This window comes from Chanodichthys erythropterus, chromosome 12 (genome assembly GCF_024489055.1).
Source record: "Chanodichthys erythropterus isolate Z2021 chromosome 12, ASM2448905v1, whole genome shotgun sequence".
NCBI classification, from domain to species: Eukaryota; Metazoa; Chordata; class Actinopteri; order Cypriniformes; family Xenocyprididae; genus Chanodichthys; species Chanodichthys erythropterus.
The window spans coordinates 49,424,098-49,496,186 of NC_090232.1; the positions used below are offsets into that span (position 1 = coordinate 49,424,098).

Here is a 72,089-nt window from a genome sequence, read left to right on the forward strand (position 1 = left end):
GTTCAAACTGGTGATGCAGCATGCCAAAGCCCGCCAAAATGGGTGGGGCGTCTGGCTATATAAGCGAGCATTTCAACATAGGATTTCAGGTCATCGACCAAAGTGACGGCACTGAGCCATACAGCTCTATGGTACGCAGTACCCATTCCCGTATCTCAGGGAACCAAGATTACATATGTAACCAAGTACGTTCCCTTTCAATACTTCACTCATATTACGTATGGGGAAAGAATACAATCCCACCATGCCATGGGAGGGAACGACTGAAGCTTAGGCACCGAAGGGGCCCAGGTGATTAGTAGGAAGGCAATAATCGTACCCTCATGGTTGCACATGCTAAGAGGGAGCTGGCACCCATGAGATAACAGCACGACTGACGGGTTACATAGAGGTCATCAAATCACACTGAAAGGACCTGGGCATGCAACGCCGGAATGTCCCAGTTATAGAACCTGACAAATGTGAACAGCGAGGACCAGCCGGCCACCTCACAGATGTCTACAATGGAGACACCACTAGATCAGGCCCACGAGGAGGCGATACCTCTAGCAGAGTGGGCTTGTACTACTATGGGAAAATCCAGGCCCAAAGAGGAGTAACAAAAAGCGATAGTGTCCACAATCCAATGCGAGTCTCTACTTTGTGACCGGAAGCCCCTTGGTGTGGCCACCAAAGCACACAAAGAGCTGGTCCGACTGCCGAAAAGGTGCGGAAAGCTCTATGTATTTCCTCATTGCCCTAATGGGGCAGAGTAAATCCAGCTCACAATCGTCCCCTGAGGGAGGTAGCATTGAGAGGATAATTACCTGTACTTGAGTCGAATGCACCTTAGGAACTTAGCAATGCCTGGGTTTCAGGACAACCTTTGAGTTATTAAGCCCAAATTTGAGGCACGCAGGGCTCACGGAGAGGGCCTGCAGGTCACCTACACACTTGCCTGATGCTGGAGCCAAAAGCAGAGCCGTCTTAAAGGGATAGTTCACCCAAAAATGAAAATTTGATGTTTTTCTGCTTACCCCCAGGGCATCCAAGATGTAGATTACTTTTTTTCTTCAGTCGAACGCAAATTATGATTTTTAACTGCAACCGCTGCCGTCTGTCAGTCAAATAATAGCAGTGATTGGGAACTTGAACAATAAAAGTCGAAAAAACTTCCATAGACAAGTCCAAATTAAAACCCTGCGGCTCGTGACGGCACATTGATGTCCTAAGACACGAAACGATCGGTTTGTGCGAGAAAACCGAACAGTATTTATATCATTTTTTAACTCTAAAACACCACTATGTCCAACTCCGTTCAGCTTCCGGCTAGTGAGGTCTGATCGCGCTCTGACAACGGAAGTGATGTCTCGCGCTCATTGAAGTATATGGGCGAGACATCACTTCCGTCAACAGAACGCGTTTTTTTGACCTCACTAACAGGAAGCTGAACGAAGTTGGACATAGTGGTGTATTAGAGGTAAAAATTATATAAATAATGTTCGGTTTCTCGCACAAACCGATCGTTTGTGCGACAGACAGGAGAGTTTTGATCAGAGTTGGAGCTAAACTGTAGGACCATGGCTCTCCAGGACTGAAGTTGCCCATCCCTGGTTTAGGACTATATTTTTCAATATCAGATATTTGCAAGGTTAAATAGCATTAGAGTCTATTTACACTACGTGACAATAGCAGCATTTTCTTAATGATATGATCTTTACAATAAGTGAAAATAGCAATAGATTTTATTTATATGTGCAAATATTTATTTATATGTGCAAGTATAAATTAGATATTTATACTTGAAAATACTATTTGTAGCTCAGTATTGTTGTACATTTCAGGATGCAAAAATGTGTAATTGATTATATTTGGTTACACTTTATTTTCATGGTTCACTTTAGATGTTCTACTAACTATAAGTAACTTTGCAACTACATTTCAACTTATTATATTAACCCTAACACCTAACCCTAGTAGTCTACTAACAGTCTACTAATACTCTAATGGGAGTTAGTTGACATGTAGTTGCAAAGTTACTTATAGTTAGTAGAATGTCTAAACACATAGAAATAGGCATATTTTTCATAAAAATATGGTACTTTTAGAGGTAGATACATGAAGAGATGTGTCCTACATCCATTATGCTGTTCAGAGATATTAAGAGTAAAAGACACGAGTTTCGAGTCCAAACACCTGATTATTCAGTTCTAGATCCAGTAAACTGATTTCCATCAAGATTCTCTAAATATTAGTCAGTTCAATTAGACTATCAGATTTAAACATGAACTCTCAATGTTTGTGTCCTTCTGTCTCTCCTGTAGATCTCTGATCCCAATGAAGACACATATACAGCTCTTGAGCTAAAGTCCACGACCTCTGACCTGTACGACACACTCACAGTAAGTGAGACGTCACAGTCAGATGATCCATCACAGATGATCACATGACCGATCTCTTTCTCTTTCACACAGACGGTTCATCCCAGAGCTCCTGAAGATTCCCGCAGGACTCTTGATCCTCAGAGCTTTTCTAAACATGAGAATCCATCAGTGAGTGTCTGAACCTGCAGCTCTTCTCAATATCATCCATCAAACTCTCTTCAGCTCTAGTGTGATTGATTTGTGGATCTTGTGAAAGGTTTATAATGTTGTTGATGAACTTCAGTCAGTCTCTCTTCATCTTATTGTTTGTTCAGATCAACAGGAAGATGCTGCAGTAAGAGGCGGAGCATGAAGGATCCAATCCTGAGCTCTGTGGGCGGAGCCACATATGATTGACAGGATCATCAGTGATGAGTCACACAAGAGTTTCATTTATGTTTATTTAAAAAAACGGGATGTAACAGGGGAATTAAATAAAAGTAAAAAGCTGGTAAATTGTCACTATGTGAAAAATTTATAAACATAAATGCTAAAATTAAGGAGCCGTTTACACAACACGACTAAAAAACTGAAAACTTTTTATGAGATTTGGCTGTTCATTTACAAAACAATGATGTTTTGGGGCATTGGAAATGCAAACTTTTGAAAACGAGTTTCAAAGTGCAAGTTTTTGAAAACTATATTTTTATCATCTCCATGTAAACTACAAAAACACCAATTTATTAAAAAGCTGACGTCATGCACATATCGTTAGACTCATAGCATAATTGCCCAGATCATATTTCAAAGGCAGATATCACAATTTGGCCAAAAAATGACTTAGGCAATTATGCTATGAGGCTAACGATATGTTTTACATGTTCAGTCTAAAGTAACGTAATGTTTCTTTACAAAGTGACATCGCCAACTACTGGCCAGGCATGAGTAATACAGTGTTTTTAACAAAAGAAAAGTACATCGTTGTCGTGTAACCATACCCTGAGTCAGAGATGTTCAGTGGTGGAAACTGATGTCTTCACGGGTCGACCTGGATCTGAAAACCAGAGATCTGACCAGAGACTCGAGAGGATTCGGGTCCAAAACTTTGACGAGGGCCTCGGATACGGTTCGGGTCTGATATAGTAGCTTCAGGTCTCGGGTAATTTAAAACAAATGTGCTTTTACCGAATGGACCCAAGAAAACCTGAATTATTTTAAAATATGCCATTACCATTTCAGGTGTTTAACAATATTTTATTAGTTAAAACATGTAATATGTGCTTCTATGTATATGTAACCCTCTCTCTCTCTCTTCATGCGCGTACTGGTCTCCAGCACCGCCGCCGCTGCTACTCTGCGTTGTGTTGTGTGTGATTGTGGACGGTGGTAGAGGAAGGGGACGCGGACACAGAGGGGTTCGGGATTGTGGCTCGACCGTTTATTCCACAGCACGGCATCTATAGTGTTGATAACATGAACTCAACTTAAGTTTTAAACAATCAAAGTACATATCAATGTACATGTAATCTAATAGCAAGCTCTCGCTGCTTATATTATAACAGATAGCTTTGTATTAGTCACCACACATTAATCACATTTAAAACAAAGAATAAAACATTTTAACTTTCCCTATTACTCTACATTTAGGTCTTTAGCAGTTTAAAACACAAAATATCTCAAATAACTTAACTTTAGCGTGATAACAACAAAGATATTTTACATTGCAAACTCCACTATCATTAACATGGCTTACCTATAGTGTTGATAACATGAACTGAAGAAAAGCATCAACACTACGGTACATCAAGAGGCTCAAACCGTGCTAAGGCACTTGAATTTGCCTTAATACAACAGCGGTATAGTGACACCTTGTGGACAACACAATAAACTGCCTTACATCCACCCCTTCTTTAATTGATGGCGTCCCAGCCATCTAATTGACCCAAAACTCAAGTGTGGTCTAATCTATGACCCTCAATGCATGTGTTGTGAGTGAATGTATATCACATGATGTGTGTAATAAGTGTGGGTAGCTAACTGTTATCAGGGTGCATGCAGTATGGCTCCCTGCTGCTCCTCTTACTTCTGGCCTTTAGCCATAACTTTCTCCCTCTTTCTATCTTTTGGTGGTCTCTCTCTAGTTTCACAACTTGGGACTCGAGTGAGAGTTTAGTTGGGGGATGCCGGCTCCTTCTCGGGTTTCTTGGGCCCTTGAGTGGGGTTGGCACCATTACCATTCACAAGCACTCCCTCTCCACTACTTGTTTCTTCTGTCTGCATGTCATCCTCCTCTGTGTTTGTTTGCTCCTCCTCTTTATCTGTTGTCCCAATCAGTGTTCTGTCCAGCATCTTCTCTGAACTGTCACTCCTTGTTTCCTCTTCGCCTTCCGATTCAATGCCTGCCTCACATATCTCACCATCTGACTCGTCCCCTTCTTCGATCACTCTTTTGTCTTGATCCACTGGGAGGAACATACACTGCGTCAAAAGGTTTCTATGAACCACTCTCTCTGCTCCTCCATCTTCTGGTCGCACCACGTACACAGGCAAACCTGGTTGCTTCTTCACCACAACATATGGCCGTGCCTCCCATCGATCTCCCAACTTCTGCCTCCCCTCCACATGACAGACCTTGACTAAGACTCTATCCCCTGGACTAAAGTCTTCACTCTTAGCTTTTTTGTCATAATACTTTTTCTGCTGTCCTTTCGCCAGCTGAGATGTCTGATTAGCCAGGGCATAGGCCCGGGACAGGGAGTCGTGCAGGGTCTGGACATACTCGCTGTATTTACAAGGCTGGTTCGTTGTGGGTGACCCGAAGATGAGGTCCACTGGGAGCCTGGGATGTCTACCAAACATAAGGTAGTGCGGGCTATATCCAGTGGAGTCATGCCGCGAGCAGTTATACGCGTGTGTCATGGCATCCACATGCTCATGCCACTGGGGCTTCAGGTGCACATCTAGAGTTCCCAGCATGTTAATCAGGGTGCGGTTGAACCTTTCGGTGGTTCCGTTGCCCTGGGGGTGGTAGGGCGTGGTGTGGGTCTTAGTGATGCCAGTACACTTGCATAACTCCTTCACAATTGCGCTTTCAAAGTTGCGCCCTTGATCTGCGTGCAATTTTGCAGGGAAGCCAAAACGGCAGAAGAAGTTCCTCCACAAGATCCTGGCCACTGTGCCTGCCTTTTGGTCCCTGGTGGGGTAGGCCTGTGCATAACGAGAAAAGTGATCTGTAACAATGAGCACATTCTCCATACCTCCCTTGGACTTCTCCAGCATCAGGAAGTCCACACAAACCAGCTCCATGGGGGCACTGGTATGGATACTGACGAGGGGGGCCCTGACGTTGGCTGTGGGAGTTTTTCTAAGGCAGCATCTCTCACACTGTTCGCACCAAACCTTGATCTCCTGAAACATTCTTGGCCAGTAAAATCTTTCCCTTATCATCTGTAGTGTCCTCTCAAATCCCAGATGCCCGGAGTCATTGTGAAGGGCTGTTTTGACGGTTTCACGCAGCCTCTCTGGCAGTATTAGTTGCTCCACCACCCCTTTATGGGAATCTCTGACACTGCGATACAGGATCCCTTTTTTACTACTAACCTCCTCCACTCTTTTAAGAGGAGACCCCCAGTGGCACCCACTTTCATCCTCTCACTGTGGCTTGGTTTGTGGTTCCTGCTCTTAAAGTGGAGGATGGGACCGATAACTCGGTCTTCCTTCTGTCCCGCTCGAAGCTCCTGTGTGGTCATAGCAGGTAATGCCTCCATCCCCACATCCACATACACTTCACTGGGCTCCAGCAGCAGACAGCTTTCGGGCTCCTCTGTGACAGCTGTGTCCTCGCCTAAGACCTCCTCAGGCTCCTGGGTGGTTGGTGCCTCCTTATATCTCGGTCCACCAGTCCTCACCTGCTGCGGACATGATTGCAGGGTCTCCGCCACCTCCTGATTGGACATACGTGAGAGGGCGTCAGCGTTGGAGTTATCTTGTCCCCTCCGATATTGGATGTCAAAGTCAAATATGGACAGATGAGAAACCCATCGCTGACCAGTGGCGTCGAGTTTGGCTGAGATCATTACATATTTCAGAGGATTATTGTCCGTCAGAACAGAGAACTTGCGCCCATAGAGGTGGTCATGGAACTTATCTGTCACGGCCCACTTGAGAGCGAGGAACTCAAGCTTGTGCGCTGGATACCTTGTCTCAGATGGACTCAGGCCTCTGCTCGCATATGCAATGACCCTTTCCACCCCATCTTGTACTTGTACTAGAACAGCACCAAGCCCCATTCCTGAGGCATCAGTCTGCAGCAGAAAGGGCTGACTGTAGTCCGGATAGCCAAGCACTGGTGCTCTTATCAGCTTTTCTTTTAAAGACTGAAAGGCCTCCTCACAGTCTGCAGTCCACAGAAATGGCTGGTCGGGGTCTGGGCTTTTCTTTATCCCTCTTTTCTTCTTCCTGGGGTCACCGGAGGTTAGGTGGTATAATGGGGCAGCCAAGTTGGAGTAGCCCTTAACATACCTCCTGTAGTAACCCGCAAAACCTAAAAACCGCAGCACTTCCACACGATTAGTAGGCCTCACCCAATCCTTGACCTTGCTGATCTTCTCTGGGTCTGTCCTGATGCCCTCTGCTGACACCAAGTGACCCAAGTACTGCACTTCCTTCCTCACAAGCTGGCACTTGGAGGGTTTCAATTTTAAACCATGCTCTCGAAGTCTATCAAAAGCCAGCTGGAGCCTCTCTAGATGTTCTTGAAAGGACTTAGAGAAAATAATAATATCATCCAGGTAAATAAGGAGATGGGTGAAATTTAAGTCCCCAAAACAGGAGGTCATCAGCCTTTGGAAGGTGGAGGGCGCATTTTGCAGCCCAAAAGGCATTCTATTGGCCTCAAATAGCCCCATGGGAGTGCTGAATGCTGTCTTGTGCTTATCGTGTTCCACAACCTCCACCTGCCAGTATCCTGATGTAAGGTCCAGGGTGGAGAAGTACTTTGCTTGCCCTAAAGCCTCTAGAGCCTCCTCTATCCTTGGCAGGGGAAATGCATCTCGGGTGCTGCAGGAGTTGAGCTTCCGGTAGTCGATACACAATCGAAGGGATCCATCCTTCTTGGTCACAACCACCACAGGGGATGCGTACGGACTTTTACTGGGTCGAATAACTCCTGCTGTCTCCATCTCCATCAATAACCGCCTCACATCTTGCCACTGGGAGGGGGGTATTTTGCGGTATGGCAGTCGGAAGGGCCTTGGGTCAACCAGTGGAATCTCATGCTGTATGGTTGTAGTGTGACCATAGTCCGTGGGATGCTGGGAGAACACATCTGCATTCTTGTCCAGCAGATCCTTAAGTAGAACACGTTGGTCTTCACTTTCCACCGCTGCTTCGCTTAGGTCAACTCCGCAGATAGACACTATTTGGTCCAGACTGAGACATGCCTCTCTATTCCCGGCTTCACCATGCTTTCTCTCAGGAAACTCCACCACCTTGTCCACTAGGACTGCACTGGCCAGATTTGTGTGTCGTTTGATTGTAATGACTCGCTGGGAAAGATTCATCACTCTAACTGGAGCACAACCTCTTTTCACATTTGCAAGCACTTTGGCTACCAGGATATCCTGGGGGAGCTGCACAGAGGGATGGCCTTCTATCAGGGCCGTATAAGTCTTCCTTTGAGGTCCAGCTTTAATCCTACACCTTAAATCCATCTCTTTTCCACCTGGGATGTGTACTGTACGACCGGTGTAAACAGCAGGTCCCACAACATCATGCATTACACTTTGATCGGCACTCCCCACCTTCAGTAAAGCTGTATACCACTCTGGATGCTTCTCTTTGACCTGGAGCAGGAACTGTGGGCCATAGGCTGCTTGAAGGTGGGTTCGGGAGGCTCGAATGACATTGGTTCCCACCAGCAGAGGGACTGAAGAGCGATAGTCGGAATCAGGAACAACGAAGGTAGGTACAGCCTTAAACTCTTTCCCCAGCACTTTCAGATCGATGTGCAAGACACCATGATAGGGCACGGTCTGACCTGCTGCACCCTCTATTGGTATTTTAGAAGACTGTAGCTTCTGCTTCTGAAGAGCTGGGTGGCTCTGCCAGTAGTTGTATGTAATACTAGTGATCTGTGAGCCAGAGTCAATGAGAGCCTTACATGCCTTCCCATTGACTTCTACTTCCCCTTCGTTCCTGGGTCCCACTAGGGGTGTTTCCCCTCCTTTAGTGTGATTCCTCTTTGCAGGCGGTTGGGGGCCTTGCTGTGTACCCATGGATGCCCCAGCTGCCATGGGCACTAAGCGTTTAAATGTTGAGCAGAGTGCATGTGCCTGTCAGCTGGAGTCTTAGGCTGCTGGGCTTCAGCTGGGCTCGGATCTGGAAGCACTGCTCGGCACACTCTGGCTGTGTGGCCTGGCTCTCCACAATGGTAACAGGTAAAGCTTGGACCCTGGCTTGCTTTTCCCTTTGCTGTCTGGAAAGCTAATGGGGAGGCAAGGGGTGAGGAGGTCATTCTCATCTCCAGTTGTGACAGCTTAGCCATTTGTTCTTCCTGAACGAGAGCTAACTTCTTAACCATTTCTGTCAACTCTGATAATTCAGAGTTGTGCTTTGACCTTTCTGCTTTGGTGTTTCCACCCCCTCCTGATGTTAACTGCACCTGAGTATATGTTTTCTTTGCTGTACTCAGCGCCTGGAACTTTTTACTTTCTCTAGCTAAATTTCGGAGCTCCGCCTGCAGCTCTCGGAAGCTCAAGAGCCTGGGTGCCATTGGTGCAATTCTGGTGTACACTTCCTCATCAGAGAGGCCTCTCATGAACTGCCGGGTTAGTTTGCTATCTCGATCTAGGAAGGGCCTACCTCCTCTTTGTTTCTCCTCCACCGTTCGCAGCTTTGCCTCCAGTGCTATAGCATAAGAACAGGCAGACTCCCCTGATTTCTGGCTCCGCTCATAAAAGTCAGCCAAAGGGTCTAGGGAGCCTCGTGTGTCACTGTATTCGGCCCTCAGTTCCTCCAATGCTTTCTCAGGGGTCTGATCATGGGGAGGTAGGTTAAGGATTAGATTTCGAGCTTCACCCCCCAGGTGCCGTACAACAGTGGAGAAACGAAGGTGCATTGGGAGCTCTATTGCCTCCAAGAGGTATTGCATGTCTCGAATCCAGTCTTCCACCAGTATCTTACAGTCTGGATTTCCCGTGAAGACTTGAACATTTTTTACCTGATGTGTTTGCATGAAACCTCCATAGGCTGCCATGGGAAGGCTTTGGTTGGTGACCGCTCGACCTGGAGGCCCGAACTGTGTCACATATGGGTGGGCAGACTGGCTAGCAGATGCAGGGGGAGGGGCAGCTGGAGAGTGAGCATCAACATGCATGTTGAGGTGGGAAGTTGGAATTGGTGTCTGTTGAGGAGAGAGACCAGGAGGAGCAACGGCAGCGGCCTGGTCTAATGCTACCTGAGGACTGTGCTGAGTTGTGTTGAGAACACAAGCATTAGCAAATGGAGGTGATGGGGTGACTCCACTATAGCCTGAAACTTGAGTGGTAAAAAATGTGGCTTCGGGGGAATGCATTTGGTAGGCCTGCTCAGCAGCTACATGCTTAACTGTAGTATTTGCCCCAGGCAGGCTCTGACAACTCGGTGCGGGCCCAGAAGGGGGATACAAATAACTAGAGTAAACCTGGGGACTGGGCCTAATAGGCTGGGCTGGGTACCGTGCAGCAGCTGGATAGTGTTTGAGTGACTGCTGCGCAACAGGCATCTCAACGAAAACATGATGTGTGGAACTTTGCCAGGGCGTAGCCTCTGAGGGCCCATGTTTATTGCGTTTGCGAACAGAGGCATCAACTGACTTATCTATCTGGCCACCTGGCCTTGCATCTGGGCTGTTGTCAAAACAGAGTGGAGGTACCTGCCCTGAGGCCCCAGCGCCTGGCAGCCTTGGTGCATGGACAGGTGTCACATACTGGTCAGCATAGGGTGAGTTCATAAGGGCTGGAGGGTCATTTGTGACTTGCTCTGCTGGTGGTAGGAGACTGGATGCACCGTTGGAGGAGCACTGCATGTTTTGAGGGGAGTTTGTATATGTCTGTGACATAGAATCCAAATATGTGTTTACTATGTGCAAGTAGGTTTAATAGTAGTGTAATTAGGTTGTATAGAGGTGCGGAATCTATGTAAAATAATACAATCTTGTAGAAATAAAAATGTTCCAAAGTAAGTTGAATATTTCAGTTAGATCAGCACAATGAAAAATGTAACCAACTTATTCCAAAAACTAAGTGACTCATAAAAGGGCTCGTCAGTTTAAACTTAAATATCCATCTTAGCGTCTCACTGAATATCAAGCAAATGCAAAGTCAGATAAATTTAACAAATCTCAATAGACAAAAATAATCTATCTTATTAATAAACCATCAAATATGTTTTACATCACAGCAAATTACTCAAACTGAAACAGCAAAACAGTTAAAATTCCCAGCAGACTGTAAAGGATATAACGGTGACGGTTATCTGTTTCCCAAAATCACCAGTTCAGTTTAGAATTTCAGTTTGTTCATTAAATATAACTCAGTATTTAAACCACTGGCTGCAGAATCATCTTCCTCTTCGGTCCATCAGTGCCACATCCGGGTCACGGCACCAAAGATGTAACCCTCTCTCTCTCTCTTCATGCGCGTACTGGTCTCCAGCACCGCCGCCGCTGCTACTCTGCGTTGTGTTGTGTGTGATTGTGGACGGTGGTAGAGGAAGGGGACGCGGACACAGAGGGGTTCGGGATTGTGGCTCGACCGTTTATTCCACAGCACGGCATCTATAGTGTTGATAACATGAACTCAACTTAAGTTTTAAACAATCAAAGTACATATCAATGTACATGTAATCTAATAGCAAGCTCTCGCTGCTTATATTATAACAGATAGCTTTGTATTAGTCACCACACATTAATCACATTTAAAACAAAGAATAAAACATTTTAACTTTCCCTATTACTCTACATTTAGGTCTTTAGCAGTTTAAAACACAAAATATCTCAAATAACTTAACTTTAGCGTGATAACAACAAAGATATTTTACATTGCAAACTCCACTATCATTAACATGGCTTACCTATAGTGTTGATAACATGAACTGAAGAAAAGCATCAACACTACGGTACATCAAGAGGCTCAAACCGTGCTAAGGCACTTGAATTTGCCTTAATACAACAGCGGTATAGTGACACCTTGTGGACAACACAATAAACTGCCTTACATATAAATGACCAAATCCTCCAGGAAACAAAATCAAACAATATACAAAGTCTGCTATAGGCTACAGTATCTGGGTTAATAATGTAAATGTTACGAAGAAGAATCTGAAAATGGATTTCATCTACAAACACATGCTTTTAAATCATAATCGATCATTTTACTCTGAACAAAATCATAATTGTGCACATTCACACAGGACAATGTTTCATTGATGGTCTCAAAGTGCTCAATCAGCTTCTGTTATTCTGTCTTTTATGTTTCTGTAACTTGATCAGTTTTATTTGTGATCATTTGTTCAAACCCTCAAACTACCACCAGAGGTCATCAACCTTGATGAGCCTCACCTGTAAATCACAATCATTCATCTTAAAGTGTTGTGTTATCCTGTACTCCTTCATATGTTCGTATTATAATTCTGAACGCATCTATTCCTGTGTCTCTAGTTTCTTCAGTCAGTTTGCTTTAATAACGGCTCTTTACATCATTTTTGAATGTTTTATCTTGTATTTCTCGCTTCAGGTTGCATTACTAATGGTGTTCTGAAATGTTCGGTGTCTGAGATTTTCGGTGACATTGGGCAGAGCTTACATGAATAGAGGGTACGCATGTGATGTCACCATTGACCGCTACGACTGCCGTTACGCCCACTGAGTGGCACATTGGTTTTTAGTGTGAATGCTGCGAAAAACACACAAAACACACCCAAAACGGGACTGAGCTTTGCGATTGAATGTACGAATAACTTTGACACAAAATCTGACGTATATATTTAAAAGGTGCCGAAAGCAATAGAAAAAAAAAAAAAAAAAAAAAAGTCGCTTTCACAGAAACATCTGGACTCCAGCAGAGAAACATGTTTTGCAGTTATCATTTTGTGTCAAAAGTTGGATTTTGAGGTAAAATCATACCGTACATATTGTATTGTTATTGTGTTGACAAATCATCAATTAAATATTTACCATCTTATATTCTGCATAATTGGGTGTTTTTAAATAAACACTGACAAACATGTGTTCCGGCGGGAAAGTGACGTCGATGCTATATTCACGAGTTTCCTGTTTTGTATTAAAGGGACTCTGAAAATGTTAGTGCACGCTCTTTGGCTTACATTAAAAGTAATTAGCTTATGCTTCAGCGTTAAACAAAGTCAAGCTTCTATTCTGACTGCTATTGCTGCACAATATTTTATAAGATATATTGTGTTATGTCGTATCATGTGTTAGCTATGTTTGATATGAACAGGTGTTGCTAAACGAGCCAATAGCGTTTTAAGTAGCCTAATTTTGTTGTTTCTCTTTTACCTTAAGTCTTTAAAGCATATAGTTTTAAAAGTTGGCTGAAATGTATGATAGCATAAATTGTAAACAACTGTAGGCAGCGGTAAAGTTTACTAGTTTGCAGAAGCACTTCAAATCTGGCTTGAATTTCTAGTGTTATATATGTTATGTTTCCAAAATTGCACACATGCATGAAAACATGTTAATGCACTTTAAATATAGTTTAATAATCATCCAAATAGGCCATGATGAATTATGCATGTAATAACTAAAATAATGTCTATAGCTAATATAACCTTGATTCGTTCCCAAAGACTTTTGCCAATAAATATCCCTGTATACCAGACTTTATTTTTTTCACTTTTTCACAGTGTATTACAAATGTTAATAATACAGATTTGTTGCAATGTCATTTTATTATATATTTTAGACTGAATGTGTCAGTAGCAAAGGCTGGTATCACTGGGATCACATGAGCAGACCAAAGTTCCCACAACCCTGTGTAAAGTGTGTTGATGTGTGTTTAAATGCAAGTGTTTTTAATTATATATGTCATATATGTCATGACTTCTTCTCATTTGTGAATAAAATTTCAACACAGAATCAGTTGCTCTTTTTTAATCAAAATGAAACTTCTCTCATTATTACTTTCATCTTTGATATTACAGATATGCAAATTACTACATGGTCTATTATTTTAGCCGCTAAATAAACATAATTAAAATGTAGACATTTTAATTGTTATGGAAAGCTTGAGTAATAGAACATTTGATTGTGAATATAGTGCAGGTTTGCTCATTTCACAACTTAGTTCCATATAGTTCCATATCAACACTGTGTTAAACTGAATCCTGATTCACAGCGCATCATGTTTTTTCCACATTAAAATGTGTTGTTAATGAAATGCATCATTTTGTAGGGAAAAAAATATTGAGAATGTTTCCTAATAATATGAAAAAAAATATAACACTTCACTTTAGTCTTCACAAGTCTCTTTGAAATGATTTATCAGCTGAGCAAGCAGTTAAGAGATGACCAATCACAGCAGTGTGTATGTCTGATTATCCACATTACAATAATATTCCTCATACTTTTGACAAATATGTCTTCTTCATATAAATATTTGTAAATAAAACCTGCATTAGTAACTTTAGTTTTGCAGTTGATCAATTAACCACTTGTAATTCAGTTTTAACATTTTAATTGTTGTGAAGAGCTTGTAGAATTAAACTAAAACCTTGTGAAAGTGCTGCAGAGAAGCTAATATCACTGTCTCACCATGTTTCTATTCATAGAGAGCATCGTGTGTTTTGCAGAAAAAGATAAAGAAGGTTTACATGCATTAAAGGTACAATATGTAATATTTTTGCAGTAAAATATCCAAAATCCACTAGGCCAGTGTTATATATTTTGTTCACTTGAGTACTTACAGTATCCCAAATGTTTCCAACTATTTGCAAATGTTGAGAAAATTGCAATTTTACCCAAGGCTCCGGGACGTGTGAGGAGTCGCCTGTCACTTGCGTCATACCCGCGTTACCCTCGGTTTCTGGTTTATTTTGTAGAAACCATGGAAACACCAAAGACGCTAAAATAGACAAGGGAACAACTGTTTTGATATATTCATAGACAAAAAACTAATTATTGTTATATAGCTCAACACGTTTAGTCTTATTGTTTAAATCTAATTTTCTTGATTTACAGCGAGTACCGTGCTTTACCATGCCTCAGAGAAAAACAACATATTCAAAAATCGATCGATCTTACTGCAGTGTGTAACAGTGTCTCACAGCAGCCTCTCAAATGTATCTAATATGATAAACAGAGCTGTGTTACCTCATACTCTTGACCAGAAAAGCGGAAGTGGCGCCGGCAACTGTGTCATAATAAAAGTCCTGCTGCTCGTGAGGCGTGTGTTGCTCAATCGCTCCAGCTCCTCGTTCAGCTCCACAACACTCGCTCCTGCTCTGCTTCATACTACAGTAACGTTAATAATCAGGGGTGCACATTAGAGGTGCGCAGGTACAAATAACTATGCGTAACAGAAAACATGGAGGGAAGCGCTTTTGAGTACCGGTTCACAGGGATACGTTTACTTACTGGATTAGGATTTTTCTCCATCTCTGGTAAGATAGCAATCATGATAATATGTGTGTTCTTTAATTATTAGGTGTGCAACGGATCGCAGTTAATCCGTGATCCATATGGATAAGGTCCAACGGTTCGGCACGCTTGTGATTCGCGGATTAACTGCTATATTTAACCATCATAGAGTGAAAGTTTGTAATTTGGACGTGTTTTGTCTCGCCAATTAACACATTCAAACGACTTTAAAAGCGGAATAAGAGGCGAAAATCGGGACTCGCGAACTGTAATCTGTGCGCACAGCCCCCCGAAACGCGCGCATGATGAGAGTCAGACAACGCTCGAACACCGAATTAACTCCGCTTTCGCGTTTACTTGCGCTTGAACGGAAACATGCAAACAAAATTATGTCAAAATACCTGTCTCGGCAAGTATTCTCTCGGTTATGTCATAAGTGAAGTATTGAGAAGAAACCGGATGTGTGTCATTTATTCGGTCCGTGCTTTCCTTCTTAAAGTGACAGCAGCCTTTGCTGTCATTAATGTTAGTAAAAAAAAATAAAAAATCATTCTCATCATCTACCATGTTCGAGAGAAAAGAAGATAGTGAGGAGAGCAGTCAGGAGGAAAGTGATTAGGACAGCTTTTAGGATGTGTCGTGTAAAGTGTGAGTACCAAGCAAAATCTCCAGGTACTCCCTTGAGAACCAGACCAAAAAAGTTATGTGCACCCCTGTTAATAATCGCATCCATGAACATGATTTCTTCCCGAGTCCTATCCCTATTCTTTTGCACCGTCTGTTGAGGTGGAGACCACATGTCCCAAGATGTTTTGAATAGGCTTCTAGCGACCTCTAGGGGACAGAATTATTACATACTGCACCTTTAATTCATGCATGTCAAAAACATAAAGGGAACAGAAACTCTCAATGTGTTTTAAAAATAATATTGTCTGGTTAAAGTTATGCAGGCTATCAACTGAGAAAACAATTGGGAATAACAAAATAATCACAACTAAAACTTTTAATATGCCACCACAGATACATTTATACAAGTTATCTTATCAAACGAACTAAAATCAAATCAAAACAGTTGTACTAAAACAAACAAACTCGATGGCTGTTGGCTCATTTCTTAACGATACACCTCCAGTGGCTGTAATCACTACTAAATTATATCTCACAACACAAAGTAACCTGCAAACTATTGAGCATACATAAACAGTTATTAATAAAAAAGAATCTTAACTTCATTCAACGCGGAAACACAATCACATTACCGAAGACAGGGACAGTAACATTTTCAGTGCCGCTTTAACCTGTTTGCCTCTAATGGACGTCACTGCTGTGCAGAAGCATTAATCACGTGACACAGCAATGAAAGATGTCCAGTAGGGGGGGGACAGACAAAAGAGGACAAAGAGTTTCTCTTTCTGAGTGCAAAAACATCAACTAACCTTCACAAAAGGTGTGAAATATTCAGCAGAACATCTCAATCCTGTTCTCTAAACGTCTTCATAGTGAATGTATTTAAATTAACTTAAAGAAAAAGATCATTATTTTCCTTTAAGTAGGTTTAGTTCAGTGATGTTGTTCTCATGTAGAGGGAGTGACACTGATATTTCCAGCACTGATAATAATTAATAAACAGTGTTAACCACAGAAAGTTCTTCACTGTGAAGCTAAAGTGCTCGAGTTAAAACAGTCAGTCATTTGGTTGCTGTTGATCTGATGAGCTTCAACACGGTAAGACAAACACATTCATACTTCAATAAAAACTGATGATTATTTCTATAGATGAAGCTCATATAACACTTGATTCCTGACATGAGAAATATCTTCTGTACATCTAATGATCAGTTCATTTACACACACTGATGTTGAGCATTAATAATCTTCAGATGAGCAAAGATCTTACTAACACTAAGAGCTGTTTAGAGTGATGAACAGACACTGTTTATGAGTATATGAGTGATGATTTATGCTGTATTATAGATATATTTGATGCTGATGTTGTTCAGAATGGCTCCTGCTCTTCCTCTGATCTTTCTGCTCATGATTCACAGTGAGTCTCTGTTTCATTCACATTAGAAACACTGTTTTTTTTTTTTTGTTTTTTTTATTTAATTTCAAAGACTTAATAATGAGTGATTAATGAGCAGTTTTCTGTTTTGTTGATGTATTTCCTTTTGAAACAGGAAGTTAGGCTGTGTAGCAGCAGATCATCAATATTTTTGGCTATTTTTATGAACATGAACTAAAAGCTGCAAAACTCACATTTATTTGTCATTTGTTGCATTATTTATAGAGCAGCATGTTGTTCGTCGCTGATTTCTTTGCTCTGTTTTCACACGTCTGTCTTTTCATTTCTGCTTTTCTGCAACACCTTCCTTCAAAGCTGATGAAGTCTTTCACACTGAGATCCTTTATTAGATTTTAAGAATATTATCTTGTATTTTCTTCTGTAACGAGGCATCGTTTTCATTTAATAAAAGTATTCATATGATTTCCTATGTTTTCAGGGTCTGATGTAACTGATATTGTCTTAATATTAATTTTCATATATTTATTTTTTTTCAGAGTGCATTATGTTGTTTTTGGCTGATTTCTTTTTTCTCTCTTCACTCGTCTGTCTTTGTACATTTATTTCTGCTTTTCTGAAACACTTTCCGTAAAAGATGATGAAGTAAATCACACTGAGATCCTTTATCACTCTATAGATTCTGAGAAGCTTATATTTTCTGTAATGAGTCACTGTTTTCAAATATTAATAAAATATTGTCATGTTTTCATGGTCCAACTGATAAAACAGTTTCATCTTGATGAATTCTGTGTTTCAGGAGTTTCTAGTGCTGATTGGGGTGTGAGTTACAGTCCTTTACACATCTGTGCACTAAAGAACTCATCAGTGATAATGAACTGCACTTATACATACCCTACTAGATATCAGATCATGAAAGTGTTCTGGTTCAAAGGCCCATTACAAGAGGGTGTAGAGCCTCCAGATCTGTCTAATGACCCTGAATACAGTCAGAGGCTTCAGTATCTGGGAGATAAACAGCAGAAATGCACCATCAGACTGAGTCATGTGACACTGAAGGATTCACACATGTACTATTTCAGATTCATCACTGATAAAGATAATGGTAAATGGACTGGTGATCCAGGAGTGAATCTTACTGTCACAGGTGACTTTGGTGAGGTTTCTCTCTTCTTCTGTGCATTATGTTGAATAATAATCAGTGTATGACAGCAGCACTAGATATAATGTGTGTGTTGTGTTCAGATCTTCAGGTGGAGTCTCCTGAGAGAGTGACAGAGGGAGATTCAGTCCGTCTGACATGTAAAAGCAGCTGCACTCTGACTGACAGAGCAACATTCATCTGGTACAGAAACTCACAGCCATTAACTGAGAGAAGAGACAGAAACAATGAACTCCTGCTGCAGTCAGTCAGAAGAGAGGATGCAGGCAGATATAGCTGTGCTGTACACGGACACAATCACATCTCTCCTGCTGTTCAGATCAATGTCACGTGTGAGTACAGATTCAATAGTTCTTTTTATGTATTGAGTTTATGTTTGGAAATACACTTTCATTTGTCTGTTATTAGATCCTCCCAGGAACGTCTCAGTGTTGATAACTGGATCTGGTGAAATAGTGTCAGGAGATTCAGTGACTCTGATCTGCAGCAGTGATTCAAACCCTCCTGCTCTGAACTTCAGCTGGTTTAAGGAGAATGAAAGCTCAGCTGTTGGATCTGGACAGAGTTTCAGTGCACTACAGAGTGGACGCTTCTACTGTCAGGCTCACAATCAACATGGATCTCAGAGATCAGACGCTGTAACTGTCACAGGTGAAGCTTTTATTAACACACTCCTGTATCTTCACATCATTCATCAGTTTGGAGAGTTAATCATGATGATCTTCCTCTTTCAGTTCATCATGGTGCTGGTATGAATGTGATTGTGATCGCAGCAACATCTGGAGGATTATTCTTCATCAGCATCATCATCATCATCATCATCCTGTTTATAATGTGAGCACAATTTAAAAATAAATACAAAAACCTGCAGTTCAGTTTTGGTTTAATGTAGAAGGAAATGGCTCCTTTATGTTTGATTATTAATAATTTTCAAAAATAGTACACATATTTTTTATTAATTTGAAATATTTGTCCATATGCTGTCAATGTCTGTCTTTATAACAGAAAGAAACGAAGGAGTGATAAAACTGAAGATCTCACAGTGAAACAGGTAAATCATTCAGACACAAACAACTTTACAGAAGCAGAAAATCAATCGATCACTGTTATGTGTTTCAGACTGTAACTGTACAGACTGATGGGAAACTAACAAGTCTTTATTAAAGTGCCCCTATTATGCTATTTGAAAGGTTCATATTTGCTTTTAGGAGGTCTCCTACAACAGGTTTACATGCATCAAAGGTCAAAAAACACTAATTTTCTCATCAATACAAATTCATGCATTAGCCCAGCACATAATGTGAATGACTGATGCAACATTAAAGTTTGTAAAACAAATCTTGCTCCATCCTTTACCATTACTCAAAGTAGTAAGAATGAAAGACACTCTGTATTAATGGACAGTTTTAGGTAATAGTGGTCCACAGCTGATCAGCAGAAGTATTTCAGTAAGACAGTAATAGCATGAGTTCACCAGAGACATACTCAATATAGCTAAAACACAAAACTATGTATTTTGAACACTCTGTATAAAATACACAAATAATTAATCATACTTACAGTTTGTGATTCTGAGGAGCAAGTTGGTCCAAATAAGTTTGTCCCATATTTAATCACTGATTTTTCACAGCCTCACTCTTTGGAAGAGAAAATAAACCGAATTTCCTTTCCCAGCGCGTAGCACAGCGTCTTGTCAACATGTTATCCACACGAACGAGCTACAGTGTTTGAGAGGTGTTCAAGCCTTTGCAGGATGTCCACGCAGAATGTATTATGCAAATTTACACTGAACAAAATTATAAATGCAACACTTTTGTTTTTGCCACTATTTTTCATGAGCTTAACTCAAAGATCTAAGACTTTTTCTAAGTACATAAAAGGCTTATTTTTCTCAAATATTGTTCACAAATCTGTCTAAATCTGTGTTAATGAGCACTTTTTCGCCAAGATAATCTATCCACCTCACAGGTGTGGCATATCAAGATGCTGATTAGACAGCATGATTACTGCACAGGTGTGCCTTAGGCTGGCCACAATAAAAGGTCACTCAAAAGTGTGTAGTTTTATCACACAGCACAATGCCACAGATGACGCAAGTTTTGAGGGAGCGTGCAATTGGCATGCTGACTGCAGGAATGTCCACCAGAGCTGTTGCCCGTGAAGTGAATGTTCATTTCTCTACCATAAGCGTCTCCAAAGGCATTTCAGAGAATTTGGCAGTACATCCAACCAGCCTCACGTAACCGACTCGAGTGGGCAAATGCTCATATTCGATGGCGTCTGGCACTGTTCTCTTCACGGATGAATCCCTGTTTTCACTGTAAAGGGCAGATGGCAGACAACATGTATGGCGTTGTGTGGGTGAGCGATTTGCTGATGTCAACGCATTGGATCGCATGGCCCATGGTGGTGGGGTTATGGTATGGGGAGGCGTATGATATGGACAACGAACACAGGTGCATTTAATTGATGCCATTTTGAATGCACAGAGATACCGTGGCGAGATCCTGAGGCCCATTTTGTGTACATAGAAAAAGTCTTAGATCTTTGAATTCAGCTCATGAAAAATGGGGGCAAAAACAAAAGTGCTGCATTTATAATTTTGTTCAGTGTATTAACTTGTGATGTATGAACTTTGTCTTAATGAATAATGACTTATTTTCTTGTATTTCAGAATGATGTCTATTCTGTCGCGTCACAGAGAGCTTCAGTCCATGCCGAGCCTCTTTCTGAACCGGATTCAGCCAATGACGCTCCGTATGCCAGTGTGAAACCAAAGAGCTTCAGAGGAAAAACTCCTGAATCCAGAGATACTGAGGAGATCCAGTACGCAACTGTCCAATATCACAGAAAGAAAGAGATGAAGAGAGAAAAGGAGAATGAAAACCAGTACGATGATATAAGAGTTCATCAGCCTGATGCTGCCGTGAGGTGAGAAACAAACAACTTAACCAGCACCACGTTCTTGTTTCCTGTTTACACTTGTGGTCTTTAACAGGACTATGTTAAATGCACAGAGGGATTGTAAAAAAAAAAAAACATTAATACAAATTACTTTTTTTTCCCCCATTTACTTCTCATCTATGTTTATGCTGTGTTTTGGGGGATATGAATTACTTTTTTTCCCCAATTTACTGCAAAATTCCCCAACAACACCATTAGCATGCATATAAAATATTACATTTTTATGAAAAAATTAAAAACACTAATCATGATCACATTTAAATACGAGTTGTTTCTTATTGATCTAGGTGTTAGAGAAAAGCTTTTAGGAAATACAGTTTTAGAAAAATAAAGTGCAACCATTTGACGTCATCGACATAGAATGCGAACAAAGTGGCGCCGCCCATTGTCTAAATATGTCATGGATTTTTTTTAAATAATGTTAAACAACTCCACAAACAGCATTACCAGCTTCACCTATTACTGACCAGACTGACTTTATTTCTGTCAGTCGCCAGCATAGATCATATAATCTAACATCATTGTTGTCTTGTTTGTTTTTATTTTAGGCGATCAGCTGTTCAAACTATGGAAGAGCCTTCAATGATCTACAGCAGCGTCAAATGAGTGACAGACTGTATTATGTTGCATTGTGTGTTTTATAAAGCCTTTCCACTTCATGTTTTACTTTGTATGTTCAATACAGCTAATGCTTCAGTAAACCTGATCAGTTATTAACCTCCATGCAGTTTAAAGGGGTCATGAACTGCGTTGTTTTATTGTTTCCTGGGGTGCACTTATAATGTTAGTATGATTTTTACATCAAAAATTGTCATTATTTAGAAATAAAAGACATTTTTCCTACCTTGATTTTAGCCCTCTGATTTGAATGCTCTGTTTTAAGGGGCGTGTCTGTGTGAGACTTCAGTGTAACCGCCCATTGCTGTGATTGGCTGACATCTTTGCATATGACATACCCAAATATTACTCTCTGGAAAACTTTTTGCTGATTTTTACTATTACAGCTCTCAAGGTTAACTAATCGTGAAAAGTGCTACTTTACAAACTGTACAACTAAAAACAAACACTGATCACCATACCAAACATCAAACCATCAAACCAAACCATTACTTTCAAACAGAGATCAACAGATCAACATCTAAACCTATTTTTATCTCAATAAGAACTTTTGTACACATATGACAGAAATAAAATCAATTTGATTTGTGAAGCTGTAATGCTGTTTTCGGAGTGATTTAATGACATTAGAGCTTAACATCAAACAAATGTTGAGTTTAGAAATCAACTTGATTTTCATTTCAACCAAAATTTGACGTCTGAGGACACAGGAGTCCATATCCAGTGACCGAAACTTATTGCTAAACATTTGTAAGCATGTTAGGTGATAATGTTCTAACAATGTTATCACTAAATATTTTTGGGATTTTTTTTAAATAATGTTATGCTACCTTTTAGGAGAATATTCTAGAAAACAAAAATAAAACTTGCAGCTGAAAACATTCTTAGAACAATACAGTTTCTAATCAGGACTGCGCTTTGCCATTTTTCACGCCATGGACAGTCTTGCATACTTCCTTCCTGTTGCGTGTCAAGACCACGAGTGTGGGTATATTTCAACAAGCCAGGAAAACATCCCCATCACAGCAGAGAGAGAGTCCTGTTAAAGATTTCTTTGATCTTTGTCTGACAAAGATCTGCAAAGTTTGTTAAAACTTTACTGTCATGGTTTTCATTTATTCCGAACTATATGTTTTCATAAAGCATGCTGATGCTTATCCTTAAAAGAAGAAAAAAAAAATGATACGATTAAAAAATTACATCATCTGTACCACTTCTTCATCGTGATTTTGTCAGAGAAAATCATTTCCTGTGTAGGTTTAGCACTGTTTAAGAAACACTACCGATATTTCTAAACAACACCTCTCAACTGTGAAGACGAATGGACTTAGATAGCATTTATCAAAATATTGAACCTGAAGATGTTAAGGACACCGATGGACCTCAAGTACAGAGTCAAAGCCAGAATGAAGGACAAACTCAAAAGCAAAGTAAGCAGAAAGTTTAGGAACATTTTCAATTTCAGTTTTGGGTTTTCTATGCACATTGCGTCAATGTTTCTGCTTTTATATGAAGTGTATTTCATGGAATTATTTTTCTATTTTCTATGTTCTTGTTTGCATATTTTACTGTATAGCAAGTTTGTAATTTTAACAGAACACACTTATAACTAACGACAAAGTTGGATTAATGGTTGATTTGAAATGCTATGTCTCATATTATGAATTGTTGTTAATTGATGCCTGTGTGTTTTCGTCAGGAGGAAGTACGTGTTTCATGTGGATGACAGTGTGTCTCGGGATCATTTGTGTTCTTCTGCTGGTCTTCATCATAGTGCAGCACATCTCCATCACATCAGAGAGCGACCTGTTCAGTAGCTACAAGAACACAGCTGAAGAGTTCAATCAGACCATCAACAGCTTACAGCACAAGAACACTGAACTAACACTGAATAAACTGAAGTTAGAAAATGAACTAAGGAAGTTATACAAACAAGGTCAGCACAAATGGATTCATATGTATATTTGCACTTTACAAAACAATCAGTAAACATGATTGTTTGTTTATTGACAGGCGAAGACAGGTTTTTCATATCCAGTGAGTCGAAGAACTGGTCTGAGAGCAGGCAGTACTGCAGGGATCGAGGTGGTGATCTGGTCATTATCAAAAATGAAGTGAAGCAGGTGAGTTCACAGTTCAAGGCAATTCTGTTGTGAATACTGAAATAGATTTGATCATGAACACAAACATCCATAATGTCATTCTCAAAGTCTCATGTTTTAACACTTCTAGGAAAATAAATGCTATAATAATATAATAACAACCATCTTTCATATAACTGTTCTTTTCAATTTCCAGATGAAGACTGTAAATGTAATTATGATTCTCACTCTTTTTGTTTTATATATTTACACACAGAGGTTCATAACTTCATTCTTCAAGGAGAGAGTGTGGATTGGTTTGACTGACATACAGCAGGAGGGCAACATGAAATGGGTGGATGATTCAATACTGAGTCAAGAGTAAGTGATAAAACACTTGCAGAAAACTACATACAAATAACCACCTTCTAGTGAGTAATTACTTTCAGAGCTCTTCAGGAACTGAATCTTAATGTGTTATTCAGGTTTTGGGAAGAAAGTGAGCCGAATGACTCGGGTGGAGAAGACTGTATTGAAATTAATCCTACAAGCCCCATCCTGAACAACTGGAATGACGAATCATGCTCATCGATGAGAAAATGGGTTTGTGAGAATGTCACATCCGTTCCTGCATCTTCATGATGGTTAATAATGCTTTGACTTTGATTTTTCAGCTTTGTTATTTTAATTGCATCATTTCTGCTGAAGGTGCATGTCAGCAAAACCTGTCAGCTAATGATTCTAACAAAATTTATGCTTTCTTTTTTTTGTTCCTTTTATGTAATTTCCAAAATTAAGAGTAGCTATTGAGCTTTAATCTATTAGAAGAAAAACTGCAATAAATAATGTCCTGTTTCTCATATTTTTCTGAAATCGATGGTCTGTGGATTAAACTGATTTTTTTCCCACTCATTATTATTTTATGGAAACACTGTAGTCACGACTTTTCTGATAATGTTTGTCTGTGAAACTTTCTCTTTGAATAAAATAGTCAATTGTTATTATTATCTCAGTATTTTTGTTTTTATTTCATACTTTATTCTCGTGTTTTTGCTTTATTGGCCTATTTATTGGGATAGATTTCCTCCAGTCCAGCAGGGCGCAGCAGATAGCAGGTTTATCAGACTGAATTGATCAGAAACATCAGATTCAGGGCACTTGCTGCTGTTTAAGGGTGTTCAAGTCCATTTACTTGATCACATATTCCTCTTGTTGGCTTCTGAAACTGATAACTTGGATGTTGAGTACACAAACACAGTCATATGGGTCATATGCAAAGAGTTTTTAAGTTAGACTGCAAGTTTTTACTCTTGTCGAAGACCAGTGATATGAAACCACTTCCTGTTTAGGGTTAGCACTGTTTAAAAACACTCTAAAGATCACAGCGGATCTGTGAAGATTGTCTGACACAAATAATAGATTTAGAGGACATCTATTAAAATGCTGAATGCAGAAACATTGAGGACACATTTGGATCTCGAACACTGAATCACAGTCAGGATGAAGGTAAAGATCAAACGTGCAGTAAGCAGAAAATGTCTTTAAAGAGGAAATGGTGTCACAGATTGTGTTGTTAAAGATGCCACTAATGTTTGAGGAATGGTTACATACAATTTAAGAAAAATATGTCAGTGTTTATGCTTTTATATTTAATTTAGTAACAATGAATTATTTTAATTTACTTTTTCAGTGTTCTTTGGATGTTTTACCATATATAAATGATTATCTTATAAAAAATATATATATATACTGTAAAATCTCCATTTACAGCATTATCTAAAGACAAAGCTACAGTTGATTACCCAAAAAATGTTGAACTTTTAATAATATGAAGGGTATTCACTTATATCTGTGTGTTTTCTTCCTTTTTTCAGGAGGAAGTAGATGTACTTGGGTAAAGTTGGTTTTATATTTGCACATTAGGACTTCTGATAAATTCAGGCTTTCCAATAAATGTGCAATAAATTAATGTTTGCGAATTTTAAGCAGCGACATGATATTGACAACCAACGATTGTCAAATTACAACATTTTTCACAGTCGATCAAAATAGGCAAGTATTGTTTTAATGGCATATTTACTTGTGAATGTCCACTGAATGTCCAATGTAGTGTGATTAACAAGGCTATTGAATACGGATGTCTGAATGTGCGAATATAAAACCAACTTTACCCAAGTAGTAGATGTTTGGTGTTGATGACAGTGTGTCTCAGGTTCATTTGTGTTCTTCTGCTGGTCGGCTTTTTTATAGGGTGGTGCTGTGTTACTTGAAAAGCTTGCTAACCGTTATGTAGCCTAGACCTACAGTCTACCTCAACACTTCAGTTTTCATGGTTGGAGCCATTCAGCTTGGTTTCAGTTAGTTTCGCCAAAGAGCCTTCAATGTTTACATATCACGTTGGGCTTGTATCGAATTCAAATGGTTTAAAGCTGCAATATGTACGATTTTTGCAGTAAAATATCCAAAAACCACTAGGCCAATGTTATATATTTTGTTCACTTGATCTATTTATAGACAGAAAACTAATTATTGTTATATAGCTCAACTTGTGTATTGTTTAAATCTAAATTTCTTGATTTTTTGTGAGTACCAGGCTTTACCACGCCTCAGAGAAAAACACTATTTTGTGAAGTAGCTAACATAGCATAATCAGAAGCAGATTAATAATCAGAAGCCGTTACGCTTTTTTTTTTTTTTTTGGTTATACCTTGCTGGCTTGTCTTTCAGCTTTGACTCAAATGTATCTAATATGATAAACAGAGCTGCGTTACCTCATACTCACGACCGGAAAAGCGGAAGAGGTGCCGGTGACTGTGTCATAATAAAAGTCCTGCTGCTCGTGAGGCGTGTGCTGCGCAATCGCTCCAGTGGCCTCATTCAGCTCCACAACACTCGGTACTGCTCTGCACCTTTTAGCGACTACTGTGGTTATCACCTCGACAGAGATGTGAAATCATCAAGCGAGTTTGTCAGAGCTGTGTGTGAGATGGTTGTTTCAGGGTGTTTGTTTCCCATGCACTCGCAGCACTCCAGTAAAAAGCAGTGTGGTGGGGTTTTGGCGATCTCCCTACCAGGAAAAGTTCAGGTGCTCCCGATGGCCAGTCAATCCTCTTCTCGGCCAATCACAGGCCCCCTCCTTGCTCAAGCCATGGGGCTTCAGCCCCACCTAGCCCTTATGTTAATCCGGCCCTGACCAGAGCGTTAGACTCTGAATGAGATCAGTGATTCATGCCAATAAATCATAATCAATAAACAGCCAACATCACCTCTTTGCTTTTCTTGCCATAACAAATGTTATAGTGTTACACACAGTTACAGCAGCCACAGGAAGACTAGGGTTAGTTTGACGTGTAGTCTCTATGGCTAACCATTCGATGTTTGTGTAGATCTTATCCATATATGAACATAAAAGTGATTTAATAAAAAAAAAAAATGTACATGTATGGATGGCAACTATGACTGTTGAAGCTCCGCCCCTCACTTCTGTTGGTGCTGCAGGTCTTCCGTTTCACATTAAGACTGAAAAACTGAGATTTGGAGGAAGTGAAGATGTACAGAAGAATGACAAGCATGGGAGACAGAAATTGTGCAAATGAGCAGTCAGGTCAGTTAAAAGTTATTAAAATTCCCTTATTAATCTTACATGCAAAAACTAAACTAATGTGTTTGTAAAGATTAATGACATGAGGACAGAGTTTTACATTTCCTGTGGATATTCACTCTTTTTTGTAATAATTCAGCAGCCAAGTACAACATGTTCCTGGATCAGCATCTTTGTTGATCCTGGAACAACATTCCAATCAACCAATCAGATTTGTGGGAAAAGTTTACATTTTATGTCAAGTTTAGGCTTGTAACCAGGGTTAGCTGCTTCTACATCAGTGTTATTCATCTATCATTTCCCTCTGATGTTAGGGATAACTTATGGGCAAGGTTAGGGTTGAGGGGTAGGAATAGGGTTAAGACTACATTTTCGGACAAGAATGTTGTTTCAGGAACATGTCTTACTTGACAAAATCACAGTGACCAGTCGTTTACGGTTACCACACCTCGGGCATCTTTCATATGTTTTATTTCATGATGTTTTAGGTTATTATCTCTAAAGCACTATAATTTTGCACAAAATCCGCATTTCTGACAAGTGTTTTGCTGCAGACAACACTTGATGCACAGAAGCAGCTTATCTCTTTGAAGTGACGTCACAAGCGCTCGCGAAGTCGAAACCGGAAATAAGCTACTGCACAAACACGCTTCGCGGTCAAGTTTATCTCTGCTATAATCAAACCCGATTATTCGGCGGCTGCTGTTGACACAGACCCTTACGTTTAAATCGGTCTGTTTTTAACTGCAGTACAACTGTGATTAGGCTACTGATATAAGGGCAGATCTTAAGGTTAAGTGTGAAATGATGTACAAAATCATAAAAAGTACATTCATTCATGTCTGCTGCAAAAGGGAAATTATCCTGCTTATTGTTCTTTATTAGGGGTGTGATGATAATTTAACTTGTTTCATGTCAGACACATGATTTTATGGCTACAAATTAAAGTGAAAGTAAAAAAAAAAAAAAAGAAGAAGCGTCTTTGTATATTTCTTGTATGAAGGTGACCAGACATCCCCGTTTTCAGGGGATAGTCCCGGACTTTGGTGTTATGTCCCAGTTTTTCAGCTCGTTCAAAAAACAACATTCACCAACAACAGAGGGCGCTGCGAGATACTCTGACTCGCTCGCTACTTCGTGATGTGAAGAGCAAAACATAAACCCAAACGAGACCAGAGCGCTATTATCAGAAGATACATCGTTATTGGTAGTAACATACAAAATAGTCATATAAAATTAAATGAATAGCCTACGATTTGTGTGTTCTGCTTTGAAATAGGACCTCAACAAGTTTTTTTTTTTTTTTTAAGAATCATACAAAAATACAAACATCTTCAGGAGAACATTAGAATTAGGAAATAAAAGACATTTGTATGTAGAGACAAATATCTAAAGGAAGTGTTAAGAATCATTTACATACATATGAAAAGGACAAATAACAGAAAGGGACAAAAAAAGGGAGAAATAAGGGGATAAATACCATACATTTATGGGGAAACAATACTAAAATTAATAATAAGAGGAAAAAAAAAACAGAGAAAGCTGATTAAACTTGACCATCAGAGCCATCACAAAAGAATTGTCCATATAGCTTTTTCGGGCGGCAGCACGAGCAGATAAAAAAAATAAATAAATCCTCTGCGTCGCGAGGCGGTTTTTCATCATTTATATAATTTCACTGTGTGTTGAATTGGCAAATTGGCGCTCCCTGCAGATGCCGGCGCCCCTGCTTGCTGAAAATGTACCATGCACAGAAGCTGTGTGTTGTGAGAGAAGTGTAAAAGGGGGTGGGGCGAGAGGCGCAGGCAACATTTCACCTCTGGGTCTCTCTCAAATGGAACGTACGGGGACGGGGGATCCACACCAAGGCTGCGTTCCAGTTTGGTTTTTAAATGCCCTTCCCTCGCTAACTTCACTCGGTCTCGGTGACTCGGATGTACATCATTGCTTACGTTGCACGAGTGCCCACTTCTGGCGGAACCTTTGTATGGGCTGAACTGGAACGTCCTAAGCCCTTGATCATGGAATCCGCAATGGAGCTGTTTATTATTTATTTTTCCCCTTACAAAATTGTTTAATACAGCATTCTATATGTATATATATATGTGTTTTAAATGTTTAAAAAATAATTAATATAGAGTTGTTTGTGGTGGGGTAAAATAAACGCGATATGCGGTGACGTCACAATCGTGTTGCATTGTGGGTTATGGAGTTGCCTGAAGTGTACATATGAAGTAGACTCGCTCCCTCGGTCACGAAGTGGATCGAAAAGGGTCTCGCCCAGGGTGTATTTCAATGTAGAACCGCCACTGCCGGAGCGAATGAGACGAGTGAGAGAGAGGAGGCACCCGCGCGGGTGTGTGTCACTTCACCGTCACAGAGAAGAGAGCGAGAGCGCGCAGCTGACGTTACTGCCTGATTCTCTGACCCAGTTTGTTTGCTGATTTCCAAGGTTGCAAGAAGCGGTGTTTTCCAGTAGCCCCTCGCCAACTGGCAACCTGTGATGTCGAAATACTATTGGATAAACTGCAGCACGAGGTTTCACACAGACCAAAACAAAGACAGATGCTAAGTTCACCTACTTGTTTCTCAGAAAAACACTGCTTTAGCCAGATATTCTACTTTGAAAATGTGCGTTCCGTGTCGGAATGTCACGTAAACCCCTTACATTTAGACCGCAACAAGGTGAGGGACTGTTTTGTGCGATTTTTACACTTATCTTAACTGCATCACGCGGTGACAGTAAACTATATATATTATAACTATAAATTATATTATAACTATATATATATATATATATATATATATATATATATATATATATATATATATCAATGTGCAGGGGGAAAAAAACAAAACATAATTTATGCTTAAAATGAGCCTAAAATCCAAAATAATAAGCCTGATTAAAGATAATTATATGCATTTCTAAGCACAATCATAACAAAGCATTTGAAAAATTTAAAAAGTTAAAAATATTTGTTACAGATTTATTTATCATATCTTCTCATGTTTTTAAAATTTATTTTTATGTTTATAATCTGTTTTGTAGACATCTTTTTAATATAATATGGTTTTGAATGTATTGCAGACCATTAAAAATGAGCTCTGCAAGTACAGTAAGTTTCATAAAAGAGAAGAGGAAGTGCCATACCACTATTTTAGAGACCAGAACGAATTGTTATTGTACAGTTACTGATTAAGATTTTAGTAAATAATAATAAAACAATATGAAACGTTGAAATATTTACAGTTGATATTACTGAACAATATAATATATATGAAAAATTATAACATAATGGGACAAAATATATATGAACGATGCACATCAAAGTTATCAGAACAATTATTACTATTACTTAGTGAGTTTCATAATAAAAAATAAATAAATAGCCAGCTACCTGGGCTTTGTGCTATTGAGCAGAAGATTCATCATTAGATTCATTAGATTCATCTTTGCAAATACTCAAAAATTTTATGCATAAATATAAACACATAGTGAATAAATCATCATCATTATCCCAGAGAATCCTGCACTGAGGAATCTGTCCAGGGCATCAGCAACTTTTATCATTATTTATTTAACCAGGAAATAAAATTTCTGAGATTAAACATTTATTTTTCAAAAGTGTATGTGCAATTGAGTGAATTAATTATCATATACACACGATTACAGTTGGAAAGACGCATGCTTTGTTTTTAATCTTTGAGTTAGACTTAACTTAAACAATTTGAGTTGTTTACTTAAATGTTTTGAGGTAATCGGTATCCACAAAAAATTTTTAGTGTTCTGAACTTTTCAGGTTTTGCAGTGTCAACTTAGTAAATCCAGCCAGTGTAATCCATCTATAGCCATAAGATTCAATGTGTAAACAAAATGATTTAGGCAAGACATATCAGCAGAAACATTCACCACAGTCTTACATTTTTTAAATGCTCATTACAGACTTCACTCCCTTAAAGGTACTTGCTGCCGCCCTCTTTGTTATAATATATTCAGTTCCTGAAATATTTGGTTCCACTGGGTGACACTTACATGAATATTCCCTTAGAGTGGTCAAAAGTACTGACTTTGGCATGTCGGTACCACAAAATGTAAAAAAATGTGATGCTTTGAGCGCTGTTGTGGGGATTTGTACACACCTCTGATTAGCAATTGTGTTGACGCTCTCATTGGATATAGCTGTGATATTGTCGATTTACTTGCGTTGCTCGCAGCAGAAGTTGAAAATTTCTCACATTTAAACAGGCATCTGCCAATTGTGTTCATGCAACACTGGAAAGTAATTTAATTGGCTGTTGTCACTATGACAACCATGTCATCACCAAGCTTCAGACACCGCCTCAGTCAAGCATTGACGCAGACACCCCGTGTGAATGCAGCGTAAACAAAGCAGTGCATGCTTACCGTTTCACGTTTACCATTTTCCAACTCCCCTAGAGTTAAACAGTTGAGTTTTACCATTCAGCCGATCTCATGGTACCATGGTACGGCAGCAAAGTTCCTTGATTCTTACGCCGGAATGAGAGTATAGTTCCTAGCCATATCGGCCTAGAAAATCACAACTTTTCATTTTCCGTCAGTCTTAGTACACAATGTAATTACAGAAGAGTCTTAAATAGGATAAATATTGAAACTCTTTGGTCATTTTTGAGCGAGATGCTAACGGTCTAATCAGATTCAATGAACTATGCTAAGGTATGCTAAAAGTGCTACTGTCAGAACCGGAGATCAGCTGAATGGATTCGAAGACGGTAAAACTCAGCTGTTCAACTCTAGGGGAGTTGGAAAATGAGCCTATTTTCAAAAAAAGTGGAGTGTTACTTTAATATTAAACATGATGTAACATTAGAACACACTGGAGACTTACCCGCCCGACACATAAAAACTGTCCAACGTTGCCTGATGGCCGATCATCGCCTTGGTGTGTCCAGGGCTTAACCATTCTAAAACAACTTATTTATACTCTTTTATGTGTATAGCTTTTTTTATTAAGGCAAAAGATTATTATTGACTCCAGTATTTACAAAGCACTGGATGGAGGAACAATTTGCTTGTGATAGAGCACTACATTGATAGAGTGTGTTAGATACAAAAGCAACATCTTAACACACAAGTGAGCAGGTTAAGAGTAGGCTTGTTTTAAAAAAAATCACTGAAGCATTTAAACTGTTTGACAGGTGATTCACAGGATCTGAGGATTGTGTTATTGGGAGTCTCTGGAGCTGGAAAGAGTCCAACAGGAAATGCAATACTGAGACGAGAGGTGTTTAAAGAGAGCAGAACCAGAGAGAGTGAGATACAGAGAGGAAGAGTAGAAGACAGAAACATCTCCATCATCGACACTCCAGGATTCTTCAATACTCACCTGACTGATGAAGAGATGAAGCAGCAGATGATGAAGAGCCTGTACCTCTCTGATCCTGGTCCTCACGTGTTCCTGCTCATTGTCAATTTGGAGACCTTCAAAGAGGATGAGAGGGAGGTTGTGGAGCAAATCCAGGAGAACTTTGGAGCTCAAGCTTTCAAGTTCACCCTTGTGCTGTTTACTGGAAGAGAAAAAATGTCTAACAGAGAATGGATGCTCTTTATGGATAGTGGAAAGTTCAAAGATATAGTCAGTCACTGCAGAGGTAATCATCATTCCATCAACAGTAAAAGTGAGATTATTCCAACTCACATCAAAAAGCTTCTGGAGAAGATTGATGAAATCATCAAACAGAATGACGGCCAGTATTACAAAAATGAGATTTACTCAGTTTCTCGAACAAATAGCGGAAAAGAAAAAAGAAAACAAGAGGAAAAAAAGGACAGAAAAAAAGAGCAAAAGACTGAGATGAGACAAGAGCCAATAAAAATAGTGCAGGAGACGTATGAAATGGACAGTGTAATGGCAGAGAGATTAGAAAAGATAAGTTTTATTTCTTATGAGAGAGAAACAGAGATAACTCATGTATGTGAAGAAAACATTGAAGGAAAGGTGGTTCGTACATCATCAGTAAGATCACTGGCAATCTTATTTGAAAAAATGGAGGAACAAAAAAGAGCTCAGACACCAAAAGCTGGAAAAACAAGAACAATATGGGGCCAGAATAAACAACAGAAAACAACAGAACAACATTTGGCCAAAAGAGGTGAGAATATGTAATAAATGTATTTCATTAAAAAAATAAAATGTTAATGTTAAAATCATCACACAGTGAATGTGTCAGAATTAACAACAAGTGTTGTCCCTGAACTCACACATTGATATGTAAGAATTTAACACAGTTTGAGTCAGTTTTAACACATCCTTTCTAAGAGTGTGACAAGAATCATTGAAAGGAAAGGGAAACAACAGAAAAATGAAAAGCACCACAACTTGTTGTTTCTCTTTCCTTCAGTGATGTGGTGTTAACAGTGGGGATTCATGTGTTTGATTGATCTTGGAACTGAACTCTGCAGGACATCAGCTGTCCAGTAGCAGGGTTGGAAACCCCTGCTATAGCTGGAGACTATAATGCATATAACATTATTTAGTATGTTTGCATCACTTTCCATTTTTTGTTTTATCTTCAATCGTGTCAGATCTCAGGATCGTGATGGTTGGTAAAACCGGAGCTGGAAAAAGTGCAACAGGAAACACCATACTGAGACAAGAATCATTTAAAGAAGAACAATCTTATCAGTCTGTGACTGAGAAATGCCAACAACATCAGCAGATGGTGGAGGGTCGAATCATCTCAGTGATCGACACTCCAGGTCTGTTTGATACGTCAATCAGTGAAGAACAGATGAAGAAGGAAATAGTGAAGTGTGTGGAGATGTCTGTTCCTGGTCCTCATGCGTTTCTGCTGGTCATCAGACTGGATGTGAGATTTACAGATGAGGAGAAAAATGCAGTGAAATGGATTCAGAAGAACTTTGGAGGAGATGCTGAACGTTACACCATCATTCTGTTCACTAGAGGAGATCAGTTAGCTAAACCTATAGAGATCTTTCTGGCAGAAAATAGGCAGATCAATGAGTTAGTCAAACAGTGTAAAGGAGGTTATCAGGTTTTCAATAACAAAGATGAACAAAATCAATCACAGGTCAGTGAACTGATCGAGAAGATCGACAAAATGGTGAAGGAGAACGGAGGAGGGCATTACACAAACGAGATGTATAAGAGCGCTCAGAGGAGAATAATGCTGAAAAAGGCAGCCTTAGTGGGAGCGGGTGTAGCAGGTGTAGGAGCAGCAGCAGCTGGAGGTGCATTAATTACCGTTACTGGAGGAATGGCACTGCCTGCAGCTTTATTGGCAGGAGGTGCAGCTCTAACAGGAGGAACAACTGTAAAAGCTATTGTAGATAAACGTAAGAAGTAATATGTTGAGCTTAGTTAGAAAACATGAAACTGCCTCAAATTTTTCAAGAGAATTAGTTTATTTTTGATAAAGTTGATAAAGCTCACGGCAACTTATAACATATAGGGTTACCAGATGACTTGAGTATTGGCAACTCAATTTGACAAGTTCTGCCAACAAAACAGTTTACTTAAAAATCTGCTGTTGTTTTATATTGTTTTATATTTCTCAAGCAAGTTGAACTCAAAACTATTGTTAATACAATGTCGTTAAAAGACATAACAGATTGATAGAACAATTCTAGTACATTTATTATTATTACTTAAATAGAAAATAAAAAGATTGATGTCCCTTTTCTGACATCTTCTAGTTTTACCTGGCCAAAGTGGGAAAAGAAAAAAACTTGTAGGGTTAAAAATCTTCAAAGACTTCTGCTTTCCTGTCTCAAACCCATCTTCAGTAACAAAGGCTTTGTGTACACCTGGTATTAAGATGTGTTTTGGTCGATCAGAGCACAAGTAGACAAGGGAGACACATACCCATTTACACCTGGTGTTTTAATCCGTCTCTTTTTGTCCACTGCTATCCTGATTTCTTCAAGGGGAGTGTCTATGGCCGGGTAATTGATTAGGATTTTTCAGATCTTTTGATTAAATAGGTGAAATAAGCGCACACTATTTACCTATGAAAACACAAAGAGAAATGATGGGAAAACACACAGATCATCAGCTTTCATTTCTGCTCTGACAGCCACAAGACCAGCGAGTGTATGTTAGGAATCAATCATGTTTGGAGAATATTGTTCTTAGCATGTTTTTTGTCTTCAAATCAATTGTATTGCTTCAGCCAGTAACATTTAAATCCCATCTGGTTAGCTCACTCCCTATGTTTATTGTTTCAAGAAGCAGAGAGTAGGCTGTTCAAACACATTCAACCCTATGAGCATTCCCACCCATTTACACCTGTATTTAGTGTTGTCCACTTGTGATCTGATCGACCAAAATACATCCTAAATCCAGGTGTACACAGGGACAAAAAGGGCATTTGGCATTCCTGAAGGCACAGAAGTACTGATAGTGATCAAAGCCTATAGGCCAAGTTCTGTATTCATCGGGGGTCTGCTCATTGTCACACCTTTACTATAGTGGGGTAAAATGTGCTGATTGGTCAATTTGAATGTCTCAATTTTGGTCTTTAGTCACATGGTCAAGGAAGAGATAAAATAAGATTGTAGCTGTTGCTTGGTCTCTTTTCTTCGCTGACGGTGTCTTTTCTCTGCTCTCTCTCTCTGTTAACATTCTACATACATGCTGGGCACAATTAACTGTATATGTTTTATCATCCTTCATCTATTTTGTAACCATTTCAAGTGTGAGCATAATAAAATACTGTTATTAAACCTTTTCAATTGTACATTATGTGCTAACTAGATTTGATTCAACATTAACACTGAATTTACAATAGTCACACAATATAGCAATGCTCTCATGAGGCAAGTCATTCAGCGTCCACAGCTCGTTAGTTCGATAGAGAAATGAACTCTTTCACTAAATATATACACTATCCCAGCTAACAGCATTTTGTTATAAGAACAATCTCTAAATATGTTATCTTGTTTTCTTGATGTTACAGGAATGTGTTTTCAAAGGTATGATGTTCCTCAAACGTTCTTTCAACTTAATTTTGATCTAAAATTCAACATTGTAGGAATGTTGATTTGTAACATTCCAAGAACATGAAAATGCTCAGTTTCCTTAATGTTAGTAGAATGTTATTTAAAGGTTAGTTTGATGTTCCTGAAACATTCTTTCAATCATTCAAACACCTGCTGTGAACAAACACTGAAAGAAAGAGAGAGAGAGAGAGAGAGAGAGAGCATTTGATTAGTCAGAAATCTGATGAGAAGCTGATTTGCAGAGAGACTGTAAGTTTTGAACGCTTATATCTTCTAAATGCGAATTTAGTTTTGAGCTGATATGTCCCAATTTAGAGTCTGCATCCTTTGAAGGACTCAGACTTCAAAGGCCATCTGGGGTTCTGCAAAAGAAAGAAAAGTAAAATAAAAATTAGCCTACATATTTTACATAATATGCATCTGAGTTCTGCTCATTAGAATGTAAATTGATCACCTACTACTAGCCTCTGCAGAAGGACCATCAATGCTGTACAGAAGAGCGTGTGAGTGAATCACGTGACATAATAACCAAAACTGTCCAGCAGGAGGCGACTGTGGGGGAAAAACTAACCTTGTTTGTTAAAGATGTATGGAGCTGGAAGTCTCACAGTATTACACTCACAGCTTCTTTACATAATCCTGTGCTCTAAACATATTGTGGAAATGTATTAAATTAACTTTAAAAGATCATTATTTTGTCATTATCAGTGATGATGTTCTGTTAAGGGGGAAGAAGAGACAGAGACATTTCTGCCACTGTGTGTTAAAAAAAAACAGTGTTAACCACAGAAAGTCCTTCACTGTGAAGCTAAAGTGCTCGAGTTAAAACAGTCAGTCATTTGGTTGCTGTTGATCTGATGAGCTTCAACACGGTAAGACAAACACATTCATACTTCAATAAAAACTGATGATTATTTCTATAAATGAAGCTCATATAACACATGATTCCTGACATGAGAAATATCTTCTGAACATCTAATGATCAGTTCATTTACACACACTGATGTTGAGCATTAATAATCTTCAGATGAGCAAAGATCTTACTAACACTAAGAGCTGTTTAGAGTGATGAACAGACACTGTTTATGAGTATATGAGTGATGATTTATGCTGTATTATAGATATATTTGATGCTGATGTTGGTCAGAAAGGCTCCTGCTCTTCCTCTGATCTTTCTGCTCATGATTCACAGTGAGTCTCTGTTTCATTCACATTAGAAACACTGTTTTTATTTAATTTTATTTCAAAGACGCCATAATGAGTGATTAATGAGCAGTTTTCTGTTTTGTTGATGTATTTCCTTCTGAAACAGGAAGTTAGGCTGTGTAGCAGCAGATCATCAATATTTTTGGCTATTTTTTTTTTTATGAACATGAACTAAAAGCTGCAAAACTCACATTTATTTGTCATTTGTTGCATTATTTGATAGAGCAGCATGTTGTTCGTCGCTCATTTCTTTGCTCTGTTTTCACACGTCTGTCTTTTCATTTCTGCTTTTCTGCAACACCTTCCTTCAGAGCTGATGAAGTCTTTCACACTGAGCTACTTTATTAGATTTTAAGAAGATTAGCCTGTATTTTCTTCTGTAATGAGGCATTGTTTTCATTTAATAAAAGTATTCATATGCATTCCTAAGTTTTCATGGTCTGATGTAACTGTTATTGTCTTATTTTTCATACATTTCATTTCTTTTAGAGTGCATCATGTTGTTTTTGGCTGATTTCTTTTTTCTCTCTTCACTCCTCTGTCTCTGTACATTTATTTCTGCTTTTCTGAAACACCCTCCATAAACGATAATGAAGTAAATCAGGGGTTCTCAACCTTTTGCAACTCATGGCCCACCAATAACTGTTTAAAAGCATTTCGAGGACCACCTTTCCAAATATGATAGTATGAACACAGTGTTACATCCTTGGACGTATGAAATATTCTGCGATTAGTGTTTGTTTTTCTTTTTTTTTTTTCTTTTCTTTTTTTTCTTTCGAGTTTCCTTCTCATCTCTGCCCCAGGTTCCGGCTTCTAAATGTCAGGGAAAGTGGATTGGCTCCTCGCTGGTGATCGCATCCTTTAAAAGCGCGCTTCTGCGCAATGCAAAGGAGACGCGGCTCTGTGTGTGTGTTCTGCGGGAGAACACGTTGTTATCAGCATTCCTCCGGCCTGTTGTAAAATGATCTTAAATACTCCAGCTTGTGTACGATATTGACCCACTGTTTTCCCACCATATCTTTCTTGGTTATTTTCTTATGTTGTCGGTATTAAAAGGTAATCTGTAAACGTCACCATCCAGTAGAAGCTTATTTATTTGCTTAACATGTGTCTGTATTAAAAGGTAATCTGTAAATGTCACCACTTAGTAGGAGTTTGTTTTAGTTGGTTCAGATGTGTCGGTATTAAAAGGTAATCTGTAAATAGAGTTATGCCACATTTCGTAGGGAGTGGGCACCTATTCTTGTTTAGAGTTTTCTCCTGGTTTTGAGCAGATATTTTTGTTATTTTTTTCTTTGTTAGGTTAAGGTAGATCATTAAAAATAGTTAGTTTCTGTTTTGTTTGTTGTTTTGGTTTATGCCCATTCCTGGACCTATTACTGGATGGATGATTAAGCTTCTACAATAAACAAAAAATCTCTCCTGATGTGACATTCTTCATTTATGTTGCTTCCCCACCCCTAGACTGGGACGTCACAACAGAATAACAGAAAATTCAAAAAGTACAATGGTATACTCCACTGTTAATCTGTTATGCCACTGTAGCAGACTAGGTCAAATCAGCTATATAGATGAAAACTGTCCTTGCATTAAAAAAATATTTGGCAGGTTTACTCAGTAACTTTAACCATTTACTGTATTCTTGTAACAGGGCAGGTAGGACCAATGACTGGTTCAGACACACAAGGGGAACACTCTTTTAACTAATTAATAATAACATCCATGCTATAATACCTGTAACATTCTCTCTATTCATTTACAGAAGTTCATTCACCCCAATTTACGTAATTTATCAAATACTATTAGTGATATGAACATGACTGTGTATGTATATATTTGTGTATATATCTCCTCTGTTTTTTATTTGTGAAAAAAACAGAGAAGAAAATGTTTTGAAAAAAAAAAAAAAAAAATTACATACACGTATACCTCAGATTTCATTAGATAGAATACAAGCTGTACCATACACAGGGTGTAATTACCGAGGTCAGAAAATGTAGTTAGCTAGGGGTGTACGGGGGCATGGTCCCCCGAGAAATTTTAGGTTTCTTTGGTGTACATAGCCTATGTGCATTTTTAAGACGTTTTAAGACCAACAAATTGGATAACAATAGCTTTTAAAACCATGTCAACAACATGCACAGTTTTGAGGCAGCTTTAATCGCATGTGTGGTAATTTCATGACTTAACTTACAACAAAAAAACGACGGTCATTGCTTGTAGTTTCTTTTGCGCTTTATTTAAGATATAATAAAGTAATTATGCACCGCGCCGGCGCATTTGCGCATGCAATTCTTGAGTGCGCGTCGTGAGCAGTCGTGTTAATTTTACCGACATAGCCTGACAACATCTCATCTGACCGAAGTTCACTGTTGTTCAACTGAAGCTTGCTCGTAGTCACCTGCACCTTTTCCGCGCTCGTTTGACTTGCGCCTGGCGCTGAGGCGAACTCGGAATGCGCGTCTGAAAAGTGTCCCGTTTGTTGTGGTCGTAAAGAGACAGTTCTATATAAGCGCAGTGTTTTACTCGGCGATGTTTAAAAAAAATAATAATATTTTTGGTATTTTATATGCTCTGTTTGTGGTTTGTGGAATAGGCCTAGCATAACACAGGGGGGATTTTTTTAATCCCCACCGAGGATAAAAATAATTCAGCAGAGGCAGGGATACATAGACCAGAAGAGGGGAAATCGTATCAGGTTACGTATGTAACCATGGTTCCCTGAGAACAGGGAACTTCAACTCTGCGCTGATTGCGCTTTGGGGAACGTCACGTGACCCAGGTGTCTGAAAGCAACAATCCAACAACTCCAATCCCTATTGGCCGGCAACAGCCTATGACGTCATACGGCGTGACCCGGAAGTATAAAGGGAGCGCCTGGAGAGACAGAAGACATCTATCGTCTTGAGGGACTGTTCTGCAGGCAGGCAGCCCGAAGCATGGCTGGAAAGCGCAGAGTCTCGTTCCCTGTTCTCAGGGAACCATGGTTATACATACGTAACCTGAGATGTTCCCTTTCGAAAGGGAACTTCAACTCTGCGCTGATTGCGCTTTGGGAAACGATATACCCACGCCGCCATGCTTGAGGAGAGTGCATGCCAAATAATATGGCTGACAAACGTCAAGCAGTTTCGAAGGAAACGCTTAGCAACTCACCCTCGGGTCACACCAGGCTGTCAGTGACAGCATTCCCTATGGCCAACAGCCCAAGCTGAGCCAACAGAGGCCTTCCAGAGATAGAAGGCCTACTAAGGCCGCTAGAGACATCTGAAACCAACTTTTCCACAGACGAAGTGGTTTCTTTAAGGGAATGAGGCCAGGGAACCGAAGGGAACCCCGTCCAGTCACTAGAGGGGAACGAAGTTACCCCTAATGCCACCAGGGAGGCCGACCTGGACTGTCATAGGACAAACTTAGTCTTGGCCAACCCTGTCTGAGTACAGAATCTCCATAATGCATTCTTCATAGAAGAGAGCAGGTAAGTGTGACTGCAGAAAGGCAGAAGCAACTCAGACCCACGCATAGAGACGGGCATCCTGAAGAGCAGAACTCAGCTGAGTGCTATGAACCCTCTTATTGAGGAGAGATAATCCACTCATCCTAGGATCTACTCAGTGCTTAATTAACGCACTGAGGAGGCTGTGTGCTAGAGAACCCTGATACAGGGGAGCACAAACCAGCCTGGGGCTGAATCTTAGGAGGAGGCCTGATAAGGCCTACCACCATGATCAGCTTAGGGAGCTAAGCACTATTACAACATAACCCCAAAGGGGAAGTGCAAAGCTCACCTAACAGGTAGACCATGCAATGGGCACGTACTCATGGAGGCCAAAGAGGAGCCTACAGCATGATAGTAACTATATGTGAAACAGAAGTATATTCAAAAAGTGTCCTGAAGGGGCCACCCTGAACACCTGTCTGGCTGCAGCAGACAGGCAACTTCAACAGCAGCATGGGAGACTGCAAAGCACCCGTATGATAATCTACCCAACACAATCCAACGAGCAGTGTACTCAGTAAAAGTATCTTTTTACTCTTTCAAGCAAGAGGAGTACAACATACGCCGACACATAGTCGAGGAAGGCCCGTGCGGGCCTATCACCTCAACAGACACGTGGGCATCAGCTCGTGGCAGTGTTCTTAGGCGCCGAAGAACGATAAATAACCGACACCAAGGAGGTTAAATATCATCTGGGCACCTGGCCATCCAGAAGTGTATATAAAGGTTCTCAGAGAGAAATACACATCAACATATACCACTATGTTGAAAAAGGGTGGCCCATAGGGCCTAGCAACCTTTAGACATATGGCAAAAGTCCAGTGGCCATCTCTAGGAGCATGAATAGATCCACCTTAGCTATCTAGGTGGCTATTAGCTCAACTAGCGTAAGATCAGGCTCAGGGAGACGGATGCAGTTCAAACCAAACCTCAGTAAGGTTTAACCACAGCATACATCCTGAGGGGCTAGCCACTCAAGTACTCGGAAAAGCACCATAAATTCTCACAGCGAGAAGAGTACGCAGCTGAACTCCAAATGCTACACCAGAGGCTGAGAAGAGGCCTACCTTTGTAAACATATGGCATCAGCAAGCGGCTGCCATAACCAGTCCACCCAAAAGCCATGTATTTAGCATTGAAACTTCCTCAGAAGAATTACATAGAACGCTGCCACCCAACGTGAACAGGCCTGATTAGGGCCTATCCGTCGAGGTGGGGTGTGGCCTTTTAAGGTGGTCAGGTTTTTTCAAAGCATCCTGCCAACAAATCAACTAAAAAGGAGGCCTAATGGGGCCTACAATGTCAGCGACAAGTGGCGTTCAGCAACTGTTGAAATGAAACACAGACTTTGCCAGCATGTGAACTAGAAAAGAGGCCTGTTGGGGCCTACCATTCTAATGACACATGGCTTCAGCCCGTGAAATGCTGTACACTATGTGAGCAAACTATGACCAGCTAACAGCACTTGTTATAAAAACAATTGCTAACTAGAAGGAGGCTAATTAACCATAAGAGCCTACAATCAAAGTTTTATGCAATATAGCTGTTAACAAGATCACACAAAGCTAATACAAACCAGCTTTTCTCAAAAAGTGGTTCTATACTACCCTGAGTATGCAATCCAACAGGTGATGCACTCACTAACACCAATGAACCTACTAATGGGGAATATAAGTCACCAGTGTCTCCCATAGCGGCTACATAAAAAAGCCTGCTATTATGAGAACAGGTGCTAACCTGTGGCAGCATAAGTAAGCTCACATACGATGTAGGGCAAAAGTCTAGAACTTCAAAGCAAATGCAGCGCTTTGATGTATATGCTGTTTTCAAAGAGGAAAATAATTCTCTCCATACAGATTCTCAAATCTGTACTGAGCCACAGAGGACGAATGCTAAACCCTAGCAACGTCAACTCAAACTTGATTAGAGAAACAAGAGGCTCAGAGGAAAAAAAACATTTTCCCTAGCATAAAAGTTCTAGAAAGTGGGGCCTTGCACACACAGCATGACTTATCTACGCAAAGATAAGGGCCTACCACCTGAGATAACAGCATCAGGAAGTCTAAAAAACAGTCTACAACCTAGCTGTTTAAACTCAACAATTGCACCTACATAGTAAGGGGATAATGGGCATACGGCCTGACAACTCCCTCGGGAGGAGACCAGAACAAGGAACTATACATCCTGACAAGGGATAGTATACATAGGGTTATACGCAAATAACACACCTAACCTATCTCTATCCTGGCCGCTAAGCTACAGGCCTTCTTACAGGGCCACAAGCCTAGTGAAGCCTGGGATTCACCTTCAAATCTCAAGGAAAGAGAAAGAAAGCGAAGCTCACAAGCAAACGATGTCAGGCGGCCAATTAAGGCCGACCTAAACATGCATAATAACTGAAGTGACGAGTGCTAACTCAAACTACCCTAGACCACAGCAGATGAGAAGCTACTTCTAAACAACAGGCGGCTAAGAGGCGGGCATTTTGTGGCCTGCACACTAGCTAGCCTATCAACTTCAGTTTGCCCAAAAAAAACCTACTTTTTCCTGACTGCATGCCCAGAAAACTATACAGGAAAATAAGGTCTTATTTTAAACACATAAAATATAGACCCCCCTGCGGCTCAAAGACCAAAGACTCCTAATGCTCCTTTTTTACATAAAAAGGATGGAATCCAAGACTCTTTTAAGCCTAAAAGATCCTCTTACTATCAAACAGAAATAATCTTGAATAATCACTATGGGCCCAGCCATCAGTCTGACCATAAGAAGCATCTGAGCATGAATATGTCTATATACATATACGCATGCATATGCAATAAACACACATATATATACATACACACATATATATACATACACACACATATATATATATATATATATATACATACATACAGGAGGCAGAAAAAGAAGAATAGAAAAGGGTAGATATAAATCGCCCTATGTAGCTGGGGAATCGATACAAACGCAACAGTGTTAACAATCAATCACCCACCTCACTCTTCCTCCTCCCGTCTGTCTGGGTTCAGATACAAATCTGGACGGCTAGGAGTTTTTCCATGCCCTCCCGATCTCAAACGAGGAGATCAGAATGGAATGTAAAGTGATGGAAGCCGCTGCATTAATGGACAGAAAGGAACCACTCGTCGAGCCATCCGCGCGCGGCCCCTTTCCTAACGCGCTCTCACGGCAGCTGCAGCCCGCCGAAAAGCGCGTCCCAAACACACAGCAGCTCCGCACACACACAACAGCCCTCAAGCACTGTGTATGCTCGCTCCTCTCCAGACAGAAAAACGCCCAGAAAATGTGAATATAAGTGTCAAACCCGGGGACACAAATAAACACATCCTCTTGAACGTTAGTAAGGCATATAAAAAACCCTACCGGAGTTGGACTAGTCGAAATCAGACAGAACAGGACTGAAAGACGAAAAGATGTATTCTGTCTCTCCAGGCGCTCCCTTTATACTTCCGGGTCGCGCCGTATGACGTCATAGGCTGTCGCTGGCCAATAGGGATTGGAGTTGTTGGATTGTTGCTTTCAGACACCTGGGTCACGTGATGTTCCCCAAAGCGCAATCAGCGCAGAGTTGAAGTTCCCTTTCGAAAGGGAACTGCATTTTTTTTCAGAAAATTATCCATTTTATAGTAACATAATGATACGGCATTTGATCAAACAGATGTTCAATTTGACATTGCGACGTGAATGGTATTGCAATATTTAAAAATAAATTAGCCTACCTTTTAGATAATGCATCTTGACTTGACTGTCACATAATATGTGTTTTTGGTCACATAAATTCATAAGAATAATTAGATAATTAGAAAATATCAAGATTTGTCAATTAAAAAAAAAAATAATAATTTGGGTGTAGTCTAACACTGCTTACTGCTCACTAGATGCCGTGGCCCACCGATTGAGAATAACTGAAGTAAATCACACTGATATCATTTATCACTCAATAGATTGTGAGAAGATGACCTTATATTTCCTGTAATGAGTCACTGATTTCAAATATTAATACATTATGTTCCCTTTCGAAAGGGAACTCGCTCTGCGTTTGCAAACACTATGGGGAACGTCAGACGTGAGCTGATGTCTGAAGAAAGCCAAGTATCAAAAACTCCAATCCTATTGAGACGTTTTCATGATTCATTGAAACCTATAAAACAACATGTTCATCTTGATGAATTCTGTGTTTCAGGGGTTTCTAGTGCTGATTGGGGTGTGAGTTACAGTCCTTCACACATCTGTGTACTAAAGAACTCATCTGTGATAATGAACTGCACTTATACGTACCCTACTGGACTTCAGATCATGAGAGTGTTCTGGACCAAAACACAAGTAATAAATAATGTTGAGCCTCCAGATCTGTCTGAGGACCCTGAATACAGTCAGAGGCTTCAGTATCTGGGAGATAAACAGCAGAACTGTCACATCAGACTGAATCATGTGACACCGAATGATTCACACATGTACTATTTCAGATTCATCACTGATAAATACAAATGGCTGGGTAATCCAGGAGTGACTCTTAATGTTACTCTTTCTGTCACAGGTGACTTTCATGAGGTTTCTCTCTTCTTCTGTGCATTATGTTGAATAATAATCAGTGTATGACGGCAGCACTAGATATACTGTGTGTGTTGTGTTCAGATCTTCAGGTGGAGTCTCCTGAGAGAGTGACAGAGGGAGATTCAGTCCGTCTGACATGTAAAAGCAGCTGCACTCTGACTGACAGAGCAACATTCATCTGGTACAGAAACTCACAGCCATTAACTGAGAGAAGAGACAGAAACAATGAACTCCTGCTGCAGTCAGTCAGAAGAGAGGATGCAGGCAGATATAGCTGTGCTGTACACGGACACAATCACATCTCTCCTGCTGTTCAGATCAATGTCATGTGTGAGTATGAATTTATGTTGTTTGAAAAGCAAAACAAACAAACAAACAAACAAACAAACACAAAAACAGATTCAGATCATGTGTGTCTCTACACTCACAGTGCAACACTTAGTGCTCAGTTCTGATTTATTGCTCAGATGCTTTGTGTGGCTGTTCACATTATTATTATCATTATTATTTCAAATGTGGTCAATTTGAGTGTGAACTGCACAACAAAATCCTCAGAATAAGCTCTGCTTCAGTGTCACTTTAACAGTCTCCCAGCTAACGGGGAACGTTCTCATAATTTAGGCTAATGTTCTGTTAAGGTTCTCTCAAAGTTATGAACAAACGTTCTTCCAGTAATGTTAACAGAGTCTTTGTTCAACGTTCATTTGGTCTTTAATAATGTTCTCAAAAGGTTTCCACTAGAGGTCACTAGAGGCCTAATCAAAACAAAGGCGTAGCTTGATGATGCCAAGTTTGAGCGCGGAATCTTGGGACAATTGGGCTGCGTCCGAAAACTGTAAAATGCTGCCTTCTGAGGACACATTTCAATGTAGGAAGGCATCAAGGCACGTCCGAATTCAATGTTAGCTTCACTTCCTCTCTCATGAGATACCTTCCTCAGATTGATTTTTGAAGGAAGCATAGATGTATCCTTAGCTGCCTTTGATATCCCACAATCCTGTGCTTTCCATTCTGTGACAGTTGAGCTAGAAAAATAAAGATGGCGTCCGAAGGTTGCGTTTGCTGCTCAGTTTTTGTACAAATGTACGATTTTGATCAACATATTTCAATTTTGATATCATTTCTATCTAGAAATTACTACTCTAGTAATTAAATATTTGTTTAGTTTTCACCAAAGCTCGTGCTATATTGCTGTAGATCATTAAACTGTTACGCTGCCTCAGAAGTCTGTCCGAAATCAGTTTCGTGAGGTACCTTCATGCACAAACGCTGCCGTACAAGTCATTGCTTTGTAACGAAATGTAGCGGTTATTAATCAATTTATGGATGAAATATGAATATAATAATTCATAAGGTTATGAATAAATTATGATTCATATATATCGACCCAACGGGGAATTAAACTTATATTGTGAATCAATTACAACGAATTGTAATCAATTACATATAGTTCTGGTTTAATAATTATTTAGAGAAACTGCTCGTTTGTCCAGCAAACTAAGTCCCTCACAGAATATTATAAACAGAGTTATTCTCTGGCCGTGAAAATAACTTGCATCAAAGCATAAAGCGATCGAAAAGCGTTAAAGTGACTTGGTTTTCAGCTGAAAGAACAAACAGAACAATCGAGCATGAATAACGTTTTAATATATGCAAACTACGAATACAGAGGTTATACATCTAAATATATATACAAGAAAATACACACCTATGTACAAGAATAGAAGTAGAGAAGGAAAGAGAGAAGGCAAGTAGCAAACTCACAACCAGTCCTAAGCCAGCACGGAAATCAGTTTCATCATCTAAGATTGAGAAACGGCAGTATACTTGCATTGGTTGCGTGTGTCGAATTTCAGGTTAGCGCTGGTGCAGTTCGTTGGCTTCCTCCGTTCAGCGGGAAGGTTTGAACTGAGGACGAGAGTGAGTTTCGCTGGAAGATGGCGATCCCGAAGCTGAGCGCGATGACAGTGCGTGGTCACCGGAGGGGTCCGGGAAAAACGTGCACGAGATGCTCGTGAGACAATCGGGAGAGAGCACAAGAAATTGTGCGTCTTTGCTTTTATGACAGATAAGCCGACACACCTCCTTGAGGTGGGGTAGCCAATAACATGGGTGCAAAGTTGGCGGGAAAGCTTTCCCATTGTTTGGCCTCACGACTTAATCTGCATGAGTTATGACTATCAATTCAGATCTCCAAATGGAGTGTGTTCTTCACAGTATCATTAAACACATAGAAAAATACATTTGTCCGTTTGGTGACATGTCTCAATGAATAGCTCGAGTCCGGAGCTTTGAAACGAGATCAAACTCGATAGGTCAGAAAGGCATAGGAGAGAAGTTATGGTTTACAGACAGAATTCTATCATTAAAATGCACACTAGCACAAATACACTCATTTAAACACTAGGAAACATGCATACGCCCTAAAATATATGAAATATATATTTCAGCATAGTGGTGCTATATATATATATATATATATATATATATATATATATATATATATATATAAATATATATATATATATATGCAGTTAAAAGTGTATGTTTGTGTGTTTCTGTATGTGTGTCTGTGTGTGTGTGTTTTTGTGTGTGCCAGTGTGTGTGGGTGCTGGAATGTGGATCTGGCCCGTAGTCCACATGAGGGGCCCCTTTGATGTCCTAAGAGCAAGGAAATTGGGCCTGCTGTGTTAACTCGGAGGGCCACAAAGGTGTCAAGTGGGCTCATCTTTAGTAGACAGTTCGGAGCCGATTTAGTGATTAAGAAACAAAGTTCATCAGGTTAAAAGCGTTCTGAAAACTCCAAAGTTTATTGATTATCCTGATACGTGTGCATACGCTACAGCTTGATAAGGCAGCGAGGCAGCAAGACAGCTACCTAGGTTTTCGGACGCTGCCATGGTCTCTCTCTCAGCGGAGGGTGCAAAAGAATAGGGTTAGGAGTCATGAAAGAAATCATGAAATCATGTACATGGATGCGATTATTAACGTTACTGTAGTATGAAGCAGAGCAGGAGCGAGTGTTGTGGAGCTGAACGAGGAGCTGGAGCGATTGCTCAACACACGCCTCACGAGCAGTGGGACTTTTATTATGTCACAGTAGCTGGCGCCGCTTCCACTTTTCCGGTCATGAGTATGAGGTAACGCAGCTCTGTTTATCATATTAGAAACATTTGACTGTGTTGAAAATTATGTTATAACGTTACTGTGTGCGTTCGCTCAGTGGCTGCTGTGAGACACTGTTACACACTGCAGTAAGATAGATGGATTTTAGAATATCATATTAAATATTGGACGGTTTGTGTTGAGAAATGGCATGAAATTAATTTTAAAACGTATTGTATGATGGAGAAAATGCTGTATTACTGTTACTAAAAATAAAGCTGCATCTGATTATGCTATGTTAGCTACTTCACAAAATAGTGTTTTTCTCTGAGGCATGGTAAAGCATGGTACTCACAAAAAATCAAGAAAATTTGATTTAAACAATAAACGTGTTGAGCAATATAACAATGATTAGTTTTCTGTCTATAAATATATCAAAACAGTTGTTCCCTTGTCTATTAAAACGTAAATATTAAAGTGTCTTTGGTGTTTCCATGGTTTCTACAGAATTAAACCGGAAACCGAGGGTAACGCGGGTATGACGCAATTGACAGGCGACTCCTCACACGTCCCGGAGCCTTTGTTAAAATCACGATTTTCTAACGATTTACAAATAGTTGGAAACATTTGGGATATTGTAAGTACTCAAGTGAACAAAATATATACAGTAACACTGTGGTTTTGGATATTTTACTGCAAAAATATTACATATTGCACCTTTAAATTTACCCATAATGTTGGGAAAAACATTATTAGAAACAGCTAATTTCAAATTAATAAGGCTATATTTTCTCAAATAAATAAACAAAAATCCTTGGAACATGGGAAAGTTTTGTAGACTGTCCCATAGCTATTGTTCCTAACTTTTCTCTTGAATTGAAGTGTTAGAATTAGACACTTTCAAAATAATGTTCATGAAATCATCACATGTCATTAGTATTTGATGATGTTCTCATAATGTTGAAATAGACCAATAACATAACCAACCAATATTATTATTACAAGATTATTAGTGTATGTAAAATATATTACATATAAAACCATATTTGATAGCTTACCTTTCAGGAAATGTGAAAGCAAAATAACTAAAAATGAAAATAAACTTTTACAGTCATGTTATCTTTGCAAGCACAGACTGTTATTTAGTTTAATCAGTCTTTCATTATATAATTAGCATCAAATAAACAATAGTCCTTACTCACAGTGATTGATTATTAAATGAAAAGTTTGAAAAATGATTCTACAACCACCAAATAGGTGGCGATATGCACTAAATATTTAAATAGCCATACGGAGGTACAGTAGAAAGGTAACAAGTCATGTCCAAAACCAATGATCGTTCCACATCCTGTCTCCTGAGCTTCTACAGTCAGTCAGTTTATTTATTTCTCCCCGTAGAAAATAAGTTTAAATACTCACACAGACGTTTAACAATCACCGCTGGCATATATAGGCAATAATATATATATAAAAAAAGACACGTCCAAGTTACCATTCCAACAACTCACACAGAAGGTCAAAAGCATATGGACATTAAAAGGCAACATTTTATTTAAGAAAATCATCCTCTGTTGTAACCTCTTACTTAAATAATAAGTCCACACATGCCATTTGAGCTTATGGTCCAAAACCATACTAAGATATTTGTAGTTTGTTACTAAATGTATTTGCTCCCCATTAATTAAAGTAGGATGAGTTATATTTTGCTCTTTCACTCTAAAATCCATAACCAATTTCCTTAGATTTACAGTCATTTAAGAGTTGATTTGATTTCTTACAACAATTTAAAAGAAATAAAAAACAGACCCCTGCTCTTCCTCCCCATCGTGTAGAAGGTCTTTTGGTAACACTTTATAATAACTGCACACTATGAAGCATTAGTTAAGCATTAGTTAATAGTTATTTCATCACTTATAAAGCATTAATAGACATTAGTAAGTAGTTTATAAATACAGCTATAATTGCTTTATTCTTGATTTATAAGCATATCTATAATGTGTTTAATAATTGTATTTTCATACTTTATTAATAATCAATTAATCATTTCTAAATTAAATATTACATTATTTACAAACCAGTTATTTAGGAGTTGTCAGTAGTTCATTTAGTAAGTGTAAGTAAATGATTAATAAACTATTTAAACATTCATTTATACATCTTACAACATTATTTAGACACATAGTAATAGTTACTCAGTGTGTTAGTAAATGTTTTATTAACACATATTCCTTCTGCAATTCATGATTAATTCAGATAATTATAACACATTTAGAAGTGGTCAGTTAACTATTTTTGTGAGCTCATCTAAAGTGAGGACTATTTATGCTTTGTAAAGCTTCTATAAATGAGATTTAAAGAATCACTGATCTTCTGCCCTGATGATCTCTAATGTTTTAAAGTTAGTACCGAGGCAGTTTTGACTCTAGGAATATGTTAATAAAGCATTTATTAACACACTGAATAACTAATACTATATGTCTAAATAATAAGATGCATAAATGTACATTTAAATATTTTATTAATCATTTACTTACACTTCCTAAATGATCTTATGAACCACTGACAAATTACTGGTTTGTGAATAATGTAATACATAATTTAGAAATGATAAATTGATCATTAATAAAGTATGAAAATACAACTATTAAGCTCATTATAGATATGCTTATAAATCAAGAACAAAGCATTTATAGCTGTATTTATAAATGGCTTACTAATGTCTATTAATGTTTTATAAATGATGAATTAACTATTTACTAATGCTTAACTAATGCTTCATAGCGTGAGTTATTCTAAAGTGTTACCGGTCTTTTAGTCTTTGGTTTCTCTAGATGTAAATGCAACAGATGCAATACAGTTAAAGGTGGGGTATCACACAGCGTTTCTGCCAATCTCATGCTAATCTTGAGTACCTACAGAGTAGTAGTGCATCCTTCGTATCTCCAAAAAGTCTTTAGTTTAATCATATTTATAAAAGATACATACGTACCAAGTCTTTACGAAAACAGCCGAGCATCTGGAGGTGTGCCGTGTGAGCGGAGCTAAAGAGTGACGAATGGTCAGCTAAACAACTGTATTTAAACACACAATTTACCATCGCATTATCCATGGATAGCTTTTGAATCACTATAATAAATATAGCATATGAATGATGAATAATGAATTTATAAATTTACTATGTTTGTGTTGTTTACATTATATGCACTTAGGCACCTATTGCCAACAAAACAGACATTTGAAGCAGTTTTACTCACCACCTGCAGTTTCGATCGGGATCATTATCGCTGGGACCGCTCCATCTTTCAGTTTCAAACAATCTGTAAATCCAGCGTGGAACTGGGCCTTGTTTATAAAACCATAAGCGCCGATCCTGAGGGCTCGAGTAGCCGCGGAAAAATTCTCCATTCATTTTAACCAATAAAAGGGATTGTAACTATTAGGGCTGTCAAAAAAAATTATAATTAAAAAAAGAAAAAGCACATTCAAATGTAAAACCCGTGCATTCGAATTTTTGCTGTGTCAATAGGAGCGCAAGCCATGATGACGTAACTGACACGGCTTGTTTGTTGTTAGGTTATCCAGTAGAGCATGGTGTGGTGACTGCGCTGTCTGCTATGGGCAACCAGTTCGACTGCGTATGCAGTCAGACCTTAAGCACTGCTGAAGAAGGCATCAGGCCTTTGGAGCATGAGATGGATATGTATGAACGAGAAGAGAGTTCAGTGGGACTTACGACCATAGTTGACTAACGATGCTTTCAGGAAACACACCCCAGAGCTGAGCGCGTGATTTCATCTGCTGGAAACATTGTCAAAAAAAACAAAAAACACCTGCTGTGTTTTGATGAACAATATGAAAATGTGTAGTGAGCGGATTGTTTCTGAATGCCAGGTTGCTATTTTGTGTTCATGTAGTACAAATATTTCGCTGTCTGTTGAAGCGTGTTTTCTCAGGTTAGTGATGTACTTACACATTTTTTATGCACTTTTTTGTTACCTTGCATGGACATTAATGACATATGTTATTTAAAAGTGCCCTAGAATCAAAAATTGAATTTACCTCGGCATAGTTGAATAACAAGAGTTCAGTACATGGAAATGACATACAGTGAGTCTCAAACTCCAATGTAAATCTTATTTGTTTAAAAGACCTCTGAAGAACAGGCAAATCTCAACATAACACAGACTGTTACGTAACAGTCAGGATCATTAATATGTACACCCCCAATATTTGCATATGTCAGCCCATGTTCAAGCCATTACACAAGGGCACCCAGTAACGTCTGGATCTGTGCACAGCTGAATCATCAGACTAGGTAAGCAAGCAAGAACAGTAGTGAAAAATGGCAGATGGAGCAATAATAACTGACATGATCCATGATATCATGATATTTTTATTGATATTTGTAAATTGTCTTTCTAAATGTTTCGTTAGCATGATGCTAATGTACTGTTAAATGTGGTTCACGAGTTCACACTTACAAATAAGTCAGGTAAATTAATTGGTAAATGTATTTGGCGTGCTGTCCGGGGAGAGGGCTCCGAGCTCGGTAATCGGCCCGAACCAGAGTACCCCCTTTTAGGTTATATGAAGTAGCCCAGAGAGTGTGAGGAGACGGGGTGGTGGAGGGATTCTGGAAACTGTCGAGGATCCTTGGGTGAGTTTGACTGTGATTATATATAGGCCTGAACTCATGCCGATTGGGTAGATATGTTGATTACAGATTGTTGACAGCTGATTGAGATGACGTAATGAGATGACGTAATGATTGTGTAGCTTATTTGACTTGTTCCTCCCGAACTACGTTAGTAAAACATAATTTAAAGTTATTATCGTTTATTACTATATTCACGGAGGGAGCGCGAGATTTAAAGGGGCCACAGCCTGAATCGGTGCATAGTTAATGATGCCCCAAAATAGGCAGTTAAAAAAATTAATTAAAAAAAATCTATGGGGTATTTTGAGCTGAAACTTCACAGACACATTAAGGGTCACCTTAGACTTATATTACATCTTGTGAAAGAACGTTCTAGGACACCTTTAAAAAACAGTTGTTTGAGGAAAAAAAAAGTGAATTTCATTTCAATAAAAGATGCGATGCTTGATTTGGTGTATATTTGCTTGCGTTCTCTTCTGGGCATAGCATACAATAAAGTACCTTTTTCCTTCTAACATTATGTATTGCCTTTAGAATTCGAATATAATTTGAATTTTGAAAATATATCAGAAAGAATTTTTGACAGCCATTTTGACAGCCCTAACTATCAGTTTCTATGGTTATTAATAATAAAATAACAATGCGCATCAATGTAATGCTTGAGAACAAAACTCTCAACTCCATTTAACACTGGGTGCTTTGGGAAGCAAGGTTGTCTTTCCCTCACAACCAAAATCACACATTGTTGATTTTGTAAAGTCCTGTGAACTGTGCAGCGCTGCCGGTGACTTCCGTAAACCCGAACGCGCGTTGATAGGCGTGCTTTTGCTCTCTTGCTCTGGCCAATGTGTGTGTGCACGGGTTGGTGACATCACAAACCCTGCAAAACACGCCCACGGGAACGCACAACAAAGGGGTGAGGCCATGTGGCACAGCATGTGGAAGCGTAAGAGTTGTGTACACCAGACACGAGCCGCGCAACGTGTCAAAAGATAATAGAACCCATTATAATCAGTGATTTTGTCTACACTGGATGCAGCACATCCAAATTCATAATTTTATAACATTTATAGTGAATTGTCATTTTTGTCCTGTTTTAGACCCACCCAGGAACGTCTCAGTCTCATTCATTCTGTCTGGTCAGATTTGGCCAGGTTATTCAGTGACTCTGATCTGCAGCAGTGATTCAAACCCTCCTGCTCTGAACTTCAGCTGGTTTAAGGAGAATGAAAGCTCAGCTGTTGGATCTGGACAGAGTTTCAGTGCACTACAGAGTGGACGCTTCTACTGTCAGGCTCACAATCAACATGGATCTCAGAGATCAGACGCTGTAACTGTCACAGGTGAAGCTTTTATTAACACACTCCTGTATCTTCACATCATTCATCAGTTTGGAGAGTTAATCATGATGATCTTCCTCTTTCAGTTCATCATGGTGCTGGTAGGAATGTGATTGTGATCGCAGCAACATCTGGAGGATTATTCTTCATCATCATCATCATCCTGTTTATAATGTGAGATCAATAAAAAAATCTGCAGTGATTGTATAAGTTCAGTTTTGTATTGAATAATTTCACTTTTGGTCTAATAATGGCTCGGTTGTGTTTTTAATTATTAGTAATCTTTAAAATCAACATTCATATTTTCTCTTAATGTAATAGAGTCCATATGCTGTTAATGTCTGTCATTATAACAGGAGGAAACGAAGGGATGATCAAACTGAAGATCTCACAGTGAAACAGGTAAATCATCTCAACATGATTCACATCAGCTGTTGTCTGTATTTCAGACTAAAAAACCCTTTATTTTGAACATTGTCAGGGATCTTTTTTACTGTATTTTTACAGCATTTCTATAAAACATGTATATTCCTAAATTTATCATTGACCATATGTTTAATATTATATATTTATTGCTGTGATATTTTGTGATGTGTCCTTCTGTCTCTCCTGTAGATCTCTGATCCCAATGAAGACACATATACAGCTCTTGAGCTCAAGTCCACGACCTCTGACCTGTACGACACACTCACAGTAAGTGAGACGTCACAGTCAGATGATCCATCACAGATGATCACATGACCGATCTCTCTCTCTTTCACACAGACGGTTCATCCCAGAGCTCCTGAAGACTCCTGCAGGACTCTTGATCCTCAGAGCTTTTCTAAACATGAGAATCCATCAGTGAGTGTCTGAACCTGCAGCTCTTCTCAATATCATCCATCAAACTCTCTTCAGCTCTAGTGTGATTGATTTGTGGATCTTGTGAAAGGTTTATAATGTTGTTGATGAACTTCAGTCAGTCTTTCTTCATCTTATTGTTTGTTCAGATCAACAGGAAGATGCTGCAGTAAGAGGCGGAGCATGAAGGAACCAATCCTGAGCTCTGTGGGCGGAGCCACATATGATTGACAGGATCATCAGTGCTGAGTCACTAAAGAGTTTTATTTCTGTATAGTTTAAAAAACATGATGTGATGGGTGGTCATGGACCCGGAGCAAGATGGACGCTTGAGATTTCGCTCCTTGCCAAACCACGGCTTAAAGTCTTTTTTTCTCCATACAAACATCACTTAATCAGTCATTTTCTATCTCAAGTATGCCTAAACCTCCCCGTGACAAAGATTTTCCTATGTTTTCGTCGTCTGGTCCGTCCACTGGGAGGAAGAATGCGACGACTGAGGATCAGCATGGCGAAATTAGCACCCCAGAGGCCATCGACACGGTGACCATGGATCAGATTTTGACTGAAATCAAATCTGTAGCCTCACGCGTTAATAACATGGATGAATCTGTCGAAGCTCGTTTGGATACGATAGATAGTACTCTGGGTGACATAAAAACATCCATTGCATTGGTCGAGCTTTCTCTAGTTATCATTCTCTAGTTATCATTTTATTCCTAATGGACTCTCCTTTCTTCGTTGGGTTTTTATGTTTTTATTCATCTCTTGGTTTGGCCGTTGTCTCTGGCGACTGAATTGTTACTGTGGTCTCTAAATTGAGCTTGGATTTGTACTTGATTATTACGTTCATTGACTTCATTTTGGGGAGTGTTACTCTGTCGTTTGGGGACAGAGTCAGGGTGGGTGTGCGCGCTGCAAGGTGTTTTTTTTTTGTTTGTTTGTTTGTTTTATGTGTTTGTTGTAAGTCAACTCTCTGCCGTCTTATTTTGCCAAAAATGTTCATTTTATTTATGCGATTAATCCATGCCTTTTATGGCTGGTTCACTTAAAATTATCACTTGGAATGTTCAAGGGATTGGACATGTAATTAAAAGGAAAAAAAATTCTAACTCATTTGAAGAAACAAAAATCCGACATTGTACTGCTTCAGGAAACCAAATTATCCGACACTGAACACTCAAAGCTGGGGAAAGACTGGGTGGGTCAAGTTTATTTTTCCTCCTACTCACAGAACAAAAGAGGGGTAGCCATTCTTATTAATAAAAATCTACCTTTTATTTTAGAACATAAAGAAACAGATCCTGAAGGAAGATTTATTATGATAACAGGATCAATCTTCAGTCATCATATAGCAATTCTTATTGTTTATGCTCCAAATTATGATTCCCCTAACTTTATATCCCAGATGATCTTACTGTTCACTTTCCATTGTAAAGGCTTAGGTTTTCTAGCCGGAGACTTTAATTGTATAATGAATGCTTCCCTAGACAAATCTTCTTCTGCAAATGTATCAAACCCTAAATCTTCTAAGGTGCTTAATAACTTATGTTCAGATTCTGGCTTGATAGATGTATGGCGTCAATTAAATCCTACAGTGAGAGATTATACGTTTTATTCTAACCCCCACAATTCATTTTCCAGGCTTGATTATTTCTTTCTTCCTAATCAATTTTTGCATGCAGTTCAGTCTTGTCATATTGACTCTATCGTCCTATCAGATCACGCAGCAGTACATTTGCAAATTGACCCTGCTTTCAGTATCCCCAGAACTTCAAATTGGAGGTTTAACTCATCTCTTTTAAAAAGTGACCCTTTCTCATCTTTTGTTTCAGATAGTTTGTCTCAATTTTGGCTCGATAACAGAGATTCTTCTGTGTCCTCTGCCATGATTTGGGATGCAGCTAAGGCCACTCTACGCGGTCATCTTATTTCTTATACTTCCCATCTAAAAAGAGCCAAAGATAGTAATAGGAAAAATCTTGAAAAGGAGGTAACCAGATTGGAACAAATACATAAGCAATTCCCTACAGTTTCAAACTTGAAGGCTTTGGTGAATGTAAGAACTAAGCTGAATATGGATCACACCTCCCATATTCAGAAGCTTCTACTCTTTACTAAACAAAAATATTACGAATTTGGCAATAAATCTAGCCGGTTACTGGCATACCAACTAAAGAATCAAAATTGTGACCGTTCAATTAATATGATACGAAATATAAATGGTGTCACTTCGAGTAACCCTTTAGCCATAAACAGTACTTTCAAGGAATTCTACAAATCTCTATATAGTTCTGATTCAAAAGCAATGGACTCTGATATTGCTGCCTTTTTAAGTAATATCACATTACCATTATGCTCTGAGGAAGATCGTTTTAACTTAAACGCTCCATTTTCAGTAGAGGAAGTTTGGGCAGCAATTCAGTCCATGCCGAATGGGAAATGTCCTGGTCCAGATGGTTTTCCATTGGAATTTTTCAAAAAATTCTGGCCTAATATCCATCTGATTTTTATGCCTGCGATCAATGGTATTTGGAAAGGTGAAATCCCTCCATCATGGAGACACGCTTCAATTAGTTTATTCCTAAAAAAGATAAAAATCCCCTAGATTGCTCATCTTACAGGCCTATTAGTCTTCTTAATGTGGACTATAAGATAGTGGCAAAAGTTTTGGCCCGCAGACTGGAATCTATTCTTCCCAAGGTGATAATTACCGGTCAAGCAGGCTTTGTGAAGTCCAGGCATGGTTCAGATAATGTACGTTGTGCTCTTAACGCTATACATTATTTTCATACTAAAAAAAAGGCAGCAATATTATCTTTGGATGCCGAAAAGGCCTTTGACCGCGTGGAGTGGCCCTTCTTATTTTTGGTTCTGGAAAAATTTGGTCTAAGCTCTAATTTTATTAATGTTATTAAGCATCTTTACACAGACTCTATTGCCTCCGTCAATATAAACGGTTTGATGTCCGAAGGTTTTCCAGTTCGTACAGGTTGCAGACAGGGATGTCCCCTGTCACCCTTATTGTTTACATTATTTATTGAACCTTTGGCAGAGTCTATCAGGACTAATCCTGATATATCCGGAATTATAATTAACGGGAAAAAACAAGTCATCTCTCTGTATGCAGATGACGTCCTTTTATATTTAGAGAATTTGCAGACCTAGACTTCTGCAGTTCTGAATTCCTTAGCTTCGTTTAGTACTGTGTCGGGTTATAAAGTTAATATTGAAAAGTCTGTTTCTATGTCTTTCAATTACTCCCATAATTCTCCAACACAATTTCCTTTTGAGGTTTCTAAAAAAGGTGTTAAATATTTGGGCATTTTCCTCTCTCCTGTCTTGAATAATTTGTTTGAAACAAATTATTCTCCTTTAATTCAAAAAATTAAAAAAGATTTAGAAAAGTGGACCTCTTTGCCAATTTCCCTTTTTGGGAGAGTCAATGTCATTAAAATGAACATACTTCCCCGACTAAACTATCTTTTTCAAAATCTTCCATGCTACTAAGCTACATCTTTCTTTAAATCTTTGAATTCTTGTATATCTCGTTTTATTTGGAATAATAAGCAACAGAGAGTTGGTCTTTCTAAACTTTGTAAACCAAAGGAGGTCTTGGAGGTCTGTCCCTACCCAATTTCCAGCTTTATTACTGGGCTGCCCAAATCAAAATTATATCAAGCTGGGTTATGAATAGGCAGGATTCCCTGTGGATTGACTTTGAATCTTTATTTTGCCATCCAAGAAGATTAGATTCCCTATGGTTTATTAACAGTATATCCCAGATAAATTCTCTTACTGACAATATGATTGTCTATAACACATCACTGGTCTGGAATGATGTGAAAAAACATTTGAATATCCCTCAAAATATATCCATTCACTCCCCTCTGGCTTTGAACCCAGACTTACCCATTCAGATTAGGAGCATTGGATTGCTGGACTGGAGTTTTAAAGGTTTGTCTGATTTCTCAGGAATGTTTAACTCTGAAATTTTTTAGATCATTTGAACAAATTAGAATCGAGTCCTAATTAGGAAGGTGGTCATAATGTTATGCCTGATCGGTGTAAATATTAATTTCCTTGAGGAAGGGGAGAAACATAACGCTTATGACTGGTGTAAGATCAACAGATCCACAAATACTTTGATCTCCTGAGATATGGACAGCACAAACGCATACAGCCATTTGTCTCCACACCCCACAGCGTGAAGTTGCGGGAAAGCTTCTTTCCATCCTGTCCTTCCTTCGCATTTGCTCCTTCTCCCCCACTTCCTTCCCTTTACACATTCTTCCCATCACTCAGTTCACTCAGATTATATACAATTTATAATGTTCTGTCCATGCAAATGAATTAACAGTCATGATTGGTATCATTTGAAATGTCTCAGTGCAACTGGTACAATGGTCTCGTCTACATGGAAGTAAACCAAAGGTATTAAAGGATTTAAGAGTTTTAGAAATACTTTGGTTGCAACCATGGGTGTGGCTCTTTCCCAGGGTCTTTCATCTAAGGCTACGTCCACACGAAGCCGGAGCTTACCCTAAACCGGTCTTTTTTTTTCCTCATCTCAAAAAATATCTGCGTCCACACGAAACCACTGAAACGACTCAAAACGATGTAGTATACATGCCAGACCATTATGTGGTGCTGTAATTCTGCCGCAGAAATGCACTTAAAGCAGCGAAGAAGACTTGGAGCATGCGCATAAACCTTGCACGCTGAATACAAACTTTAGCAAAGCTTAGAAATAACACTTTATTTTGGTTCAGTAGCTTCTGCAGCACAAACGCAAGCATGTAGAGTCTGCTATTGCTGTTGTTGGGGGTGTTTTGTGGTGTTAGCACGTCTGACTAGGGTCCACACGTGGGGTGATGACATCATCGTTTCAGAAAATATACGGATTGCCCCGTCCACACGACAACGCCAAGCCGGCGTTTTCAAATTTCTCCACTCTGGGACCCGGTTTAAAAAAATACCGGTTTCACCTTTCGAAAACGCCGGGATCCGGGATCCGGGATCGTGTGGACGAAACGCCTATCCGATAAAAAATTTGTGCGGTTTCACTGAAACGCGTCTCCGTGTGGACAGGGCCTAAATTACCTCCTGTTCCATAACAAGGTGCGAACCCCTGAGGTCTGTGGCCCTAGTAAATGCAAATTCTGATTGTAAGTTCATGCCCCACATTGGGGGTTGGTCTGAGTATTTAGAGGAATGTTGCAAAAGGCTCGAGGTTGATTCAATCATTTCCACTGGCCAGATAGTATTTTAATAGTTTTAAACAATTCAAATCAAATTTATGCAGTTTTGCTGATAAGGTGAACATATCTTTTAGGAAGTTTATAGGCTATTTTTAGTGGAAACAGATCGGACTACTTATTTATTGCAGTGTAAATACAATTGTCTGACTCGGCGCGTCACTGACAAAGTATTTTAAAAAGAAAACATGCAAATCTTACCATTTTCCTCAAATTATATCCTTCAAATACAGGGGTAACTGTTTGAAGATCCTTCACACGACATCAACACCTCCTGCAGCTGTAGTTGTACAGTAAGATATTATTGGACCTATTCAAACTGGACAACGGACCGTTCGACCACCGAATCCAGCAGTGTCTTCCATAATATCGAAGTTAAGTGTGTATCACTGATCGTCATTCTCGAAAAAAATATTTTGTCATAACATCTGCAGTTTAGTTTAAAGAGGAATTATTGTGCTCCCAGCGCTCCTCGCTGTCATTAAAGCAGCGTGTCACTGGAAAAGTGATCGAAAGTAGCACATCTATTATCTCAATTCATATCACTTTGTCTCCAGAATGTGCGTACGCACAGCTCAAAGTTTGCTTAAAGGTGCGCACATTCTTCCGTCAAGTTTGTTTTTATAGATCACAACCTTTGCGCAGGAACTGGCGTACACATGTTTCCAACCCCGTTTTGTGCGTACGCACGCTTTATAAATGAGACCCCTAAGCAATGTGTATTTTTCATGTCAGGTATGCATCTCTATTTCTGAGCATTTGATGTTTTGTATTGATCACCTTTGAATTGATTATGTAATTGGCATGATACGTTTACCTGACTAATAAATTGTCAATTGAAATGATTGACTTCAGTAGATTACGATGTATCCATTGTTACCGCAAATCTGCGTCAGGTTAGTAACGGACTAAAGTCCAGTTGAGTGGAGCATAGGGCACACTAACTGTGATTTTAGAGCTCCGACTAACGTTTGGCATTCGTTCAAGTGTACTTGGACTGTAAAGGCTAAAAAGGGAATTCTGTTTAGGACAACACAATGTTGATCGACCAACCTAAATAGGTTGAGCCTTACCTCTGTTTAATTTAATGTTACTCTAGCTAAGTGTAAGTGGGAAACCATGGCATAACCAAACCAAAGCTACTATAAGAGAAGTAATATTGGTCGGCTTATCTGTAGTAGTGGTTATGACCTCTGACTAGAGTTAGTGTTACTCTAATTCAAGTGTATACAGATCTATGGGGACTAAACCAAATACTTTTAGAGAAAGCAAGCATGAGAGTGGCACTCTATTAGTATAGTCAATTACCTCTGTCTAGTGACCAAGACTGACAAGTTTGTGATCGTGGGCCCACATATTAATGAATGGCCAGTGCGAGGACCCTGTGCGACACTGAGAACCGAATGAACGAGTATAATAAGAGTAAAAAGTTCAATAGAATAATCAAATATAAAGCCAAATTATTATACAAATGACCAATAATCAGTAGACATTCTAAACCAAATTCGAGGTCATAATAAAATGGAGTCAGATAAAAGTTTACTGGGAGTTAAACTACTTTACCACACTGAAAAGACCGAACGTTGGGCCAATTGGGCGGGCGCCTTACACTGTTTTATATATTTGGAAATGAAAACGATGTACTGTTGCCAGATCAGCTAATGTTAATGTTACGAAGAAGAATCTGAAAATGAATTTCATCTACAAACACTTGCTTTTCAATCATATTTGATAATTTTACCCTGAACAAAATCATATTTGTGTACATTCACACAGGACAATATGGTCTCAAAGTGCTCAATTAGGTTCTGTTATTCTGCCTTTTGTGTTTCTGTAACTTTCCCTTAAAAAGGGGCTCTATGTAAGATTTTTACTTTAATAAAGCATAAAAATCCCCAATATGTTTGCAGATATTTAGGAAACATGCTAAGTTCACCTACTTGTTTCTCAGAAAAACAATTCTACAGCCAGATATTCTACTTTGAAATGTGCGTTCCGTGTCGGAATGTCTGTCTTTGTTTTGGTCTGTGAAACCGTGTGCTTCCAGTTTATCCAATAGTATTTCGACATCACAGGTTTCCCGTTGGTGAAAAACGCAGCGTATTGCAGCCATGGAAACCAGCAAACAAACTGGGTCAGTTCACCTAAAAAGCCTCTGCATCCATCTAAAAATCTCTATGAACAACAGCACATTAAAACAACGATAAATCAACTCATCAGCTTACAGTGTGTAAGTCTCCTCAGCTTTCATTGTCAATTGCGCTCCCTCTTGTTGCATGTCCTCAAGCTGGCCACCGGCGTCTTTGAAGGAGGGGGCGGGGCGGGTGGACTGCAGTACCTATTTCGACCACTGGGTGTCATTCCTACATAAGTGATCAGTTTATTTGTGATCATATCATTTTTTCAAACTCTCCAACTACCACCAGAGGTCACCATCTCCTGCTACTGACATCAACCTTGATGAGAGTCACCTGTAAATTATTCATCATTCAAGTGTTGTTTTGTTTTATCTTGTTCTGTGTTCAAATTCCTTTATATGTTCATATTATAATTCTGAACTCATCCATTCCTGTGTCTCTGGTTTCTTCAGTCTGTTCTTTACATAATTTTTGAATGTTTTCTCTTGTATTTCTCGCTTCAGGCCGCATTACTAACGGAAGTGAAGGACGTTGCATCATTTGAATATCAATTCTGATTGGTCAATTTAGAAATGAGGAGTTTATGCTGTCAGCGTCCTCTGGCATTTAAGTAATTAAAACTTGTCTGGGCTTCAAAATATGTGCCTAAGTTCTGCACTTTAGTAAGTAAATCATCTATCTGATCTCCTGCTTGCCTCTAATGGACGTCACTGCTGTGCAGAAGCATTAATCACGTGACACAGCAATGAAAGATGTCCAGTAGGGGGCGACAGACAAAGAGGACAAAGAGTTTCTCTTTTTATGAGTGCAAAAACATCAACTAACCTTCACAATAATACGTGTGAAATATCCAGCAGAACATCTGGTTACTCTGTCCTGTTCTCTAAATGTCTTCATATTGAATGTATTTAAATTAACTTAAAGAAAAAGATCATTATTTTTCTTTAGTTATTTTTAGTTCAGTGATGTTGTTCTCATGTAGAGGGAGGGACACTGATATTTCCAGCACTGATAATAATTAATAAACAGTGTTAACCACAGAAAGTTCTTCAATGTGAAGCTAAAGTGCTCGAGTTAAAACAGTCAGTCATTTGGTTGCTGTTGATCTGATGAGCTTCAACACGGTAAGACAAACACATTCATACTTCAATAAAAACTGATGATTATTTCTATAGATGAAGCTCATATAACACATGATTCCTGACATGAGAAATATCTTCTGAACATCTAATGATCAGTTCATTTACACACACTGATGTTGAGCATTAATAATCTTCAGATGAGCAAAGATCTTACTAACACTAAGAGCTGTTTAGAGTGATGAACAGACACTGTTTATGAGTATATGAGTGATGATTTATGCTGTATTATAGATATATTTGATGCTGATGTTGGTCAGAATGGCTCCTGCTCTTCCTCTGATCTTTCTGCTCATGATTCACAGTGAGTCTCTGTTTCATTCACATTAGAAACACTGTTTTTATTTAATTTTATTTCAAAGACGCCATAATGAGTGATTAATGAGCAGTTTTCTGTTTTGTTGATGTATTTCCTTTTGAAACAGGAAGTTAGGCTGTGTAGCAGCAGATCATCAATATTTCTGGCCATAAATTAATGAACATGAACTAAAAGCTGCAAAACTCTCATTTATTTGTCATTTGTTGCATTATTTGATAGAGCAGCATGTTGTTCGTCGCTCATTTCTTTTTCACACGTCTGTCTCTTTTCATTTCTGCTTTTCTGCAACACCTTCCTTCAGAGCTGATGAAGTCTTTCACACTGAGATCCTTTATTAAATTTTAAGAAGATTAGCCTGTATTGTCTTCTGTAATGAGGCATTGTTTTCATGTATTAAAATGATGTATATGTTTTTCTAAGTTTTCATGGTCTGATGTAACTGTTATTGTCTTATTTTCCATACATTTATTTTTTTTCAGAGTGCATCATGTTGTTTTTGGCTGATTTCTTTTTTCTCTCTTCACTCCTCTGTCTCTGTACATTTATTTCTGCTTTTCTGAAACACCCTCCATAAAAGATTAAGTAAATTAAGATCATTTATCACTCAATAGATTCTGAGAAGATGAGCTTATATTTCCTGTAATGAGTCACACTAATTTCAAATATTAATAAATTATATTTTCATGGTCCAACTGATAAAAACAGTTTGATGAATTCTGTGTTTCAGGGGTTTCTAGTGCTGGTTGGGGTGTGAGTTACAGTCCTTCACACATCTGTGCACTAAAGAACTCATCAGTGATAATGAACTGCACTTATACATACCCTACTGAACATCAGATCAGGAAAGTGTTCTGGACCAAAGGCCCTGTAAAGCCTCCAGATCTGTCTGAGGACCCTGAATACAGTCAGAGGCTTCAGTATCTGGGAGATGAACAGCAGAACTGCACCATCAGACTGAGTCATGTGACACTGAAGGATTCACACAAGTACTTTTTCAGATTCATCACTGATAAAGATGATGGTAAATGGACTGGTGATCCAGGAGTGAATCTTACTGTCACAGGTGACTTTCATGAGGTTTCTCTCTTCTTCTGTGCATTATGTTGAATAATAATCAGTGTATGACAGCAGCACTAGATATAATGTGTGTGTTGTGTTCAGATCTTCAGGTGGAGTCTCCTGAGAGAGTGACAGAGGGAGATTCAGTCCGTCTGACATGTAAAAGCAGCTGCACTCTGACTGACAGAGCAACATTCATCTGGTACAGAAACTCACAGCCATTAACTGAGAGAAGAGACAGAAACAATGAACTCCTGCTGCAGTCAGTCAGAAGAGAGGATGCAGGCAGATATAGCTGTGCTGTACACGGACACAATCACATCTCTCCTGCTGTTCAGCTCAATGTCATGTGTGAGTATGAATTTATGTTGTTTGAAAAGCAAAACAAACAAACAAACAAACACAAAAACAGATTCAGATCATGTGTGTCTCTACACTCACACTGCAACACTTAGTGCTCAGTTTTGATTTATTGCTCAGATGCTTTGTGTAGTTGTTCACATTATTATTATCATTATTATTTCAAATGTGGTCAATTTGAGTGTGAACTGCACAACAAAATCCTCAGAATAAGCTCTGCTTCAGTGTCACTTTAACAGTCTCCCAGCTAACAATGCAAGTTCTCATAACTTTACCTTTTACCTAATCTCTACCTTTTTGTGCTTTTGTGTAGTTGTTTTTGTGTAAATATGTTTTTTTTTTTTTTTTTTTTTGTTTTGTATGCCAGTTATGTGTACTGTATGACAGTCTGTGAAAACAAATTTCCCGTTAAGGGACAATAAAAGCTATCTATCTATCTATTTGTGTCAGGTAGGAAGGAGCGAGGACTCAAATGCAGGGAAGGAAGGGCTTTTTATTAATAATAAAAAGAAACAAAACAACAAAAACTACCCCGAGGGGGAAAACAGACAAAACACTTGACTTGGACTTGACTGACTTGACTTGGAGGAAAAACATGAGGGAATAAACGACGACGAACCAACACAGGACTGCAAACACAAGGAGAATAAATAGGAGAGCAAACAAGGCAGGTAACGAGGGAGGACAGGTGGGGCAAATCAACCAATAATGAGGTAACAATGTGGGTGGGGTCAAGACAATAGACATGAGAGCACATGGCACAAAGAAACATGACAAGCCATGTGCTCACATCAAACAAAACAAAGACACAAGCACATGGCCAATGAAGACAAATCACAAGACGAGACATGAACACGTGACTATGAAAACTCATAAGCCACGTGTTCACACAAAACAAGACAACATGAGAGCACGCAGCCCGTGAAACACAGACTGCGTGCTACACAACACAAGACAAAAACAACATGAAAGCACGCGGCAGGTGGAAATATCCGCGTGCTACACAACATGACAATACAAGAGACAAAACAGGAGACAAGAACGCACGGCAAGTGAAAGAACACTCAACCGTGCGCTCACAACAAAGACAGGACTGGGAGCGAATGGGGTCCGAATCCCGACACGAAACCGAAACCAAACTAGACACGAGTGCCGGGATCCGAACGCCACGCTCCCAACATGAAACAAGGCACGCAGACAAGAGAGCGCACAGCCCCGAGAACCCTCGAGACCGTACGCTCACACAAAAACACGACAAGAACGGGAGTGTCAGAGCTCTGTCACAAAACCAAGAAATAAGCAAGACTGAAGTGACAGAACCCTGACAATTTGTCTAACGTTCTGTCAAGGTTCTCTCAAAGTTATGAACAAACGTTCTTCCAGTAATGTTAACAGAGTCTTTGTTCGACGTTATCTTTAATAATGTTCTCAAATTATTTATACAAGTTGTTTGTAGAAGTTTTTTTTTTTTTTTGCAGTATGTAGGATTTCCGTCTGCTAGAGGTCGCTAGAGGCCTATTCAAAACAAAGGTACCAAGTTTGAGCAAAGAACAAAAAATCTGAAAAAGTACTTGGGACATGTGGTCTTCACCTCAACGGATGTTGCAAAAGAATAGGGATAGGACTCATGAAGAAATCATGTTCATGATTATTAACGTTACTGTAGTATGAAGCAGAGCAGGAGCGAGTGTTGTGGAGCTGAACGAGGAGCTGGAGCGATTGATCAACACACGCCTCACAAGCAGTGGGACTTTTATTATGTCACAGTAGCTGGCGCCGCTTCCACTTTTCCGGTCATGATTATGAGGTAACACAGCTCTATTTATCATATTAGAGACATTTGAGTGTGTTGAAAATGATGTTATTACGTTACTCTCGCTCGGCGGCTGCTGTTAGACACTTGTTTGAGTTGCACTGCAGTAAGATAATAAGATGATTTTAGAATATCATATTAATGCAAAACTAAGTAACTTTTTTACCTTCATAAATAGTTTTCTAAGTCCTTACGATGGTTAATTGGCTTGTAGTGGTGTGTTTGAGGCGAGCACTAACCCCCTCTGGCACGTCTACGCCAGAAAGCAGCACTTGCAAGTTGAGCTGCGCCGACCCGACACAATCTCGCCTCATGTTCATGTTCACGCGAGAGTGACAGAATGCTTTACGGTAATTCAAAAACTATTTATATATTATGACTTTATAAGACAATTTCGAAAATTACCCACCTCCATCGAGATTTCTTGTACTGTATTTGCAAAACTACTGTGCTGGTGAGCGTTGTAGTTGTTGTAGTCCAAAGCTGCGCTTGGAGTATTTACGACAGTGTGATTCACTGAAGGAACCTGTAGGGGGAGCTTCGCAAATCTTACTGAGTTCCGCTTTAAATGCTGGATGGCTTGTGTGTGATGATATTTGATTGTTGTTACTTAAGAAAACCACTAGATGGCACTATGTTAAGTTGTGTGTAGAGTACCATACAGTTAAGATAAAGAGAAGAAAGCTAACACATGTTAAAAGTAAGAAATAAAAGACAGACATGTTGTGACTGCACGGAAGACTCTTTATTAACAATTGCCAAACAAAACTTTGTGTTGATAAATGGCATGCAATTCAGTGTTTTTTTTTCTAGGCTTGATTGTGTTTTTGGGGCGCAGGTTAACATGTCTTAATGCTTAATTTAAAAAAAAAAAAAAAACACTGTATTTTTCATATATTTTACCTTTATCCTACACCTCTGTTTCCAATTTCAGTTAAAGGGTCTCTATGTAAGAATGCCAGTTGGAAGACACATGACGGGAGCGACATTGGAAGGCAAGGAGACTTACAAACTATAATTTGTTGATTTATTGATTTATGATGAGTTGATATAATATGCTCCCATTTATTACTGGTTTAATATGCTCCCATTTATAGAGATTTTTAGATGGATGCTGAGGCTTTTTAGATCAGGTAGAATCTCTGACCCAGTTTGTTCGCTGGCTTCCATGGCTGCAATTTGCTGCATGTGTTTTCCGCCAACTGGCAACCCGGGGTGGCAAAATACTATTGGGTAAATTGACACGTGGTCTTGCACAGACCGAAACAAAAACAGAAATTCCGACACAGAATGCAAATTTCAAAGTAAAATAACTGGCTATAGCAATGGTTTCCAGAGAAACGAGTATGTGAACTGAGCATGTATAATTAATATCTGCAAACATATTATTGTATTTTTTTTGGTTTAATACAGTCAAAAACGTACATAGAGCCCCTTTAAACGGCTCGTTTGACTCCCTGGTTCTATGAAGCCACTCCCTCCGAAAATACGCAGTGTGCTCAGAGTGGTTAGCTGGCCCAGTGTATTGTGATTCGCTGAAGCGTCCAGAAACACCACGCCCCTTACCATTTGTTGCTTCAGTGGAAATGTAAATAATGGCATCTATATTGCTGTATCAAATTGAGCCGAATCAGACCCAGATGAAGAGGGTCAAGCAGAATCTCTGCAATTGTGGCTTTTAAAGGACGTTTATGAATTATATTTCATTTTTTATTTGTGTCAAAGTGTTTAGATATGCTGTCACTGCTGTTTGTTAGCTTTCAATATACAGTTTTATCCTGATTAAAGCTTTACTGTAGCCAAATACATGCCTGAGTAGTAGCATTTTTGTAAAGGTAACGTTTAATTTATAGCATGAACAACTGTCTATGAACATAGAAGTTTGAATTTAGCTAACTGGCTAGCGAAGCAAAAACGAGTTGGTCTTTGTTTACATCCTTGATGCAACCAAAAAATAGTGACAGAACTATACGTTTAAAAGACATGTACAAACAATAAAACGTCCTTACAATTTGAAGCCAATAAACAGCAGCTTCTGCTTTTAAAGTGGGAACTGCTTCTTTCAGTAAAAGCCTTTGTGCAAATCCAGCATTGAACTGGAAGATTCTGGAAGCTGTCTTCAGCGCCGCATCCAGTGTAGAAATAATCACACATTATAATGGGTTCTATTAGGGCTGGGCGATACAGCTAAAAAATGTATCATGATATAATGTTTCATATTGATCGGTATCGATAATTATTGAAAAAAAAATTTAATAAACTTTTTTCAAAAAAAAGGACAGTAGAAAATAAAAGTTTGAATTTAACCAATGCATTTTTAATTAAGGCAAACAACTTCATATTTTATATGAAGATTAAATAAATAAGCGTTTCTGGATAAATTGAGAAACCTTTTTGTTTTGTCAAACTAAGATCAAGATTCTGAATAACAACTAAACAAAATAACGCAATTTATTACTAGAGGTTCCGACAAAATATTAATTTTAAATATTAATTTAAATTTTTTTATTTATTGCAATTAATTATATTTTAAAATCCATTTGGATGTATGATTCAATGACTCACTCATAAATTCTCCTGTTTCATTACTGGATGAATCAGTGTATTTGAAAGAATCTGTTGAATGAAGATTCAAATACATTTTTTACACTAACATGTCTCCACCTGGTGGTGAAACAATGTAATTGATAAATGCGTCATTTTCAGGGCCAAGTTACTTTCAGAAGCTGATTTGCTCAGTTTTGATCGATAACATAAACATTAGTGCTTATATCTGAACTATGAGCTTTTATCTCAGTATTTCTGTGATCATTTGAATATTTGTGACGCAGAAATAAAGATACTGTGTGTGTGGTTGAAAACTGTGCAGCTGTTTATACCTACATGACAACTGCTCTCTAAAGACGAACTTTGAAGTAGATCAACTGTAAGTCATAAGGAAACCATGAAACTGCCACACTGACAAGCTGATATGTCCTTTTTTATTCACAATCTCCTCATCACTGGCAGGTACAGCACTGGTCCGTGTAACGCTTCACAATTCAATTTTCAGACCATACAATGCAAATACAAAAATGAAAAATTTAAACCAGACGTTCATTTTTCTTGTTTTTCTTGTACTTCTTTAATAGATACTTTTGCTAAATTATGACTTTAGAAACAATCATTTGAATAAATGAAATCTAACCGATTTTCTGTTTTGTAATTTGCGCCATGGGCTGTACCATTAGCATGGGGGTGTGGCCGCAGACTACTATCATTTAATTGATGTAACTGTTTTATTTACACTGCATGCATGTTGAGGAGTAGTTTAAAAGACTGACTGAACACAGAGGATGACCTTTTACAACTAAAGTGCTATCATTTTTATTATTAATATAGTATCTGTGCTAAATATAAGGCAGTGTCGGACTGGCCATGGCGACAGCTGAAAACTGAAATCCCGGTAGCCTGGCTGTTTTTGCACATTGTCCAGCTGTAATGAACAGAGTTAATAACTGTACTAGATTTAAGGGCATTTTAAGCGAATGAGAAGCGTGTGAAGTGCAGAAGCTCAAGCGGTTGCCGTGGTAATGAACAATGCCTGCTAAAGAAAACATCTGCATTTTTACTGTACAACTATTGTATTACAAACAAGAGCTTAAAACTTAAATTAAAAACTTAACTAAATTATGCTCATTTTTTATTTTTTTATTTTTTTATTTTCGCTTGGTAGCATTTTAATCTTTCATGACATTAAGTGCTGATGCTCGAGCTGCCCTCTGTCTGCTGCCTATCCCACTGAAAATGAACTGGGATCTCGTGGTTGTACTGAAGCCTACCAAGTAAAATGCACCCCTTGACCAAGGGCATAATGTATATTAATAAAATAAAGTAATAGCGAATAAGTAAATACAAACAAGCTGGAGATTGTGCTAAAACAGCCAAGTCACCGGGATTTCACTTTTTCCAGCCACTCGCAATGGCCAGTCTGGGACTGCCTTATATTTAGCACAGTTAATATTTAATAATAAAAATTATAGCACTTTGGTTGTAAAAGGTCATCCTCTGTTTCTGTCATTTAACCCTCTGGAGTCTGAGGCTGATTTGGGGCCTGGAGAAGTTTTGACATGCCCTGACATTTGTGCTTTTTTCAGTTGTTCATAAACATATTAATGACAAAAGTGTCATTACACTGTATTCAGCACAAAGTAGGCTACAATAATATGTGAGGAACATGTATGTACATGTTTGTGTTTTTGAAGGAATAACATTTATGCGTGGTTATTGAAAACACAAAAAACTTAAGTCACTGAAATAAGGCCAAAAAAAGTATAATAAATCTGTGTTCACAAGACTTTGGGGTATTGGAG

The 72,089-nt window shown here is 39.0% G+C and overlaps 5 protein-coding genes across 5 annotated transcripts in view; 4 read left to right on the plus strand and 1 right to left on the minus strand.

The window, feature by feature from the left end:
- The window catches only part of LOC137032432 (GTPase IMAP family member 4-like), a 9,567-nt gene extending 8,833 nt beyond the window's left edge, over positions 1-734 (minus strand). Inside the window, exon 1 of the mRNA XM_067404194.1 lies at positions 640-734. Within this exon, the coding sequence (XP_067260295.1) occupies positions 640-734 (95 nt within the window). The remainder of the gene's footprint in view (positions 1-639) is intronic.
- A 16,221-nt stretch (positions 735-16,955) lies between these two features.
- Positions 16,956-21,884, plus strand: LOC137032433 (sialic acid-binding Ig-like lectin 14). The gene is made up of 8 exons (XM_067404195.1): positions 16,956-17,020; positions 17,796-18,143; positions 18,242-18,490; positions 18,567-18,809; positions 18,893-18,992; positions 19,164-19,209; positions 20,833-21,089; positions 21,671-21,884. The coding sequence occupies exons 1-8, from the start codon at positions 16,960-16,962 to the stop codon at positions 21,726-21,728; spliced, it is 1,362 nt and encodes a 453-aa protein (XP_067260296.1). The 5' UTR covers positions 16,956-16,959; the 3' UTR covers positions 21,729-21,884.
- A 905-nt stretch (positions 21,885-22,789) lies between these two features.
- LOC137032853 (CD209 antigen-like protein A) lies at positions 22,790-24,793 on the plus strand. Its single transcript, XM_067404828.1, has 5 exons — positions 22,790-23,170; positions 23,440-23,676; positions 23,754-23,863; positions 24,099-24,202; positions 24,307-24,793. The coding sequence occupies exons 1-5, from the start codon at positions 23,062-23,064 to the stop codon at positions 24,461-24,463; spliced, it is 717 nt and encodes a 238-aa protein (XP_067260929.1). The 5' UTR covers positions 22,790-23,061; the 3' UTR covers positions 24,464-24,793.
- A 2,539-nt stretch (positions 24,794-27,332) lies between these two features.
- Positions 27,333-34,772, plus strand: LOC137032434 (GTPase IMAP family member 8-like). Its single transcript, XM_067404196.1, has 3 exons — positions 27,333-27,425; positions 32,604-33,557; positions 33,991-34,772. The coding sequence occupies exons 1-3, from the start codon at positions 27,371-27,373 to the stop codon at positions 34,770-34,772; spliced, it is 1,791 nt and encodes a 596-aa protein (XP_067260297.1). The 5' UTR covers positions 27,333-27,370.
- A 10,531-nt stretch (positions 34,773-45,303) lies between these two features.
- On the plus strand, positions 45,304-54,989 carry LOC137032435 (B-cell receptor CD22-like). The gene is made up of 4 exons (XM_067404197.1): positions 45,304-45,692; positions 45,791-46,039; positions 54,572-54,814; positions 54,898-54,989. Exons 1-4 carry the CDS (start codon positions 45,413-45,415, stop codon positions 54,987-54,989), a joined length of 864 nt encoding a protein of 287 aa, XP_067260298.1. The 5' UTR covers positions 45,304-45,412.
- Positions 54,990-72,089: the final 17,100 nt, after the last annotated feature.

Bases quoted from the DNA above. Each gene is read 5' to 3' on its own strand.
- LOC137032433 (XM_067404195.1), top strand. From the start codon at position 16,960: ATGCTGATGTTGTTCAGAATGGCTCCTGCTCTTCCTCTGATCTTTCTG. The intron at 18,144-18,241 runs GTGACTTTGGTG...TGTTGTGTTCAG, and splicing joins AGTGAATCTTACTGTCACAG to ATCTTCAGGTGGAGTCTCCT. The intron at 18,993-19,163 runs GTGAGCACAATT...TCTTTATAACAG, and splicing joins ATCATCATCCTGTTTATAAT to AAAGAAACGAAGGAGTGATA.
- LOC137032853 (XM_067404828.1), top strand. From the start codon at position 23,062: ATGGACTTAGATAGCATTTATCAAAATATTGAACCTGAAGATGTTAAG. The intron at 23,171-23,439 runs GTAAGCAGAAAG...TGTTTTCGTCAG, and splicing joins AGGACAAACTCAAAAGCAAA to GAGGAAGTACGTGTTTCATG. The intron at 23,864-24,098 runs GTGAGTTCACAG...ATTTACACACAG, and splicing joins TCAAAAATGAAGTGAAGCAG to AGGTTCATAACTTCATTCTT.
- LOC137032434 (XM_067404196.1), top strand. From the start codon at position 27,371: ATGTACAGAAGAATGACAAGCATGGGAGACAGAAATTGTGCAAATGAG. The intron at 27,426-32,603 runs GTCAGTTAAAAG...ACTGTTTGACAG, and splicing joins TTGTGCAAATGAGCAGTCAG to GTGATTCACAGGATCTGAGG. The intron at 33,558-33,990 runs GTGAGAATATGT...CAATCGTGTCAG, and splicing joins ACAACATTTGGCCAAAAGAG to ATCTCAGGATCGTGATGGTT.
- LOC137032435 (XM_067404197.1), top strand. From the start codon at position 45,413: ATGAACTGCACTTATACGTACCCTACTGGACTTCAGATCATGAGAGTG. The intron at 45,693-45,790 runs GTGACTTTCATG...TGTTGTGTTCAG, and splicing joins TGTTACTCTTTCTGTCACAG to ATCTTCAGGTGGAGTCTCCT. The intron at 46,040-54,571 runs GTGAGTATGAAT...GTCCTGTTTTAG, and splicing joins TGTTCAGATCAATGTCATGT to ACCCACCCAGGAACGTCTCA.